This window comes from Chenopodium quinoa, unplaced genomic scaffold (genome assembly GCF_001683475.1).
Source record: "Chenopodium quinoa cultivar QQ74 unplaced genomic scaffold, ASM168347v1, whole genome shotgun sequence".
NCBI classification, from domain to species: Eukaryota; Viridiplantae; Streptophyta; class Magnoliopsida; order Caryophyllales; family Amaranthaceae; genus Chenopodium; species Chenopodium quinoa.
In genome coordinates, this window is record NW_018742205.1 from 4,517,031 (window position 1) to 4,589,119 (window position 72,089).

General features: G+C 34.5%; 4 protein-coding genes across 10 annotated transcripts; 2 read left to right on the forward strand and 2 right to left on the reverse strand.

The window, feature by feature from the left end:
* The first annotated feature begins 9,735 nt into the window (after positions 1 to 9,735).
* On the forward strand, positions 9,736 to 29,274 carry LOC110729935. 4 transcript variants are annotated; one of them, XM_021909730.1, is made up of 18 exons: positions 9,736 to 9,965; positions 14,615 to 15,098; positions 15,652 to 15,743; positions 17,842 to 18,003; positions 18,102 to 18,495; positions 20,415 to 20,533; positions 20,644 to 20,716; positions 20,796 to 21,016; positions 21,114 to 21,158; positions 21,632 to 21,728; positions 22,104 to 22,295; positions 25,163 to 25,254; positions 25,387 to 25,483; positions 26,276 to 26,437; positions 27,164 to 27,268; positions 28,165 to 28,335; positions 28,476 to 28,535; positions 28,631 to 29,274. In XM_021909730.1, exons 1-18 carry the CDS (start codon positions 9,946 to 9,948, stop codon positions 28,742 to 28,744), a joined length of 2,700 nt encoding a protein of 899 aa, XP_021765422.1. In that variant the 5' UTR covers positions 9,736 to 9,945; the 3' UTR covers positions 28,745 to 29,274. The 4 variants fall into 4 exon arrangements, with proteins under 4 accessions (XP_021765422.1, XP_021765429.1, XP_021765432.1 ...); XM_021909737.1 differs by having other exon boundaries at positions 26,285 to 26,437; XM_021909740.1 differs by having other exon boundaries at positions 25,411 to 25,483.
* On the reverse strand, positions 28,809 to 30,073 carry LOC110732305 (protein trichome birefringence-like 8). The gene is given in 4 exon segments (XM_021912227.1): positions 28,809 to 29,142; positions 29,252 to 29,410; positions 29,675 to 29,890; positions 29,892 to 30,073. Coding segments are annotated over 4 exon segments (891 nt in total).
* A 1,559-nt stretch (positions 30,074 to 31,632) lies between these two features.
* LOC110729956 lies at positions 31,633 to 36,892 on the forward strand. Of its 3 annotated transcripts, none has more exons than XM_021909758.1 (5): positions 31,633 to 32,096; positions 32,985 to 33,153; positions 34,167 to 34,320; positions 35,192 to 35,396; positions 35,593 to 35,802. In XM_021909758.1, exons 2-4 carry the CDS (start codon positions 33,016 to 33,018, stop codon positions 35,383 to 35,385), a joined length of 486 nt encoding a protein of 161 aa, XP_021765450.1. In that variant the 5' UTR covers positions 31,633 to 32,096; positions 32,985 to 33,015; the 3' UTR covers positions 35,386 to 35,396; positions 35,593 to 35,802. The 3 variants fall into 3 exon arrangements, with proteins under 3 accessions (XP_021765450.1, XP_021765443.1, XP_021765440.1); XM_021909751.1 differs by lacking the exon at positions 35,593 to 35,802 and adding an exon at positions 36,603 to 36,892 and having other exon boundaries at positions 31,634 to 32,096; XM_021909748.1 differs by lacking the exon at positions 35,593 to 35,802 and adding an exon at positions 36,621 to 36,892 and having other exon boundaries at positions 31,644 to 32,096.
* A 25,740-nt stretch (positions 36,893 to 62,632) lies between these two features.
* Positions 62,633 to 68,606, reverse strand: LOC110729974 (B3 domain-containing protein At2g36080-like). Of its 2 annotated transcripts, none has more exons than XM_021909771.1 (3): positions 67,486 to 68,606; positions 66,134 to 66,402; positions 62,633 to 62,997 (listed from the first exon to the last, which is right to left on the reverse strand). In XM_021909771.1, exons 1-3 carry the CDS (start codon positions 68,261 to 68,263, stop codon positions 62,944 to 62,946), a joined length of 1,101 nt encoding a protein of 366 aa, XP_021765463.1. In that variant the 5' UTR covers positions 68,264 to 68,606; the 3' UTR covers positions 62,633 to 62,943. The 2 variants fall into 2 exon arrangements, with proteins under 2 accessions (XP_021765463.1, XP_021765456.1); XM_021909764.1 differs by having other exon boundaries at positions 66,134 to 66,408; positions 67,486 to 68,602.
* Positions 68,607 to 72,089: the final 3,483 nt, after the last annotated feature.

Sequence of the window (72,089 nt, forward strand, 5' to 3'; positions counted from 1 at the left end):
TAATAATGCAAAATATTCTTATTAAAATCTAATATAACATAATTAATGATGAAAATTAGTATTAAATAAGAAATTTCATCCAAATTACCTTCTTCTTCTTTTTTTTTTTTGAAGGAACAATTTACCTTCTTCTTTGTTTAACATATCCTCAAATTCACCTTCATTTTCAATCACACAATTCGTACAACCATTTTTCTATTTCTCTCGCAAAATTCTATTTCTCTCTCTTAAAAAAATCAAAATACTGAAATATGGCAAAGACCAACAAACTCCGTACATTAAGGAGCGTATATTTCACATAACTAATTTTTTGCTGCTTTTTTTCATCCTCCTTAATTTAATGAGCATATATTTCACATAACTAATTTTGTGCTGCTACTTTCATCCGAGTGTACCATGAGCATGGTACACCCTGATGTACCATGTAATTTTCATTAAAACTATGCATTATTTGATTATACAGAGTAATATAATACAAAGTAGTAATCCACACACTTTGTGTATAAAAAACCTTTAAAAACATCTAGCGAGCTTTGATCTCACAACCTTGTGGATTTGATCTCACAACCTCCACCATACCAAGACTTTTTGCAATCTTGCTTGGTGTATCACAATTATATATTGACCATGCATACTACCAAAAAAAAAAAAATGTGTGTATTTTTCCAATTAGAAGTAAACGCCCTAAATAAATTATAACTAATTTTGGGGAAAAACACTCAAAAAAAAATTTCGAAAAAAAATACACCATTTTGGTCTTTTATGTTATTTATTGTGCATTAGTGCGTGGAGGCAATTTTTAACGTTTGATGAATATGAGATTATCATTCCCCTTAAAACGAAAATGAAAGTTTTAATATAACCGACCTGTCTAATGAATGTGTTAAAACAATTAAAGTATGAAAATACTTAAAATATTTAGTTATTTATCATATTTTTCTTACGTATAAAATATGATTTAGCACAACTAATGTGTCGTAACGCAAAATTATGCTGTATCACCAAGAATCTCTTTCAAAATCTTTAATTGTTTACAAAACTCAGCCAAGAAACATGATTGGAAGAGCTATAAACATTAAAATAACAAATAGGAGCATTGAATGTGATTTTTTCTTTAGATTCTTTAGACCTTTCTCTGAATCTTCCACAGTTTCACATGTTGTCTCATAATCATATTTTTATATTTGTATAACGTAATTATGATATGCCATTATGCCAAAGATATTTTGTTTTAATCTTAATAATATACTTCCTATAATGTTGTCGTATAAAGAAAATGGACAGAACGATAGATATGTAACCTCGTGGCGCACGAGCTCCATTAGCGCATATGTTACTCGAGTAAGGCCTGGAGTATTAAATCCAAACCATGAATAATCCTATCATTTGGCAAAATCAACCACATGGTCACTTACAGTATATGTTTACAATAGTATTCTCTCGGTTTCACAAGGATTGTTCCGTTTGAAAGTTAGCATTATTTACAGACTTTACTTTGACCGATACTGCTTATATATAGGGGTATTTGCGGTGCGGTTTGGATCTTAAACCGCACCAAACCGTAAAATTGCGGTTTGTATTTTTTTCAAACTGCACCAGACTGCACTTCTAATCAAACCGCACTGCAAAATGCGGTATGGTGCGGTGCGATTTGCGGTTTAACCGTATTTTTTAAAAATTATAATTATTTTTTGTAAAACAAAACTTTTATTTTATTTTGAGATTATTAATTTATAATTCAAATATTAAACTCTTATATTAACCTTTAATTAGCTAATGGTCAAAGATTAGCTCATATAATACTTCTTTTATATATTTTTTTTTTAGTATATTATAGTATAAAAACCGCAATATACATTAAAGTGTGGTTTGCGGTGCGGTTTGGTCTAAATTTTTTTGGAAACCGCAAATCGCAGTTTGGTCATATTCAAAAACCGCACCGCAATTTCAAACCACACCAAACCAAAAAAATGCGGTTTAATACGGTCTAAACCGTACTCTATACAACCCTACTAGTTATACGAGTTTTATGGCATTTTGTGGGTCTAGTCTCATGTTTGATTTTTTTCCAATATGAGTATATATTTGTGAAACAATATTTAATTTGCAGCTTTAACAAAATACTTCGTACCATGTAATGTACAGAGTAAATATTTATAGATATAGAGTATCGAGTATGTTAACGTTCAAAGTTTTACGTTGGTCCTTTAAAAAAAATTTTACATTGACAAGTGTTTTAAAAGGGTAAATTAAAGAGAGTAAAGTAGTGTATCAATAATTGAGTGAAATGTTAATTTTAAATTGCAATAATATACGAAGTAAATAATGCTGGATATATCTATTAACTATTACTAAAACAAAATATGCTGACATTATTAAGGGACATATGTCAACTTCTCATGAAAAAATTCTTTCAAAATTAATTAATGAGATTATGATTACACTTTTTTCAAATAAAAAATATTGACAATCATTTTAAACAAATAATAGCTATTTAATCCGTACAACACACGAGACTAAACTAGGATTTCATTATTAGAGGGTGTATTTTTTAGTTGCAAGTGATTATTCTATTGGACTCATTAATCATGGATGTCTATTTCATCTTAGATTTTTTTTTTTTTTATTGTTAATAAGAATAACTCATTAATTATGGGGATTCAAGAAAAAATCCACCTTCGATTGTTGTAGCATACATCTTTAAGATACACTGTGTTCTACGGATTACTTTTACGTTTATATTTGGTTACATCATTGGTTCTAAATTCTAATAACATTATCCATAATATTGGGTGAGTCCTTTTTCACCCATCCAATACATATAATTCAAAATTTTGATATGTTTAATAGGATAGTTTTCAAATGGTTACAATACATATACTAGATTAAATCTTAACCATTCATTAAATTTTGACTAATCCAAACCGTTTATGGGTAGGGCTGACAAAAACTGACCCGACCCGAAAACACGACCCTAACCCGACTTGAAAATAATGGGTTAGGGTTGAGATTTCGACACGAAAACTTAAATAGGTTGACACAAACCCGACCCGAAATTAAATGGGTTAGGTTAAGGTTGAAAATTCCAACCCGAAAATAACCCACTAAACCCGAATTTTCGAATATAAAAAAAAAAAAAAAGTCAAAACCCTAACTATAAAAGTACCAACAGCCGCACAAATGCACAACCCATATAAAATCCCCTCTCCTCATTTCTCCTTCCTTCCTTCCTCCTTTCTTCTTCCTCCTCCTTCCTGAGTTCCTTCTCTTTTCTGTATTAACTCTGAAATTATGTATTGTCAACAACAATTGAGATGGTTTTTTTACTCTTAACCTCTCTGTGAAACTCGTGTGAAGAAGAATAAATATGGTTTCGTCTAGAAATCATACCTTCCCAAGAAAATGCCCTATGCAAAGGACATAATTAATGGGTTTATCCATGACTTTACTGTAGGCTATTTCCGTTAGTATACAATCAATTGCTGCACCCTGTATCCCATAATAGTTTTATGCACTACACCTCCCTTTTTCCTATGAACTACTCCGAGATACCACACGAAATTCGACCATGTCTTGATGAATTTAAAGGTTTTATGCTCAAATTCGACCATGAAAACTCTAGGTCTAGAGTTTTTATGGTCGAACTTGACCTTATAAACCAAATTCAAGGCTTAATTAAGGTATATTCTTGAATTTCTTGTTATTATTTCGATTTTTTGGGGTTTTTTGTTCGATTATTCTGGGTTTTATGCTCATTTTTTTGTTCGAATTTTTTCTGGGTTTTATGCTCGTTACAACTTCATACCCATGCTATCCTTAATGTTTGTTATTTTGTTATTGCTTATGTAAGTTTTGCTCGTGCTAGATTGGTCTCAAGAGGAAACTAAAGCTTTATTTTTATTTTTTTTTAACAATCAAAGAGAACCGATATTTGATGCAAGTTAGATTTGTAATTATTAATTTAAATACAGACGATGAATATCATCAAACTGGATTTTATGTAAAAACACCGTATAAATTTTGCATTTGGAGGGATATATGAATGAAGTTGCAAGAATTTTTTATTATTTTGGGGTGTGCGTATTCTGTGTATAAACACAATTGAACACTTGGTCACTGAGAGCTCTTGGGATTGATTTACATTTGGTTGTGGACTCAAAATCAGGTTAAAAAAATAAAAAATAAAAAAAGTCAAATCGGGTCATTTTCGGGTTGACCCGAACCCGAAAATATCAGGTTTGGGTTGGGATTTTCAACCCGGAAACTTAAATGGATTAGGTTCGGGTTAGGGTTCACCTGACCCGAAACTAGGTGAGCTGAACACGAACTCGATCCGACCTGATCCGTTTGACACCCCTATTTATGGGATGACTTTGTGGTTTTAAAAAAAATATTTTGATAAAATAAATAAAGAAAAAAAAAACCTACACGTTTTTTTTTAATCTTACTGTATACTTTGCTTTCCTCCCTTCTCCTTATTGTTCAAGATTTTCCCAAAAACAAAAATTACTGCTAAGATCCGGTTACGGTAGACATTGTTTGCTATTACTTTTTTTAATAAAATAGATTACAATTCCTCACACGTCGTCCTACATGGGGAGTTGGGTGATTTTTTTAAGGCATGATGATGACGAATGTTTCATTTGGGTTGGGAAAAAAATCCAATTGCATATTTGATGGAGATGTCCTTTGTTTCGAGGTAGAGAAACAACCATTAATGGTGATTTTTTTTTTTTTTTTTTTTTTTTGAGTAAAAACCATTTTTATTTTAGTAAGAAATACAATAACAATTTTTTTTTTTCCAACTATATTTTTTTATATCAAATAACTACATAAACGGACTAGATTGATCCCTAACATTTGAACGGTTAAGATTAAAACTAGTGACAATGGCTACATTTTGATTTTTAAAATTTAAATATAATACTGTATAAATTTTTGGACATTGCATGTAAGTTTTTAAATTTATATTTCGTATAAGTTATTATTGAACATGGAAGACTAAAAAAACTAAAAAAAACGTGTGTACGAATGATGTATTACAGTGCAAGATTTTTTCAACGATCGTAACTTTGATGAAAGAAATCTTTATTTGATTCTATTTTATGTATTTGTTAATTTAGATTTTATGTGTAGATACCGGTTGACTTTTTATTAATGAATTGATTTTGTTAAAAAAAAAATTGATATGATAAGTTTGTGGGAAAAACTTTGAAATTATTAGGAGTGATTTATTTCCTCAATTTCCACAGATTTTCCATTTGAAGGGAAAACTATGAAAAGACTAAATGACAAAACTGCAACTATATACATACTATGGAGTACAAGGATTTCCTAGAAATTGGGGGAAGTGGAAGTTCCTAGAAATTTTGAGTTCCCACAAAATGTTGAAATTTACTTACCTAACCCATCCTAAGGGTGAGCAAACCAGGTACCCGGTCAAAATTTTAGGATCCGAACCCGAAATTGGTTGAGATCGGGTCCTAAAATTTGGAACCAGAATTGGAACCGGTACAACCGGGTCCTAAAATTTAGGAATTGGAATTGGTTTCACCGGGTAACGGTTCCGATTCCGGGTACCCACTTATATATATAAGTGTTGAAATATAATACAAAACATAATATTTTTTTTGGTTTATTACTTTTAGCGTTTAATACTTATATTTTTATATACATTAAGCTATTTTAATTATATTAAATATTAATATTATATTTTTTTATTTTATTAATTAGTTACATTCAACATATTTTTGTTTTTTTAAATATATTTTGTACAATATATGTTGGGTAACCGGTACAGTAGAGCGAGAGAAAAATCTAGAAGTTTTAGGATTTTGTTTGATAGTGGGTTGAGAGTTTTATAAGCAATTGGGCTTATAAATTAAAATGGGTTGTACATAACTCTTTAGTTTCTTAAAAACACAAACAATCCACATATTATATCATATACAACTGGGTACCCAATGGGTACCGGGTCCAAAATTTTAGGATTTGGAACCGGAACCGGTTACAATTGGGTTCGAAATTTTGGACCCGGTCCCAGAACCGGTGAGACCAGTTCTGGGTCCGGACCCGGCGGGTCCTAACCGTTTCGGGTCCGGTACCGGATACCCTGGATCTTTGCTCACCCCTAACCCCTCCTAGGTATTTAGAAATTCCCATGAAAAGTTACTTCCCTCATTTTAACCAAATAATTTTATGAAATTCCCATGAATTTGACTATAGGAATTTAATTCCCATAAATTTGCAATTCATGGGAAGTTCTAATTTCCAAGTGAACCAAACAACACCTAAGTTACTAAAGACGATCAATATTTGCTATCAGGGAGTTGAGGAAGGAGCCTACATAAATACATAGACAAAAACATATAATACATTAATATTTAACCTAATCAAAATTACAATGATAATTTAATTAGAATTTCAAGCTCAATAACTCCGTTGTTTTTTATTTTTATTTTTTAATTTTTTTTAATTCGCTTACATTTAATGATTTAAATTAAGAGATCGAGTACGAGATAACATAAAATAATTAATCCCAAGTATATAATGAACAACCCTCAATAGCCGCAAGTCTTGCCTTGGACCAATTACATTCGACAATAATATTTGTTTATGTACACTTTTTCCAAGCCATTTGCTATTGTTTGTTTGTAAAAAGCTTGATTAAGCTTAAAAATAAAAAATAAAAAATAAAAATAAAAAAATAAATTAAAGATGGGCATAAATGGTAACTGCCTTAGCCGACCCTTAGCTTTGCATTAACTTAATTAAACCTAATTTATGGCAATTAGCCAATTGTATAGTGTTATATTATAACTATATTCTAAGTTTTAGGTAAACAATTAAGTCATATATGTTGAAAAAGGGCGTTAACCAGTGGATCATACACTAGCTAGCTAGTAGCTAGAAACAACTTGGTTCTAAATTACGCTCTAATTAAACAATTAGTTACATAATTTTCAACATAGATAAGATATATTATAAATATGTTAGTCAATAGTTAGTATATTGTATTGTGCATGATTATAATAATACCAAACAGTGTGACGTGATTTTTAATATGCTTGAAAAGGACTTGGTATGGTGATGATCACGGTGTTTAGATGTGATGTTTCATGTTTGTTGTTACTTGTTGATGTTAATTAGGATCTAGCTTGTTATTCTTCTAGAGTGCTTAGCTATTTTGAGTATGTAAGAAAATTTAATCAGATTATGGCGTGGGGTGTTGTCTCACGTTGATAAAAAAAAAAAAAAAAAAGAAAAAAAAAGGGGGAAAATCGGAAAATGGTTTTTAAACTTATTATTTGTAAAATGGTTTTTAAACTTATTATTGGACTTATATGTAATTAGACTATTTTTGAATGTTGGCTAATGCTCAACCCTGTGAAAAACTTAACGTGAACTCATTAGAGCTCATGTTGATTAAAACTGACAAGAATTATGTACAGATTAAAAAAATAATAATAAAAAATAAAAAGGAAGTAGGATTAAAATTTCATAAACAACCAATGAGAGGATTAAACTGCACTAAAATGAATTCATATAAACCAACTTTATATGTAATAATTAGAAATATTACTGAAACAAAAGTTGTTGACATTATAATTATCCAGATAACAACTTCACTATAATTCTTATTTAAAGGAGTTAAATCTCTTAAAATACACCCATGATTATTCTACACTTTTTATGCACGTTTATTGTAACAATTTCCCAACACTTTCATTTGAATTTTTTAATAAATACTTCGTATATAATTGGTCTTCTCACTTGAAATATTTTTGTGAGACAAAAATGGTCAACGTGAGAACATCAATATAAAGTATAATTTTTTTTTAGAAAATTTGCATATAACCACCTTTTAAATCTTTTTTTTTTCTTTTTTTTTTTTTTGCATATAGCCACCTTTTAAAAAAAATGTTGCAAAAGGCCATCAATTTTAAAAATTTTGTTGCAACTTACCACCAGTTCAATGGAGAACAACTGGTGGGTTTGGCTAAAAAAGGTGGTAACAAAATGTGAGCATATAGGGATTACAACCTTAGCTGATTACATTCAAACAAAATGTGATACTCCCTTATGTTCTTTTATTAACCTCCTATTTACTATTCATGTGTTCAAATTTATAAATTTTCATAAGTCGAGAGGGAAACAACCCAGATTGTATGCTAAGGTCCCTAGGTTGTTAGGCTTGAAGAAAAGACTTGTAGCATTGTTGCCTAAATTTTACTAATACGAAACTAGAGATATAGAGAAGGTATTGGGTGCGGACTGCCGCACGTAAATTATGCGTGCGGTAGGCTTGGCTGATATGTTTCACTTGTTGGCTGATATGTTTCATTTGTTGGTTGATATGTTTTTTTTTATTTTTTTTATTTTGGCTGATATATTCCTTTTGTTGGCTGATACGTTTTTATTATTGTTTGATATGTTCTTAATGTTGACTAATATCAGACATTAATTAACTGATATGTTCCTTTTATTGGTTGATATTTGTATTATGTTGGCTGATCCACATAATTAAACATTTAAAGTTTAACTCATCAAAAAAAAAAAAGCTTATACGAATTGCATTGCATTTTGTATTATCGGAGGAGATGGAAACAAATAGAGACTAGGAGGAAAAGGAAGCAAAGAGAGGAGAGATAAAGAGTGTCGCCCAACAAACCACCATGAAAACTCCACCACCAGCAAATCTCCACCACCAATCGAACCTCCAAATCGCCACCTCCACCGCATCTGCCACGTGGACGGGAGGAGAAGAGGAGAAGTTCGCAAAAGCGAATGAACACAACGAAGGAGATTGCAACAACAATTGTGCATCTTTACAGTCAACGCAAGCGAAAGCGACGACAAAAATTGCTGAAATCAACCAAAATTTTTGAAGATTCATCAGAAAATCGATTGCAATTCTTTCCTCCGCCGTCGCCGTTGCTGCCACCTCCTCATCCACCATTATTTCCGCATCCGTCATTTGCTTTCAAACAGAGCAAATCATCAATTTCGATTCAATAGCAAATTTCCAAACAATACCCCCCTTTGGATTAATTATGATTGTTTTATGCAATTGATGTGAATTTCTGATTTTGATATTGATCTGGAAAAAGGAGGAGCAGAGGAGAGAGAATGAGAAAGGAAGAGAAGAAGGAGAGAGAAAGAGAGGGGAAGAGAAAAAGGAGTGCCGCACAAATAATTGGGTGCGGCTTTGCCGCACCCAATAGTTTGGGTAATTATTGATGCTTAAAGTTGTACATGGTAAACCGCACAAAATCCAAATGATAAGATAAAAAAGAACGAAGAGAGTACAAACGAGGGAGCCTAGGTTAATCTCAGAGATTAACATTCCAGTTTATCTCCTCTCACAATTTTATGCATTTATTTTTGTGCCACTTTAATATTTTACTTTTATCATTTAGAAAATAAAAGAAAAAAATTAGATTGTGAGAGGCGATATATCTACAGATTTATCTCCCAGAATAACTTGGATTTTCTTGGCACAAACTGTTCTGAAGTAAAAAAAAAAATAAATCTATATCATTAGATTCATCATTACCCTTTATAGCTTGATCCACAATTCCATACACATACAAAAAAAAAAGGGCACAAATGGGGACATCCACATATCCGAGGCCAATCTATGGGCTTAACACACAATATTCCAAGGGGCATAAAGCATAAAAAAGAAGTATAGATAAGAAAAGATTTTCCTTATTCTAAGAGCCCAAATCAAGCAAACTACATCTACCCAAAAAAAAAAAAACAAAAGGCTTAAACTTGACAAAACTCATCAAATTTGCTGCTTTTGAAGAATGAAGACATGTCAATTGCCTCGCCACTCAGCCAAAATTCCTGATTTTTAGGCTTCATCTTCATCTTCTCGAACACGCCATCTGTTGTATTGCAACCTCATCTTCTTCTTCACTTCGCGCGCTTACTCACTCCATGTCTCTACTTCTCCCAAGGTTAGTTTCTTTGTTAGTTACTTGATTAATCTTTTGTTTTATCAGCTTTTCCTTTGATTATTGATAATTACATTATTTTTGGTTCATTTTTGCGGATGAATGATGTTAAATTTCGGGTTAGTTTGGTATACTTTTTTGTGAATTTTGGTAAAAATGGTGTTGATTTTGGAATAATTCGATCTTTCTATATTGTGGTTGTGTTTCGCAATTTGTTATGTAGAATTGTGGGGTTAATAATTTTGAATTCAGTGCTGTATATAATTTTGTCTGAATTTTGGAGAGATTTTGAAAATTTGTCTTTCATTTTAATTGTTATGTTCGTTTTTAGCTGGTTAAAATAGCTGTCGGATTTCTGAGATTATAAGATAATCAATGGAGGGTAGCCTAATCCATCGCCCGTGCATTTGAGATAAACCCGAGCTTTTCCTTTTGGGTTCGGGCCTTAAAACTACGCAGTTCAGTGAGTTTGAGTACTAACGTGCAGTGAGAGGAGGTGAATAGGTGATTGAGGGATCATAGAATGTTAAAGCATTTCTGGATCATTGATTAGTTTACTATGTTATCATTTATTCTTTTTGATCGTTATTTGGTGATATGAATGAGGATGCGTTGATTGTACTAGTTAGTCTTATAGTTAGTTGCTTTACTGGATAGTAAAAGGTACGTTGTGCTTGTTATGGCTTTGGTCAGAATCAAGACTTTGAGGCTTGATTGGGATAGACGTAGACAAATGAATTAGGGGTTGTATTTTCCTAGTTGTTTGTTTATAATTGGCAGTTGAGAGGACATCGTTTTCTTTTTTTCTTTCTACGTAATCCTTTCCACTTGGCAATTATAATTGCGATCACTTACTTAGAGTCAGACTACCGGGGAAGATACTGATATAACATGTTTATAAAATATTGTTAGCTATTTACTTGAATTAAGTTTCATACTTGTACACTTGAGAGAGATGGCAATACTTATATGGTGCACTTACATAGTCACGTGTGCAAAGATGTGTACAGTCCATGCGATGGTGGGTGTACTTAGTGGTGGGTACATAATATAATTTTCCAAAAGATAAGGTAACATTTGATTTTGCAAGTAGTGCCATGCACAGGCTGGTAGGCAAACACACTTTTGCGCTCTTTGGAGTATGGTAAACACATTTCATGCTTCTGACAATATAATTTGCTGACTGGCTAAGTTTTTGAAATTATTTCTCAACTTTGAGAATCAGAAATTAGGCCTAGTGGGGGGTAAAATGAAAGTTTATTCTTCCAAAATAGCCCTACATAGCTTTTAGAGGGAGGAGGGGGGAGGGGATAGAAGCTGAGAAATCATATCAACTTTTCGATAAGTTGTTTTTCCATTTAATGACTTTTGGCTGTAGAACATAGACTCCATTTTTTTTTCATTAGAGAAAGAGGAGTAAAGAAACAAACAATATTTACAAAACTAGCAAAAGGAGAACTAATATTCACAAGATAAGAGATTTGGATTAAGGGCATGACTCCCCTTAAGCTATCATTTACATTGTCTCCGGTGTTAAAATAGTGAAAGCACATAAGAGGGGGAGAAAGAAAACAAACTCAAGGGTTAGGGCCGCCTTGGGAGCTTGAACCTCATTTCGGAAGTCGCCTAACTCTGTACGAAGACTCTTGAAATTAGCCCTCATTGTGGTGAAGGCCTCCATTATGTCTCATTGGACTTTTGGACGATGTTGAAGTCACATCAGAGTTGACCAAAGCCGATTTGCGTATTTGTTACTCAAAGGTGATGTATCTTTGACCTTGGCCCATTTGGTACTCTTGTTGTTGTGGAGGTTGAGGTCGAGGGTGAAGGTGTTTTTCTCTCCTTACCAACCATAAGTACGGGAGAGTAAAGAAACAAACAACATTCACAAATCTTGCATAAGGTGAACTAATAAACACAAGATAAGAGATTTGGATTAAGGGCTTGGATTTCAAAAGGAGCAGATTTGGATTCAAGGGTTTTGGATATTAGGGAAGCATAAACAAACAATGGCACATAGCATGTGAAATGACTCCCTTATGTCTCACTCAAATGTACAATTTCAGATTTGATGTTCCATGTAATGGTGGTGGTTCTCTCGGTGCTTCTTGAGGATAGTAATAGGAATTGTGCGGGGCTAGAGGATTTTGGCTATGTTGCAGGATGATGACTTTGGGAAGAGAGAATGAGTTATTAATATATTGGGTTGAGTTTATTTGTCGACGCAGTTATGTAAAAACTTCTTACAATAGGGGTTGGACTAGAGAGGAAAAGGGATTAACACCGAGAGTAGGGATGACAATGGTTCGGAATTGGATCAGACTATGCAAAATCCGACTCTGACCCTATAAGATGTCGGATTTTTAATCCGCCTCCGCCTCCGACTCCGACATTCGACTTCGAGAATCCGACTCCGGTCCGACTTAAATTTCCAACCTCCGACTCCGACTTTAAATCTTTATTTTGACCCAATTATCAATAGCAACCCATATATAATCAACTTCAAAGATCTATGAATACATGAATTGAATAATAAAATATATATAAGTACATAGAAAAGTCGGAGTTGGATCGGATAAGTCGGATTAAGTAGACTCCAACTCCGACCCTCTTCCGACTCGAAGTCGGATTTTTTAAACGAAGTCGAATTCGGATTATTATTTCTTGGATTCGGTTCAGATTTTTTTTCTTCGGATCGGTTCGGACCAGGGGCTGATTCGGACTAGATTGCCATCCCTAACTGAGAGTTGTTGGGTTTCCTTACGTTTGCTTTTGTTCGATTTACATTAATTCATATAATAAGTTGAAGAGAGAGGGAGAGAAAGGATGGTGGGGAGGTTAGGGTTAGCACCTTAGCGGTATGATAGATTGGAGCAAAGATTTTTAGGAGAGATGATGAGAAAGAGGGCTTTAAGGTAAAACAATTATAGCTCAATTTCACAAGGTTACAATGAGAGCCAAAGTAATAAACAATTTCTAATAAGAAAGACAAGGGGCTAAAACTCTAGAAAATATAATTTGTCCAATCTTGAAACAGTATAGTACTATTTTTGTTTCTCAAAACTTCAAAAGTACATCTAAACCTATAGGCCAAAGACATTCCTAATTTCTCATAAAATGATATATGGAAAAGTACTTCTAGGAAGCAAAAATCGATTTTCATCAATGCCTAACTATATAACATTCTTTTGGATTTTGCAAGCAGTGTCGTTTTGATTTCCTTTGTTTTCTAGTGCTTGTTAGTATTGTATAGGCAGGTCACTTTACGTGGGAGCTTTATTATATACTATTTGAAATGATGATGAATATTAATTAGTATATCATTCCATATACATTCGTTGTGATTTAAGTATGGCCCTTATAACTGTTTCTCATTATTGAAAACCTACCAAATTTCTACTGTCAATGATCATTTACATTTGGTAGCAACTTTAGTTGTTCCATGAGTAAGAGCATCTCTTTTCTCCAAATATTTATTTAGAATATTGGTCCACTTGGACTGAGAGTAATCTGTCGTGTCACCCTTGAAATAAATAGAGCCTAACTTTGCATGTGTTCTTCATGAATTTATTGAATTTTGCCAATGGAAAAACAAAAAGAAGAGAAGGGGGGGGGGGTGTCTATACTAGTTATATTCAAGTACATGACGAAAAAAGTATCATGTCATGACCTCATGAGTCATAAACAAGTCTTTTGTGTAAGAGTGAACTAATGGAAATATAAAGGAAATTTTACTCATTGTAGGAATAATGGGATACATATATCTACCTGATAATATAAGTGCCACTCATTAACAAATTATTGGTGATTGTAGATGATGTAATCAGAGCTCTAAAGGATTGTTGGCTGTGGAGGAGTTTTTTCCTTAATATTTTTCTCATTTATATCCATTTTATTTCAATCAAGAAAGGGTACTGTTCTTTCTTGGAAATTTCCCTGCACATGACTCCCTTAAGAGTGAGAGTTAGGTGAGGTGACTAATTGGTTATGATTATTAGAGAGGTTTGTTTTTTTGAATTTTGTTGATAGGTTGGTGTGAGTGACATGATTTTCACTGTAACTTCTTTGTAAAGGGTTTTGAGCTTATTGTGACTGAGATATTAGGCCAGAATAACTGCAACCCATCAGTGTTTGTTGTGAATGCGGTTTTGCATTGTTACTGTATCCTGGATGTAAAACCATGGGGAGTGGAGGATACATGTCTATCTCCGCTTCTGCATTTCCTCTCTTTTTCTTTAGTTTGATAGCCAAGGCCCCGTAGATGATGAACCCTATTTCCTTGATAGCATGTTTGTGTACAGTAAATACTAATGATAGTTTGCAATCTTTGACGACCAGTTTAGTGTATTGCCCTTGATAATTGTTATTATACTATTGGATGGAGTTGAACCTTTCTCATTTTCTTTCAGGGTTATTCTATGTTCTGTTAATTGAAATCACATGCCCAGATGTGGAACTGGTTATGAGCGATAATTTATATTAGTGAGGTGTTAATCTCCTATATAAACTTGTTGGACCTGTTGGCTAACTGTTGCCTTTTTCAAGTTGTTATTCAATTTGAAGATCAACTTTCAAAAAAAAAAGATAATGCTTTGTTTCTTTTCAAATTTAGGTTGGATACTCATGCTTTTTTGTTCCTCTTACACTTGCAGCACTTCAGCTCAATGGGCTGCAAACAAATCAAGTAAAGTTCAATGTTTGTACAGAGTGGTAGACACAGATCACACAATATCTGAATGGGCTGGTTTTAGGAAGACTTTTTTGCAATGTACAGAGTTTGAAAATAGAAATAGTAATAGTTATAGGTATTTAAAGGTTCGAAAGCATAGTTTATTTTCTCATAAACCAAAAAAGGCTCGGAACATCTTTCTATTCGCATCTGCTGATGATGGTGTGACAGTCAATGGGAGCCCTGAAGCTAGCACAAGTAAAGATGTCGAGGCAATGAGAATTAGTCTAGATCAAGCCCTAAAGAACGAGGACTACAAAAATGGGCTTGTCCAATCTTTATATGATGCAGCAAGATTTTTTGAGCTATCAATCAAGGAGCAAAGCTCACTGTCAAAAATGTCCTGGTTTTCAGCAGCCTGGCTTGGTGTTGACAAAAATGCATGGGCGAAGACACTATCATATCAGGTTTTAATGAAATCTTCTTTAGATGCTGATTTCTTTTGCATTTTGAACATCTTTTAAGGTGATAGATGAGAACACATTACACACATTGGTTTTGAGGCTTATATCATGTTTGATTGACATTGCACTTGCTATGATCATTGTTGTTGCGGTTGAACTTATGTTTTTTTTTTTTTTTTTTTTTTTTTTGGCTATAGCTTGCCAAATCAATTACTTTTTTCCGATCCAATGTTGTCCTAAGTCCATTTCATGCTTCTCTGCTCCCTCTTATGCGCCGGCTTTCTCCACCAACAAAGTAAATAAATAAAAAAAAAATGTTGCTGAATCTGTATATCTATTGCTGCTTAATTATGTAACTTTTGCTAGAATGCCTAGTAATAAAGATTTCTGAAGTACATGTGAACTTTAAGCAATATAGTTTAGAATTAACTACTACGTATGTTTAGTCTTATTATTTTTATTATTTACACATTTTTTAATTAAGTGTTCTTTCCCAAATCTGTCAATGTCGCGTAGAATGTAATCAGTCATTTAATTTTCTCCGTAATTTCCCCAGGCTTCTGTATATGCTTTGCTGCAAGCCGCTAATGAGATCTCATCGCGCAGGGATGGGAGGGACAGGGAAATAAATGCTGCTGTTCAGAGAAGGTAGATGTCTTTTTGGCTTATAATGTTTGATGGTCGAAGTTGTATGTTCCCATTTGTTTTCAGCAAATCCTTTAATAAGTAACTATGCAATTATTGCAACAATAGTCTTTCCTGCCCTATTTGAGCTCTATGTGGTTTAACTTTTCTGAGTATCACCAATGTGCATGAGAAAAACTTGTTATTGACTTTTATTTTATTCTCTTATCAGAGAACGGTTAGCTATTTTAGTTTTGCATTTTTCCCCATCTTCACTTCCTCTAGTTGTTATTGCTGTCCTGTATTATGTTTAGTCCTGGTACATTATGCAAAAAGGGTAAAATTCGAATTTGTAAATTGTCAAAGATTGATTTACTCCTGCGTGATATTATTGTATCTCAACTTGATATTTTATCAATGAAGAGGAGAAAATACTTGTCAGATGAATATCCAAGGGCTTGCATTAGTAGCACCATTCTAATTAGACTCTTTCATAAGTTATCACTTTCATCTAACTAAGACCTTGTTCTCTTCACCATTTTTTTGCTAAACTGAAATTATTTTTGCCAAATTTAAATTATTTTCTCCGTTTAATAATTACTTTTATTGAACTTGTCTTATCTTAACTGAACTTAACTTATTTTTACTGAATTGATATTATTTTGATTGATTATTATTTGTATAAGGTGAAGAGAACTAGGCCTTAGTTGTATTTAGTTTTGGGTACCACTGCAATACTCAATATGATATGGCATTGACATTTGTTATAGACTTATATGTCATGTGTCACGTGTCTGAAACGCCATCCTGCCTTGAACCTTCTTAATGTGTGGTAATTTTCAAGGACTCCATTTGTAGCAACATCCTTTCTGGGATATCTTGTTCATTTTATTGATTTTTTTGTCTTTTCCTTTTTTTATATATACTTTGAAGTTTGGATACTTGTGTCAGCTGATGAAAGTTGCCTTAACCTTTTTGTGGAGTATAAAAGGTACTTTGTACAATGTACACTCGATGATCAAAATGACAATCTTGCTTGGCACTTGCAATATGTGCTTGCTCCTAGCTAATTGAAGGCCCAGCATATTTCTAATTGAAAAATCATATTTGATAAAAAAGGAATAGAAATCTGTTCAATATGATCTCACCTAGGGAGAACTTAGCCCCTCCTCTCTTCTAGGAGAAAAATTAAGATAGCTCTGTGGTCAATGTGACTACAGTAGTGAATCTAAGGTCAAAGTGACTACTGTAGTGAAACTGTGGGTCAAAGACAGGTAGAATTTAAATAGGTGATCTAGGTCACCAGGATCAGAGGGGCAAAAAGAGAGAAAGGCTGAAGAAGATGAGGTCAGCCTCAATTCATTTTTTTTTCTGATCAGACTTCCATTGCAACAGATCTGGATCTGTTACAATCATGTAAAACTGAATGATCTTATTTGAGCATCAATATTACCAAAAGGATCAATAGTCACCATACTCATCACTCACCTGGTGACCTGGGGGATTGACTTTCACCACTAATTTCTTGGTTATATATCTTTGAATGTTTAACTTAATTATAATTGGGTGAATCGGTGAACCCTCAAAGATTTCTGATTTTGTGACTGGCCAACATCCATTTTGAAAGTGGAGCTATACCACAGAGCCAAATAAAATTAAGCCTGAAGAGCTACTGCCTTAGTTTGTTGGAGAAATCTTTCTTGAAAATCTCCATTATTGAATTTGCTATTCACTCTCCTAGTTTCCTTGTCAAACGTTCAATAAACCATTGATTTGAAACAGGTCTCTTGTAAAGCTGGTTTCATTACCCCGTGAGGTACTAAACAGCCACCAATTTCTAATTGTTTCTAGTTGGATTTACTTTGATGTTCTGGTCACTGACATCTATAACAGAAAATGTCTAAACTCCTGTACAAGCTTTAATAGCTGTTTGCGGTAATAATTGCATCTTTCATACGGAGTAACTTCATATTTTAAGAATCCTACTATTTTTTTTGTTGGGAGAAGGGGGGGGGGGGGTGGTTCCCACCCCTATACCAGTGTTCAAGTAAAACATTTTCTTCTTATTTTATTGCTGCTCTGATTCTGGTGAATGTTAACTGTTTGCTTTCTGGTGATGCAGTTTGTTACGGCTTTCAGCTCCTTTGGAGAGTGTAATCAGGGAGAAGTTATCTGGCAAGCAGTCTGTACTTTTTGAATGGTTTTGGTCTCAAAAAATTCCAGTTGTGGTAGCAACTTTTGTCGATCATTTTGAGAGGGACCCACGCTTTAGGGCTGTTACCTTGTATGTATTTGTAATATCTTGGATGCTGATGGATTTGTCTATACCACTTGTGTTTTCTAATCAAAACTCTAAATAAAATAAGTTCTCTTTTATTTCAGGTCTGGCAATAGAACGACACCAGGATCAGGTACTGCCAGTGATATATCACTCCTTGTGCTGGCTTTGGTATGTACTGCTGCAATATTAAAGCTTGGACCAGCCAAGATTTCTTGCTCACAGTTCTACTCCATGATCCCTGATATAACTGGTAGTTTGATGGATGTGCTAGTTGGTACTATTTCTATACATGAAGCTTACCATGCAGTAAAGGAAATTGGTTTACCCAGAGAATTCTTGGTGCATTTTGGACCTCGAGCCGCATTCTGTGGAGTAACAGATGATTGCGAAACAGATGAAATGGTGTTTTGGGTGGATCTTGTGCAGAAGAAGTTACAAAGAGCTATAAGTAGAGAAAAACTGTGGTCAAGACTCACCACATCTGAAAGCATTGAGGTGAGAACTAATCAGACTCGTCATTATCTTAGAGTTTTGACCTCACTTAACTTAAAATATATTTAATTGCTGCACCATCTGGTCGAACGGTGGATATCTTCCTTTCAATCCTGTGGATGAATAGTTACATATTTTCCTTTCCTATATTTCCTTATGGGATGGAGAAAAAAGGGCATGGGGTGTGGGAAAGAAGTAAACACAGAGTGCAGAAATAGGAGTAGAGAATGTTGAATTCTCTGTTTACTTGGTTTTTGCAGTTTGCAATTACTGTAGCCACACTGAAGGCCATCAAAGATAACAGGAAAGCTATTTGTTTGTGTTCATTTTATATGTTTATCATTTTACTCTCAAAAACACTTGCAACAAAGACCTAGTTAAGATGGGATTTGTGAGGGTAAATGTTTTGCTGCTTGCTACTTTCCCTTCTTCATTTTGCTTCTGAAGACCCTTTACAGATTTTTTTTTTTTTTTTTTTTTGGTAAGAAGCAAAAAGTATGTGTGAAGGGAGTAGTTTGCACACAGTATATAGCAATAATATGTCGTGTTCGAAGCAATTTTATAAATTAATAGAATATGAGCATTGCATCTGCACCCTATTTGTTTGGTCTTTGATTGATAAATAACGTGATTGGCACAAGTTTTTTGATTAATTATTGTCTTAAACAAATTAATGATTAGTTCTGTATCCAACAGCTAATAGAAAAGTTTTGATAAATACACAAATCACAAATGTAATAAGTGAGGTAAATTTACACAATGGGCTCTTAATGACTAAAATAAATAGAAATCTTGGGTATAGTTTGCTGCAATATTCATTGAGAAAATGGTTGGCCAGGGTTGCTGACAATGGCTCATGAGCAAGCGATTTAGTACAGGGATCCATGAATCTAATTGAAGCACAATTGATCCAGCTATTTTAGCAAATTTAATAGTTTGTTTTACTAGGTTCAAGCAAAATTAAATTTTTATAAAAATAATTCACAGTTGTAGCTGCAATTATGATCAACGATCACGTTGTCATGGAAGCAGCATCAGATGGGTGTTACATTTCACTTAATGTCATGTTACATCACATGCTTGTATCTGCAAAATGACTTAACTTAAGCTTGACTCAAAATGCTGGCGAGTCAAATCGAGCTATCCCAAATGCATACTCGACTCGTATCAATGTCCGTGGTTACATTCATATATCATGGGGCATGGAACATAAGGATTGAGACATGAGTTTGTGTAAGGGTATTGCATGGCTGCCAGAGGCAGATGATATGTAAAGCTCTCTGTTATAGGGGGACTAGGCAGCATTAGTTGAGGGATTGTGATTGGCATTGTCAATTGTACATGCATGGTTGAATGCTTACGTAAGTGCAGAGAACTTAGGCTGGTAATTGAGGAGGAAACATTCACTTGTGGAAAATTAAGTTAGCAACCTGGAGATGTAGTGAAAAATGAAATTCAACATAGGAATCTTGTTTCTCTAAACAGAAATGAAAACCATATAGCTTTATGTTAGATTTAAGCGAGACTTGTCTGCTTTAATTTTAAGTACTCTTGACTTCTTGAGTAGGTAGGTTTGTTAATTATTTTGAGATTCCAGTGCACTCAAGTGTAACACGGCTCAATTCTTTGGCATAAATAAAGCATCTTTTGCAATTCTCATATTTGATGGAGAAAAACTAAGAATATAAAAAAAGGAAAGAGTCATGTGTGACCAAGTTGGAGGAAATGTTTTTTATTGGGAAAGATGGTGCAAAGGTTTCTATATGATATTTAAGATTATAAATGAAAAGAAGTGGATTCATAAGCAATTTTAACTAATTTATAGAGGACTTGATAGATATTGAGATTTTATCAAATATTTATACTGAAGTAGTTTATATTTGTTGATTGGTTTACTTATTTTCATTGTTGCAACATTGCAGGTATTGGAGAAGGACCTAGCAATATTTGGATTTTTTGTTGCCCTGGGTAGAAGTACAAAATCTTTCCTGGCCGCAAATGGTTTTGATAAAATTGCTGTACCAATTGAGGGTTTCATCAGGTAGTTCTTTTAAAATATGTAGTGTGTTGCATGAATCTCTACCAGTTTCTGCTTGTGGTTAACTTTTCCTTTGTACTTAGTATCTACTAATTTCTTGCTCACATGTGTAGATACCTTGTTGGGGGATGTGTGTTGTATTATCCACAGTTCTCTTCAATAAGCTCTTATGAACTTTATGTTGAGGTAAGAACGTTACTTGTGATCTTATAAAATATATATCTAGTGAGTGAAAGTAGTATTTATGTAGGTAATGATTTGACAGGTAGTCTGTGAAGAGTTGGATTGGTTTCCTTTCTATCCTGGTTACAGTAACGCCATCAAAGGCTCACCTGGGCATAATAACAAATCTAAATCGCCTCCAAATCCAGAAGCTGTACCACAAGCGCTAGATGTTTGCTCACGTTGGATCCGAGTGTTTATTAAACACAGTAAGTGGGTTGAGAACCCTTCCAATGTGAAAGCAGCATGGTTTCTTTCAAAAGGGTAAGCATTGTTTGGCCTTTTTTTGGGGGCCTTCCTGCTGTATTGCTATACTTCTACATTTCTGCTCGCTAGTGTTGACATGTCAGTTTTCTAACAGACTTCACAAGCTTGGAAGTTCCATGGAGGAACTGGGGCTGCTAAAGTAAGTTCTCTCTTTTTTCTTGAATATACAAAAGGTTGCAAGGGTTCATGTGAAGTGAAAATGAACTGATATAAATCTAGAGTACCTTTGCATGGCCTGGAATTTTCTAATTCCATGGTGGACTTCCTATGCTGAAACATCTATTAGGTCTTACTGTTTCTATGGAGTAACAAAAATAAGCATGCTAGAGTTGTCCCTGAATTTATTTCTTTCTACTGGTTTGATATGACATGTGCAACTAGTATGTCCATATCAGAGATACCAATCAAGATTTAAAGAGCTTGCGCTTTTGTCAAGCCAAAACTGGTCTAAAATTCACCAAAATTAGAAAGCGCAGACTTGTATCTACTAGGGTGATTTTGTTGATGTGTGGTCAATGTGTTGATGTGACTTGAATGGTTCAAATTTCCAGTATGATCCCCCCAGCCCCTCAAATTTCTTACTAAACTAATCTGTTTCACACTTTGACTCAGGGATGAATTATCCAGGAGTAAGATTAAGAGATCTGTTGAGAGAGTTGAAGCTAATACTAGCTTTAGTTCTAGGGAGGACCCTTATTCTTTTGACAAGGTATTCATTTTTTTTTTTGTATATATTTTGCATAAAGGAACCATGTTTGCAAAGGCCACTGGAAATTTCTGAGTCTCTTCATGGAAAGGTTGTCTTTTCAATTACATCCTCAGCTCCATAATAATGGCAACACTTCCCTTTTATAAAAGTTTGAACTAAATCACATCAGTACTTTGTTTGGTAATTGACTCTCTCTTTCTTTCTCTATCCTCATCACATGGGTCCTATTTAAATTCTCCTCTCATCATGTGAGTTCCTGAAGTTTTGGCCTCCCTTTATCTTGCAATCATTATGGGATGAAGTATTATTCCTTCATTTTCGTCGATAAGGAATTTAGTTGCTTTCTTCAGATGGCTGATATTGGGTTTGTGTCAGGCACTGGAAAATGTTGAAGAGGCTTTGGTCAGGTTGGAAACATTGATCCAAGAGATGCATGTATCCAGCTCTGGTTCTGGAAAAGATCACCTAAAAGCCGCTTGCTCTGATCTTGAAAAAATAAGGAAACTTAAGAAAGAAGCGGAATTTCTTGAGGCATCTTTTAGAGCTAAGGCGGCTTCTCTCCAGGAGGTATCTTTTATTATCTTTCCTATATTCTTATATCCTTCCTTTCAATTTGTCTTGAAATGATCTACGTAACAATGGACCACAATCTAGGATTCCTTTAATGGGTGACAGAATTTTTCTGCCATATTCATACTGAATAGTATAACTGTCCTTTCATGTGATTAAGTGGAAATTATACTGTAACTAACCCCTACATCTAGACCACTGTACTTGGTATAGAAGTATATAAGGGTCACCTACTCAAGGAATGGGATAAATCAGTAAAATCAAGAACTGAAGTTTCACAAGCTCAAAAATAGTTAGTACTAAGAGAATGATTGGTGATTAGCTATTAGATCACTAAATTTACCAAAATAACAATTAAAACAAGTTTCTTGATTAAGATCTCAGCGATAAGAAGGCACTAGGGAGCTAGAAATTCGAGTTAAAAGCACGCAAATGAGCAACAACAGAGATTCGGGAAATTAAGGGGAAGAAATTAAATTGGGGACTTAGGTTTTTACCTCTATCAAGCATGCACAACTAAAGTAATCTAACTAAACATCCAAATTCAAGCAATAACATATTATGCAAAGCGAGAAGGATTTTAATCTTGATTTTGTATCCTAACTACTCTCAAGATCAATAAGCACCTACTAACGGGATCTCTCTCCTATTCATGATTCAGATAGTCTCACTTGAAATAGGCTCAAGCGATCATAGCTAGAGAGGCAACAAAGCAGCCATTCATGTGGCCACAATATATGCAAACAGTTTTCCAACCTGCAATGAATCAATCATTAATCCTATTCTACCTTAAACCTTCAAAATTAGCTCAAATTGAGCATTGATCTAGTTTTTAACCAAGCCCCCTAGCTAACAAGACTACTCATGGTGCATGCTATCAATTTCTGCTAATAATTGAATAAAATCAAGCTTGTTGGCCTTAAACATACTAATCATGGAAGGTTTAACACATTTCCTTTTACCAAAAATATGAAGTTTTAAGTTCAAAATATGAAAATCTACAAACCTGAACTAAGTAAGAAATGGAAAGATGAAAATGATAAATTTACAAACCCAATTCAAACTCTTACAACTAATACGAACATAATTAAGCTAAAAATAAGATCTAGAAAGCACTTACCACTTACCAAGTAAGATTAAAGATAATAAGCAAATCAAAAGAGCATGTTTTTATATTTTCATTAATGAAAGAAAAACATGATAAATAAATAAGAGTAAAGTAAAGAAATTTTACTACTCCGTAATAAGCTTCGTTATGATTTAAAATCTTCACAAAGTGTTGAAGTTCTTCTTATCTCTCCATCGATGCACAACCTACTTTCTCTAAATTATGCTAAGAAAAAATAACTGAGGCGGCATGCCTTCTAATAAGCCCAGTGGGCCTTTTTATAGGCTTACAAAAGTGCTCCCCCAGATGACTTAAAAGCTGGCTAATAAAGTATAACAATGACTTCTTAAACACTGAAGCTGAAATAAGAAAACTCAGAGTAAAACAACACTGTCAGGAAAAAAACCAGGTTGCAGGACCATGCAAGGTTTACACGACCGGTCGTGCAACATATAATAGCTTGCTGATCTGTATAGTCTAGAGGGCCAGAACAACCTTGCACATTTTGCACGACAGTATTGCTTGCTGGGGAAGGGCTCTGGAATTACTGCATGACTGTGCTAAAAGCTGCACAGTTGGACATGCAATAGTTGTTCTGAACAACCCTTGGGTATATATGGTCCAAAAACTTGAGAAAAGTATATGGGAGTACCATGCAGAATGTTGCACTGCCAGTCGTGCCTAGTACAGACCTTTTGTTGATTTTAAGCTCCAATGTTTTTTTGAGGTGCTGCCACCTTTGCCCAGGTTTTTCAAATCTTTCTTGGGCAACTCCATTTCTGTAAGCTTTTGCACCTTGTCTTCATTTCGCTCAATATTGGAGCCATTCCACATGACTCTAAGGCCTTGGTACCTGAAATTAAAAGACAAACCCCCACCCCCCCCCCCCCCCCCCAAACACACACACACACAAAAGTGCAAAACAAAGCTAAAAAACACCAAGTTTTGAGGTGATTTTGAATAATCTTATTATGAGAAGTCAAATCGAAAAGGAAAGTGTTGAGCTTATAAATGATAAATATAGGGTGGATTGTGGAAGGACCCTACTTATATATATACCTGAGTTAAGACTTTGATGGACATAAATGTTACTCATTATTATGCAGGTTGGTTCCTTGTATTTGACTTCTAAGATAGGGTAGATATGCATGCTTATTGCTCGATCTCCACTCTTTAGAGTCTTTGCCCCTAGTCTCATGAGTTCATCTCTTATTTTATTTTTATACAATTAATTTGACTCCATTGAAGCAGACGACTACTTTAAGTTAAATGGATATGACTACAAAGTCAAATGAGCAATATTGTATCCTTTGGTGTTTTGATTGCCTCAAGTAACTTATATACTCTTTGTTTGTGTAGTCCCTCCGCTCCATTTTGATGTTTCCAATTTTTTCCACAATTTCCAATGCACATCTTTAACTATCAATATCTTTAGTTACATATGAGTAATGATTATGAAAGTTGATTATTTGAAATTACACACTAGGGTGAATCTAACAAGATCCCACATGATTATATTTTTTTCTTGTATATTGATGAGAATGCTTGGTCTATGTTTTGTCTCTGTGACCAAGACATTCCAAATGGAAACATTAAAAGGTGACAGAGGGAGTATCCTACCAAAGGGAGGGTGTATTGAATCAGCAACACAATAGCAACCCAGTATTGAACTCCACAGGCATTGGGGACATTTTGAGCCTTTTTGACTAATTCAGTATTTCTCTTTCTTTACACTAATGCCATGTTCATCAATCAGGAAAATGATGATGTTAAATCAATTTCCACTGGCGATGGAAGCAGATCTATGAAAGGCAAAGATGGTGCTCTTGTGCAGGAGAAGAACAACAGGTATGCATATAAACAGTTAGGAAAGCTTCCTGTTGCCAAATGTTTCATTATGATACTTATTGCTGTCATCAAATTTCTCCAACATATATGATGTGAGACTAATCTGCAAAACTACATTTTTGGAGCTTTCAGTAATCCTCTTGGTTTATGGAACAGTTTATGGAACTTCCTGTTCCCACCTTTGGTGAAGAAGCCTGGCCTTGAATCTTCCAAGACTGCTGATACTACTGTATGCATCATCTTTACATAATTTCTCATCTGGAATTTCTTATGCTATCCCTTCATTCTTCTGTGTACCAACTACCTAGCCATATCTCTTTGTGAAGTATTTAAATGCTGAGAGATAATTTGTTTATCTGTACAATTATGTTGTACTAATTTTTAATATGTCCCAATATTGTATCTCTATTAATTTAAGTCAATATCTACATGAACATTTCAAAACATCAGAAACAAGTCATGATCTGGGCTGTTGAATTATTTTTATCAAAAAGACTGAAATTGTAGGTTGTGGCCATATCTTCTAGATTTGGGCTCTATCTTTCTTTTTTTTTTTTTTTTTTTTTGTAAGGAAATTGGGCTCTGTCTATCTAGCTCATGATCAGATGTAAAAATTGAGTAAAGTGCTAAACTAGGGTCCATCATTACATTCTCTATTTTGGTTATCAATCATAATTAGGGAGACAGGGAAAACTCTGTTGCTATTGAGCAGAGCACATAGTGTGCCTCAAGCCTTCAAGGCGTTTTCATTTTAGCACCTCGGTAAGGTGGCTCGTGACTTGAGTTATGAAGGAGTGGGTCTTAAGAAGGGTTTTCTCAATAGGATTTGATTTATTGGTTTGTCATTAATTGTCAATCGTGTGGACATGTCTGCTGATTGTACTCTTCTTTTATCTTTTATGAATTTTTTTTTATCTAAAAAAACCCAAAATGTCCATGAAATAATTTGCATCTTTCTGTATTCTTCTTTATCTGAGCCTCAGGATGTTATCTTGGTTGTCTCGATTCTTATTTACCTTAGAAAATGCAGGGTAACAGATCCTTGGGTTTATCCAGCCTGTCAAATGCAGACACTGGAAAGTCAGATTCTAATGAAATTTATCGTTTTGAAATCTTGAGGAGTGAACTCATGGAGCTAGAAAAACGAGTTCAAAGCAGCACTACAGACTCTGAAAGTGAAGAGGTACTATATTTTTTTCCTTATTTTTGTGTGGGGTTGGGGGGAGGGGGGTGGGGGGTTACAAAATAGTTGTACTTGACATGATATCTCAGATCCATATCTCTTGTGATTGGTGTTTAAAGCTTTAAACAGACTTCAGATCTTTTTCCAGTAATACTGATGCTTCAATGTCCTATGATATGTCAGATCCATAATTTTTAAGAATGCGTCTTTTTAAGTTTACTATTTGTGGTCTTTGGAGTGGCTTCTAGTATGCTTTCTCAGGAATATACTGAGGAGTTCATTCTTTGGCAAACGAGAGAAGAAAAAGGCAAAAATTCACAAACCCATTCTATCTATCAGTCCACCCAAATACCCAATGGCCTTCCCTTGTCACAAAACCTTTTATAATAGAGAGGATAAATCTAGCTATTGTTACCTTTCCAAACTCTAGCATATTCAGCATAGATATAATTTTCCATTATATAGATTTCAGGGGGTTGTTATTACGTGCTAAATAATCTTGGCTGTAACATAATTTCTAGTTTTTGGGGTAGGTGTAGAAATATAAAGCCAGAGGGAAGAAGGAATAGCACCTTGAAGTTTAAATGTGCTACGGCATTTACATTTGTCTTTGTAAAAAAAATTTACTTGCTAAAGCAGTTATTTTATGAACTTCTTAGTGCTTTTCAATAAGTAAGAATTACATTAAAACAATAATGAAGCTTTGTTTCAATTATCTCTATTCAGGAAACTGAGTATCCCATTGCAGTTAGAGGTACTGAACTAATTCAAGTGCAGAAGGATGAGAGCTTAATTGGAAAGTCATTTGAAAAGCTGAAAGAGACGAGCACGGTATGCACACTTACCATATTAATGTATGTTTTGTCACTGTGATTAGAACAGCGATCCTGCATTAAAGTTGATGGTCTTAAGAGAAATGAAGACGAAGTGATTAATATTTCACTGACTTGTTATATTCCATTATTCATTTTTTTTTTTTTTTTTTTTGGAATTTATATTTATAGATCTGTTTATGCCCATAGAAATTGCATTAGGTGGTAAGATGTAATTGAAACTTTTACTTTCTCTGACTTGAGTTGATGCAAACTACTTTCACGATATGGTTTAATACATGGTTGGACACTTTAAGTTCTGAGTTTGAACTGAGAATGATAGCTGGTAATACTGATAATTGAGCTTTCTTTTAAATCAGCAAGACTACTGTTCTTTTTCTGTAGTTGGGGCAAAATTTTCACTTTCCATTATTCCCTCTGCTAAGAAAAAAAAAAAAATTGCACTTAATATTGTGTGACTACAGCCTTTTCCAAAAAGGGGAAGCATATTTAATTAGTTATATGTCTGTCTTTGATTGGCTTCCATATTGGTCTGCAATAAAATAGTATTCCATCCACAAATTATAGCCATATTAAACTTTTTAAAGTCTTCAATTTTTTTTTTTAACCTTATCTAGGTCTCATTGTACGCCTTTTCAATTTACAGACTTTAAGTACTTTCTGAAATATACGTAATAATTTCTTTTTTGAGTTGTATACCAATATATATTACGGAGTTATTCCAAGTGATGGCTGATTTTACAAAGCTTAATTCCATAAGTCAAACGTGAACTATATGAGTACATGTGGACAACATATTGTCCAATTGTTTTTGTTCCAATTAATGTGCTGAATTCTAACTGTTTGGTACTTTAAAAAAGCATTATGTTAATTATAATTATTACTGTTTGGTAGGATGTTTGGCAAGGCACTCAACTTCTAGCTATTGATGTTGCTGCTGCTGCGGGGCTCCTTAGAAGAGCAATAATAGGCGATGAACTAACTGAAAAGGAGAAGAAGTATCTTCGTAGAACCTGTACAGACATGGCGTCAGTGGTTCCAATTGGAGTTCTCATGCTTCTTCCTGTGAGTATCTTAGCCCAATGTTATGCATGTTTCTCATGCTTCGTTTGACAGATTACAATGACTACTTGGGATCAAATATTTGGCCCATATAGTATAAAAGACGAATAGTAATCATGTCTTTTACTTCCCATAATTGACAGGTCACTGCAGTCGGACATGCAGCAATGTTGGCAGCCATCCAAAGATATGTACCAGCCTTGGTGTGTTTTCTGGATCTGTGCTCCCAAATTAGAATTTTCTGTGTTGCAAAAAAACCTTTATTATCTGTGTCCACTAAACTACATATATCTTGCAGATACCATCACCATATGGGTCAGAAAGGCTGGATCTACTGAGGCAGCTTGAGAAAGTAAAGCAGACCAGTGTTGAGGATTCAAAGCTTGAGGAGAATGTTGAGGATTCAACCTGAAGCTGAATTATATCAATTAATCCTTCTGACTGTTGATACAAAAGGCAAATACATGTGATTAACCTTAGTTTCTCTTGGTTCTAAAATCTTTTGCCAGCAGCTGCGAGTATAGAAGTTCATTCCATATGTCTGGAACCCCAGGTAGACACCAATGGCTACAGTCTTCTATGAAGTGCTGTTCAGAAAGTGGCTCGCGATGGATCGATGGGTGGCCATCCATTCTAAACTCAGACAGATATGTAATATTCAGAAAATTGACCTTCATCTCATTGCCTTCCATTTCTTTGACCACATCTAGAACGTATTGGTTGAATGGCGGATCTGCCTGCAGCTTCTTTTTGCTCGTCTCAGGGGCCAGGCTATCTTTACAAGTACCTCCTGCATCCCATGTTCCATTCCTGAGACACACATTCTTGTAAATTCAGAAACATAGCTTCATTATTTTTATTCATGATAATGTTGTCGAAAGTATTAAAGTAACAATGTAAAAAGAATCAAGTGCAGTGCCTGTAATGAACTGGAGCATAGCTTCGAAAAAAAATGTGGCTTCTTTGTGAATTTAACTTCTCTTCTGCCCATGACTTCAGTGTCCTCATCGACCTTCGAAAAGCTTCAGTGTAATCCATTGTCATATTTACAACCCCTCCTTCCTGAAAGTAGATGCCCCTGAAAACCAAGAATGGGTAACATGATCTTGGAAGGCGTAAGATAAGCCAAATTTTGGATAAAGTCTTAATTGCCTTCTTTTCCATGATTACATCTAGGCTGTTTTATTTTGTTATTTGTTTAATTAAAATTTCTCTGTGACTAATTGATCATAACTGAACGACTTGTTTAGTTAATTTTTAGTTTTTTTTAAAATTTATTAAAACATGAAAAAGAATTTTAGTGACAGCAATTATAGTGAAAAACAAATATATCAGTACATACGATGCGATAGTTTTCGCCTCATGCCACCAGTGACCATTATTGAAGACGAAAACATCTGCTCCCAGCCATTTCTCCGACCACCAGTGGAGCTTGTCAACCTTAATAGCTCCATGTACTTGTCCCGGCGAATTAGGTGGTGGACGGCTTAGTCGTACAAGGAAGGGGACACGGTAATACTCAACACTCAAGTTGAAGTCCTGAAATATCATTGAGATTGCCTTTGTGCTTGGTTATAGGAACTCCATTTGCTTCATATATTAATGATTTGTTTGAAACTCCGGTTGATAGCATGCACAATAGTGACTCCCATTGGTTTCTTCCTATCGAATCTCCGGCGAATATTATCCTTCCATTTCTGCTTCTCTCTAGAAAATCACTTGCATTGAATCTGAGACACATAAATTTTAAGCACCTTAGCTTACATATGCTTCATAAATTGAATAACATAGCATGTTTTTTGTCAAAAAAATACATCATTTATTAGTGGATTAGAGGTAACTTGACATTGTAAAGATATTCTAATTAACCTTTACAAGAATAATGTGATATTCATAAACGTAATAGAGCATATAAAGGATTGGATAATCTTCCGCCGTGAAAGATTTTTTATTTGTTCGTCTGAATGAGCCACAAGGACAATCCCGGTACATATCAAATTAGAACTAGTAACAAAATAGGAGAAAAAATAATTGATAATAAAAATAAAGAGTACGTACCTAGGAAGATCACACCCATGAGGTTGCCATCGCCAACGACGGAAGCTTGTATTAGCACGTCCATTCTGATGGCACCGGAACCTGGGATCGAGAAACCGGCAACTCTCGTCGTAGCCATGAAAAGGGTAGTTCTCATCCCACACCCATTCTCCATTGAAATAGTCACAAGTTTGCAGTTTTTGTTGAAAAAGAGAATAGTAACGAAGGTATTGGAGATCAAAAGGGTTTATGATATTTGATATTGCAACAATTATTATGGCAATTAAAAGGAAAAAAGACAAAATACAGGCATGTTTTTTTATGGTGATAGAATTAGTAGGTGTATATAGGCTTATGATTCTTTGTGTTTTAGTTTGGAGATCCATATCAAAAGGAGGAAATTATTCTAACTGTTTTTATGAAGAGCTCACGTCGGTTAGGTTATTAACAAAAAAAAATTAATTTATTTTGGGAGAAAGATGAATTGTTTAATATTTAGCTGATTAAATTCATATTCATCTGTATAAAAAATTAATAAATATTAAAAAAAAAAAAAACCAGCTGATTAATTTCATTAAAGCTAGTGATTTTTGATAAGTAATGCGTGGATTATCGGGTAGAAATTAAACCATGAATTGTTTAATGTTTTATGTATTTAATAATAGTTTGATCCAATGCATTTTATCTTTATATGCACTCAATAATAAAGATGAACCAATATCTAATTTTTATAAAATGCATGTTGGTTGTGCCCGCACTATTTCTATCATTGGTTGATTAATTCTTAAGTTAGAAAATAAAGAATGGGTTAATTGAATTGAAATGGTCTTGCATAGTTGCATGCACGCGTTTCGAGATTAAGCAAAATATACATTGAAAATTTGGATCTAATTAACAAGATAGATTATCAAAGGGTATTACTTTAAAAAAAAAAAAAAAATTAAAGGGTATTATTATTTTTAATTTGTACTCCATAACTACTCCGTAATATAAGAATTTGTGATACACAATACTCCGTAAGGTTTTTTTTTTTTTATTTTTTTTATTTTTATTTTACCAAATAATAAATACTACTTTCGTCCCTTTATTAAATGTCTATTTCTAACATTTATTACTCACATAATATAGAGAAGTAGACATCTCATTAAGGAACGGAGGAATTACATAATACTCCCTAGGGGGCAAAAGATGCATTATTTTCTTCAATTTTTTGTGTTGTAATTATCTTTTAAAATTTTCAGTTAATATGATACAATTTTGATTTTTCCAATACCCAAAATAATTGAGTTATCAACCGGTTTAACCCAAAATCATCCAGGCTCCAAAACACTTAAACGCACAACTGCACAGGAGTCAAGGACAAGAACCTATTGTAGCAACTAACAACTTAATAACGAATCAACGACAGTATACAATTAGCTTTCGCAAGTGTTCTTACTTCTTGGCAAAAATCCTTCCTTGTGCTTCAGTTAAATTGCAACTCCCAAAATCTAAAACCCACCACTATGCAAAATTATTAAGTAATTCCCTCTTTGTTTATCCTTCTATTCCATTTTTTCTGAAGATTGCCAATTACTAATTCTTTCGACAAGAGTAGCAATCATATCAGGTTATTGGGTCGTTCTTAATTACCATAATTATGGTTGAGCGTGAGTGATGAACAGCATTTCTCCCAGAAATCGTCCTTTTGCGCCTCAAATTGATAACTCAAAGAGGAATTTTTCAAGGTTAAACCCTTTTTATTTTATCTTGGCGATTTCTTACTTTCCAGTACTTATTTCAGTGATTAATCTGTTAGCAATCTAAATGGGGCTTCAATTATTTGATCCCACTTAGTTAGAGTAAAACCCAGTAATCATATTTTTATATTTTTTGTGAATGGTTGCATGCTAATTGTTGGTTTGTTGTTTTCAAGATTATGGGATGCCCACTACCTGTTTGTTGAAATGCTTGTGAGAGTGTATCTATATTTTTGTACTGTTTTCATTTTGTGGCCTTGTTGGTTTGATTGTAGTTGGGTAGATAATTTTCAAATGTATAAATTGACTATATCTGATAATTTACTGATGTATTGTTAACTGCAATGCATTGGAAAAACAAACAAACAAGCAAAAAAATTATAGTTATTGAAATTGGTCAATAGCTAATACTCATTATCATGATTGGTCAAGATCGAATATATCAAGAATAAACAGTATTAGCGATAGTTACCATGGCTACAAGTTTCACTAGCTATTTAAAATCATCCAACTACATGGAGTAATTTTCATATTTTTGAACACATGTTAATCGACATATCGAGTTGAGATGGAATGAAGTTAATTCTATGTGTTGGTTAATGAATCGTGATTGATGTAAGAAAGTGCTTGAATATCTTGGGAAGCTTTTTAATACTCAAGTTACAGTACTATTTTCATTAGCATTACTGTACATTGTAATTACATATTGACATATTGTGCTCTACTTCAGCTTAACAAAAAGCTTGCAATTTCATGAGAACTGTAGCTTATGGTACGGTAGTCAGTAGATGTAAAGTTGAATGTTAAGTATTTGAAGAAATTCTGTGTCTTTTTGTTTTTTGAAGAACTCATATGGTAATTTTCTATTCTTTTCAGGTCAATGTGTTAATTTTTTTCAAATTTGAATATGAAGTTCAAGGTCGTGTGCAGGAAAATTAAAGATTATGTTCGTTATGATTTGAAAGAAATAGCATTTCCTTCCTCATTACCTGATCCGCCTCACATAAAAAAGCGGCGTAAATTGACTTGGAAGGAATCGTATTATGTAAGATTTCTGTTGCTTCTGTTCCATCTAGATCCTACTTTCATTATGGTATCACTTATCTAATTGTTTCTTTAGCCACTGCTTAATCCACACTGAATGTGATTATTCTCAGACACAATCTGAGTTTCAACTTCCACTTTTTTTTTCTGAAAATCATAATTCAACTCTGTTTTAGCTTGCCTTTTTATTTCTCTGAACTGTTAAATATTGACATACTGTCACCATGTGTAGTTCAACTTTAAACCCTCTCTCTCCTAAATATGTCTCCGCTCTCTGTTGTAGATAAACACTTTTAATTAGTCTGACTGCCAGAGAGTGTTGAGCTATTCAATATTATACTGATTTGTACAATAAAATTTTGCTAGAAATTGTCACCATAATTTAGCGTTAGATGTCTGAACATCTTAAGTTTGACACTATATCATATGGACATCTGCAAGATCTAAGACTAAAAATTACAAATTACTAGTACTTTAGATTATTCTCTCAATCAAGTGCTATATATTATTATGCAACTCACTAGGTGGTTCAAAATTCTGAGCTGGCAACTTTTAGCTGCTTCATAGCTTTTCATGAAATGTTTTGCAAATAGTATTATAGAAGTACTCGAACTGTCACCATTTTCACTTTCCTCCATCCCAAATCAGAATTCTTAAATCTATTAACTTCTGAATTTCCGATGCAGTTGTAATTAATATCAAATCATATGCTGGATAGACATGTACAGTGTATATATTTTATCTCCCACTTTCATTTTTTCGTATGGTTGGGAAGGTGGGGTTGGGGGTTTGAGTTCCTAATTGTTGGAACTTGGAACTAGCCCATTCCAGAAATTGAAAATACACCTGTGTAATCCTGTGTCCTCTCTCTCATTAGTAGCTAATTAGCTTCCTCTATATCTGTCAATTTTTATGAATCTTTTAATAGCTCCTGAGAAATGGTAGAGTAACTCTGTCTTAATCACAAGTTTCTCCTATTCATCCTACCCTTGATCTTTCTTGTAAATTCTCCAGGTCCTGAAGGAGGCCTCCCGTCTTTATGCAGCAAGCTGGGTACGAGACATTGGTCCTGAACTCCGCCCAAATGATTACAAGAAGGAAGAAAGTACAGATAAGAATGGATCAAATGAAAATAAGGAGAAAGAACCAACAACACTAGAGGATCTTGGTATGTCTAAAAATAGATCATTTGGATATAATAGTAGTAATGATTCTAGATCTGCCATTACATGTTACTTCACCGTGCATATCACTTTATGATTTAAAAATGATTGATGATTAGTTTCTATTTGGTATGGTCTTTATCTAAGCACAACTTTTCCATGATAGGAGAATTACTGCAGTACAATGAATATATATTATGGGCTTTATGGCTGTCATTCATATAGTTTAGCACTTAGTAAGTACTAAATTCATCACTTTGTAGATTGTCAACTGTCTTTGACTGGAAATATATACGTAATACTTGAGCAAGTAACATCTATCTTTATAAAACTGCCTTGGAACTTTGGAAGTGCTTTGGTAACTAATTACAGAAGCTGGCAAATGTTTTGTTTATTCATATCCATTTGTAAAGTGTCACTCTAGTTTAGAGTACTACCTTATTGTTGCATTCTCTTTATTGCAAAGTGTTATAATTGAAGCAAACCATTTATCAACACAATATTACATATTGTTTGCTAGATTTGAAGTACTTGATAATGTTTGGAATAATGTCACTTTTATTTAAAATTGTTGGCAAATGCAAAGTTTAATCTTATCCATTTGTACTAATTTCTAAAGAAAATATGGTAAGATTCTAACTGACTTTTCATCTGAAGGAAGAATATAGAATCCAAATGATAGGAAGCATGATACGTTAGTAATAAATTGGAAGCAATATTAGTCTTTTTTGTGTTTGCTATATACTTGCATGAGAGCTAATTATATAGTATACTAGTTTTTCAAATAAACCAGTATATACCCTATCTTTTAGTTCTGTTCTGATGTGCTTTGCTTCTGGATTGCATTGTATTGATCTTGGAATTTGGTGGAAATAGCGGTTGCAGCTAGAGGAGGGATGGAGACTTTAAGACCTGCTCTGCAACGGTTGTACATGACCAGAGCTTCTGCCTACAAGGATGCTATGAAGAGTTTCATCGCTGGGTACCAGGAGGGTATCCAACAAGTTGTGGACAAGAAAGAAAAGTACGAATCTCAAAATCCCGAAGATAATTCAAAAAAGCCATTCTAACCGCTATGAATGTGAGTTTTGGTGCCGTTCTCCAATTTTGATGTTTTCTTGTACAGCATTTTTTTAGTTTAGACTCTTATCACTTATACAAAGTACACATATCTCAAGCATTAGTACTGCTAGTTGTTAATTTGACCTTCTTGAAAAGAAATACTTGTTAAAAATCTTCGTGTTTCTTTACTGAAGTTGCATTTTTCGAATTGCCAGGGCTGAATGGAGGCTCACACCCCCCAACTCAACTTCACAGCCTTATCATTTTCTGATTTGAACCCTTTAAAAATAAAACTATGAGGCTTAATACTTGTAGCAAATATTTACCCATTATACAAATTGTTCAGTGTCCTCGTTAGTTAAAAAGACTACATAAAACTTTGCTGTGATTTCCAACGAAAGCTCAATATATACTAATTTCTTTTTGTCTTAGCTGTTAATTCTTATATGAATAAAAAAGAGTTCATTTTTTATTCTTGTTCATTTTAATTACAGTAACTATCACTTCTCTCTTCAAATTAGTAACGAAACATACATATTTGATTTTAGTAACTTCCACCAATTAAAATTCTCAGCTCTCCCTACAAAGTTTTCCTAATAGAAGCTCCATTTCTAATTTAGAAGGGATCATTTGGAAACTTCTTTCACATTTGATGAACATGTTCCTTGAATCCATTGGTATTTGTTATGTAGGCTATGGTATTCTGTTTGGGACTAATTTTCAGCTTATTTTGTTTCAGTTTCCTCGGTGCTATATAAACACCCTATGTTTTATAATAACCATTCCGCCATTATTTTGTAATCTGTAATATCCCCGAGATCAATAAAACTCTCATCTCAACTCATCATTGGCTAACCATGTAAAATATAGGTTTTTTTTTTGGTTGATTTCACTTATTTATCTTGCGTCTGTCATGACTTAACAAACCCTTTTTAAGCCCATTATTTTATCTTAGTTTCCCTATTAACAATAAACTATTGCCATTGCTTCTTTTTTGTTTTTTTTTTGTTTTTTTTTCTAATTAAATCAACACTACACTACTACAAAACCTCTCAAAAAACTGTGTGCATACGAGAAGTAGAGCTTGTTTTTATTTAGGGACTGAAGAAGTTTTAAAAAAATCTAAACTCTACAGTTAGCTAGTTTAATGGTTGTCTTGTGTAGATAACATGCCTGTTGTGATAAGTGACTTACTGCTTCGCATCAAATACTAACTGATCGATAGATCTGGGTTATTGTGCAGAAATAGTGAGTGAGAACAGCGACTACTGATGTTATGGAACTGCTCTATTAATGAAGACTGGACACGACTTGAGTTATTGTGTTTACAATTTTGTATTGCCAGAATCAGTTGTCGGAGCATAGTTCTAGTGATTATATTAAGTTTTCAGGGCAGAAAAGAGTAGGCATGTAGATTTTAGAACCTGAGGTAGCATGCTTTGATGATTTTACTTCTTGGATATAGATACTAAAATGACACTTGAGGAAGGAAATGATATTTGAAGTTATTTTTGAGGCTGGGCTATATTAGTTATTGGGCCTTCAATCACTTGAGCTATATGAGTATTGGGCTTTTAGTCATCAGGTACATTAAATTTTGATAGTATTGGGCTTTGCATTTGCAAAAAAAAAAAAAAGCAAAAAATGGGGGCCGTACTAGATGACATAGACATTGATGGGTTTCAAAAAGACTTGCGGGATATTATTGTGGACCTGAGATCTATACACATGCAACTGACATTATATTGAACAAAGTGACCATTATTTTTAACATAGTAACCTTATTTTTAACCTAGTAACCTTTATTAAAACTACTACAACGTTTAATAATATTGTGAATTTGAAATATGACGCTATTACCCTAATTTTTACATAGTGGCCTTTATTATTCATATTGATCAGTATATAAAATATTTCTTTACAAAAATAACCACTTAGGCATATATATTACCAAAATGATTTTTTTTTGTTTCAATATAGTGACCTTTTTTTTAATTATAGTGACCCTTTTTTTTATTAATAAAACAACCATACTTTCTCTAATGTTAGTGGTCCACAATAAATTAGTGTGAACCAGGTCCATTTAAGAATTTGTAGATGGGTTTACCATATAAATATCTATATAGATTATAAAGGCATTGCTTTGAGTAGCTTATTTTTTCCGGAAAAAAACAACATGAAGTAATAATGATAAAAATAAAATAAAAAAAATAAATAAAGGTAATAATGATAATTAAAAGTCTTTACAATTTTTATTTGATAAAATATATGATATTTCTGTTACTTAGGGATATTTGTGATATATTTTGTATAATTATCTTTTGAGGGTTCTAACACTATTAGGATTTATGTTGTAACCCTATATACATTAATCAATGGAAATCACAGCTTTAGGTTTTGATCTAGGTTTTGCAATTTATTTTTATTTTTTCTTTATTCTAGCCGATCCCAATTTGCATTCAAAATCTACCAATTCTCTTTTCCACAGCAAAAATTAATTTGGTGCGCCTAAATTCTGTCCCTGTTCCCCATTATTGCTTTTATTTTTACTTTAGTGCACCTAGCTTCTAGCTGCCACCATGGGTAAAGATGGCGACAATGTCAATGATGGTGATGCATCTTCTTCAGAGTTTCACCCAGCTTTCGGTGTTAACAATATCAAGAATGCTATTCCCCTTATCCTTGATCGGGAGAAGGTACAATATTTGAATTGGGCAGAATATTTGAATGTCATGCTCATGCATTCAATGTTCTTGACCACGTTAACCCCAAAACACCTAAGCCGTCGGGATTATCAGAGTCTTTGTGGAAAAGACTCGATTAGTCGTCAAGAACTGGATTTATGGTAATATTTCGACTGATTTATTACAAACAATCATGTCTAGAGGGGATACGGCTCAACAAATAAAGGCCCTATTTCAAGATAACAAGACTACCCGTGCTGTATATCTTGAAAATCAATTCAATACTTTGCATCTGTCAAAGTTTTCAGACATCTCCTCCTACTGTCGTGAGTTGAAAAATTTAAAAGATCAACTAGCCAATGTTAATCAACCCGGAGCAAACATAGGTAATTCGCTTAGTCTAGGGTATTGTGAATACCGATTTTAATACAGTTGCAGCCATGATTCAACAAACGGAGCCATTGCCCTCGTTTGAAACTGCAATATAACGCCTCCTGCTTGAAGAAATAAGACGCTCCAATGATAACACCGACTCTCCGGCTCTTTTGTGGCTCAAACCGGCACATCTTCTTCTCAAACCAACACCGCACCACCCCAGCAAACACAACAGAATCAGCCGGCTGGACGGTGGCTCTCCTGGTGGTGGTGGTGGTCGTGGCCGAGGCAGGGGTCAGGGCCGTGGTCGAGACCGAGGTCGTGGCCCACCACAACAGCAGTCACAGCAACAACAAAATCAAGCACCTCAATGGGGGCAACCTCAGTGGGCCGGCCCAACTGGGTACTCACAACAGTAGGCCCCAAATTGGGCTCAAGCACCCTGTCCAGTGCCTCAGCAGCATGGTCCATTCCCTCAACAAAGCCCAATGCAGCAGGCTTATTATTTTGGACCGGGCCCATTGGCACCTTCGTACCAGCAGCCACAACAAGCGTATAGCCGGGGTACGGCTCTGCTTTCACTCCAACCGAGCCACAACAAGCTTTCTTGACCTCCGGTTTTCAAAGCTACGACATCTCTTGGTACATGGACTCCGGAGCTATATCCCACATGACAAATAATGCTGGTAATCTTTTGCCCCTTTTTAATTTAAGCACCAACAATTATATTCAAGTGGGTAATGGTAATCGCATTCCAATAACGGGTTATGGTCATTCTAGCATTACTAACTAATCCCTTGCCCTTCGTGATGTTTATTTAGCTCCCCAAATCATCAAAAATTTAATTTCTGTTAGAAAATTCACTATTGATAATTCCGTGTCTATAGAATTTGATCCTAGTGGTTTTTCTGTGATGGATCTTCGAATGGGGAAAATTCTAACCAGATGCAATAGTGCGGGGGATCTCTATCCAGTCACAAACACTCCATCAACATGTCTAGCCACTTCTCTCACAGCCTTATCCCTGTCTACATGGCACAACCACTTAGGACATCATGGAGCACCTACTTTTAGCTTTCTTAGGAGTAATAATTTTATTGATTGTAATAAGGAGCAAGACTCCAACTTTTGTGTTGGTTGTCAATTAGGGAAACATGTTCGCTTGCCTTTTCAAAATTCTAAAAGTGGTACTTTTTTTTGCTTTTGACATTATTCATGCTGATTTGTGGACTTCTCCCATTGGAAGTAATAAAGGTCACAAATACTATTTAGTTTTATTGGATGATTATACTCATTATGTGTGGACTATACCTTTGACTTATAAATCTCAAGCTTTTCAAATCTTTCATAATTTTCGACAATATGAGCTCACTCAATTTGAACGTCCTATTAAGTCCTTTCAAAGTGACCATGGACGTGAGTTTGATAACGATCCGTTCAAATTATTTTGTGTCAAAAATGGATTGGTTTTTCGCTTCTCTTGTCCACACACTTCATCTCAAAATGGCAAAGCCGAACGCATGATTCGTACGATTAACAATGTTAAACGTACTCTTCTTTTTCATGCTTCCCTACCACCTTCCTTTTGGCATCATGCCCTTGAAACGGCCACTTATTTATTAAACATATTACCCACTAAAACTCTCAATAAAATTACTCCAACTCAAGCCCTTTTTGGTGTAGTACCGTCTTACAATCATCTTCGAGTGTTTGGGTGTCTTTGCTTTTCAAATCTTTCCACAACCGCTAAGCATAAACTAGCTCCTCGCTCCACTCCTTGTATTTTTTTGGGTTATCCTCATGAGCATAGGGGGTATAGGTGTATGGATCTCTCCACTCATGATATTATTATTTCTCATCATGTTACTTTGAATGAAAATATTTTTCCATATCGAAACATATTTGAGTTTAAAGCAACTGATTATTCTTTTTTGGACTCTAATGATCCGTCACCCTATTTCCAACACTATAATATGTTGCAGTCAACCCCTAAAAACCCAACTACTTACAATTCTCACAATGGCCAGCATAGCCCACATGCAAGTTGCGGCCCACAACTCTCACCCACACCTCACATGCGGATCACGCTGCTGCCTGCTAGGCCAGCAACCGCTGCCAACTCAGCGCCCCAAGCAGACCCAACCCAGCCCACCCCGCAACCAGACCCAACTTCCGATGATAGCCCGCTAGGCCAATCAGAGGCCCAATCGCTGCCCTCTTCTCCTTTTGCCCAGCAGAATCCTCATAGCCCACCTCTATATACTCCACCCCCTCTTCGTGGACACACTCCAATTTCTCTAACTAGACCACCTCCTTCACCTATGCAAACTCGAGCTAAACATGGCATATTTAAACCCAATCCAAAGTATGGTATGATTGTGTTCGCCCCTACCCAAGCCATATTCCGTTCCCCACTTCCAAAAAATCACAAACAAGCCTTATCCGACTCTAATTGCAATGTGGCCATGCATGATGAATATAATGCTTTAATTGAAACGGGAACTTGGGAATTGGTTCCTAAGCCTACGGGGGTGAACATTGTCAATTGTATGTGGTTGTTTCGTCATAAATTGAATGCTAATGGTAATCTTGAAAGACACAAGGCTCGCTTAGTTTGCAATGGCAGGTCACAGGTTGAAAGAGTTGATTGTAAAGAAACATTTAGTCCGGTTGTCAAACCGACTACTATTCGTACTGTGTTGAGTCTGGCTATGGCTAGAAAGTGCTCTATTTACCAACTTGATGTGAAAAATGTCTTTTTGCATGGTGATTTGAATGAGTGTGTGTATATGCATCAACCCCCCGGGTTTGTTGACAAGAGATATCCAGGCTATGTTTGCAGACTGTGCAAGACTCTCTATGGCCTCAAACAAGCCCCAAGGGATTAGTATCAGTGATTTGCTAACTTTATTGTGCAGATGGGGTTTGTCATTGCTAAGAGTGACAATTCTTTATTCATTTTCAGGCATAGAAATGATATGTCATACTTACTATTATATGTTGATGATATTGTTTTGGTTACATCTTCAGATCAGCTACGTGAGCGCATCATATCTAACTTACGTACAGGTTTTTCAATGACTGATTTAGGTCCTCGGAAATTTTTCCTAGGCATTGCTGTTACTCGTACTCCATCATATCTATTTTTATCTCAGCAGAAATATGCACAGGAAATTTTAGAGCACGCAGGTATGACCAGTTGTAAATCTGCAGTGACTCCGGTGAATACTCAATCCAAACTTAGTGCAGAGTCTGGACCTAAATTTCATGATCCAACACTTTATCGCAGTCTTGCAGGTGTATTACAGTACCTCACTTTTACTCGTCCTGATATAGCTTATGCAGTTCAGCAGGTTAGTTTATTCATGCATGACCCTAGAGAGGCTCATTATGATGCATTAAAACGCATCATGCGATACATTTAGGGTTCCATTGATCACGGGTTACACTTATATCCTTTAGCTCCGACAAACTTTATCACTTATACTGATGCAAATTGGGGCGGTTGTCCTGATACTCGTCGCTCCACTTTCGGATATTGTTGCTTCTTAGGTGACAATCTTATTTCTTGGTCTTCTAAGAGTCAGGCTACTCTCTCAAAATCAAGTGCAGAGGCAGAGTATCGAGGCGTCGCGAATGTTGTTGTCGAGGCATGTTGGCTTCGTAATCTTTTACTCAAGTTACATTGCCCTCTTCGACAGGCTACAGTTGTTTATTGTGATAATGTCAATGCAATTTATCTTTCTCATAATCCCGTACAACACCAACGCACCAAGCATGTTAAAATGGATATCCATTTTGTTCGAGAGAAGGTGGTGTTGGGTCAGGTACGAGTCTTACATGTTCCTTCACGGTATTAGTTTGCAGACATATTCACAAAAGGTCTACCTCGACAACTATTTTTGAACTTCAGATCTAGTCTCAGCGTTCGTCCTCCTCCCGCTATGACTGTGGGGGTGTGATAGAATATATGATAAGATACTCTGTTACTTAAGGATATTTGTGATATATTTTGTATAATTATCTTTTGAGGGATCCTAACACTGTTAGGACTCATATTGTAACTCTTTATCTATTGATCAATGGAAATCACTTCAGTTTGAGGAGTTTTCACAAAATCTAACATTATTACAGTACATGAAATAAAATGGTTTTTTTTTTTTAATATGTAAAGACAATTGGATTTACTCAAAAATTGTAGTTCTATGTTTGTAATAATTGATGATTTAAGACTTGACAACTTTTTACTATTCTCTAATCCTCACTATCACTAAGTATATTCGGGTCCTTAATCTTCCTCCTACAGTCCTATGCTTACAAAATTTTACCAAGCGATGGAAAGGTTTATATCTAACAAGAGTCACAATCATAAAATTGTGGGATCTTGAGACCAAAACCTATTAGGGGAGTATGACTGTATGAGGTACTTTGGGGTGAGGACTCCCTTCCCCTTCTTGTTTTCCTTCACTCCAAAGTGTCAAGGGATTTTGTCCGCTAACCCAAATTAGGTTGATCTTACCTATCAAAAAAAAAAAATCTGAAACCCTCACTATGAATTAAGGCAAAAATAATTGTTTCTTCTTTAATTTCCTTGAATTTTTCCCCCCTAAATAAACGATATTGGTGTTAATTCATTAATGTAGAAGTCCATTCCATCCAAAACAATTCTAACAAATTGTTAATGTAGATGACTCTCCATATGACAACATTCATGTCTAAAAAAAAAATTCTTTTCTACCACAAAAGTAATTATTAAATGGACTAAGTTTTCACTAATTCTCTTATTTCTTGGTTTATGTTAGACATACTCTATAATAAATAGTGTGATAATTAAATAATGGAGGTACTTTTCAACTTATCATCTGGATGGTTTGAAATTAGTTGACTTGACAAGTCCTTTATTTGTCATAAATATTGATCTTCCTCACATTCCAAAATTAAACAAAATAATTCCTCATCTTCCCATTTGTCTTGTCATGCTAACTAGTCAAGTCAGCTAAATTTAAACATCAAATTGATGGTTTAAAATTCATTGAGTTCTAAAAAAGAGAACGCTACATATTAGACGTATTATTCCCTTATAAAATCAATCAAATTATTGGAAAAACATTGTTCAATGAGTTGACCCTTGACCCCATCATCTTAGTTAATGGTCTACTTGAGTAGTAACACTACTGTGAGGATTGAGAGGATCCTCCTAGTTGTGATTGTGGCCTTGTGGGGAGGATATCTTGCTCAAATTGCTGATAAAAACAGTGTTTTAAATCGATTAAGCGGAACATGACTACTCATAACTTTTTAAGTAAACATGATTTAAAACTTGGAATGAAATGCCGTGTAGGGTGAACATTAATGTCTTTTGTGACTCTCTACTTCTCCAAATTGAAAAAAAGGAAGCTTTTCTAATACAATAATGGTCCAGAATCTTGTACTTTTATGTACTCTATCCAATGAATTTAATGGAGAACAGGGTAAAGTGAACTTACTTTATCCTATTGCTCTCTAGGCCCCTTATTTATTCTTCCAACCCATTGAACTTTAGCTTCCCTAAATAGACAATCACCCAGCTTTTTTCAACCTTATTCAACTTCACCCGTTTTCACCCTTTCGAGAAAAATCAGATCAGCTCAATATGAAGGAGTATATTATATACTCAGGCATACCTAACTTTCAATAATCCTTAAAATGATTTTCTGCTCCATTGTGCATCTAGAGCTCTTCATATAAGCAAATGAGCCAAATTTAATTTCAGGCGTACTTAAAACTTATTTAAACGGTGAATGGTATGCTTACATCTGAATTTCATAGTCACATTATTAGTTCAATTACACTATTATTAAACTACTATAACGATTACATTCGAACGGAAGTACAAAACTATTACTCCATATAATAATCAAAGATAAAAGTACTCTCAGGAGAAGGGTGAAAAAAAAGGACTGAGAGTGGGAGTGTGTTCATAAGTCAGTGTAAAACTAAATCAGGAGAATGCTAGTATACCCCTAGAAGAAGTACTGCACATAATTTACTTACCTAATTACTAGATCAGATGATCAACATTGTACTGCTAAAGTATCCTAGTAACTGCACAAAATTGATGGCATAACTTTGTATTTTACCTCAAAACTCTCAGTCTAACTCACAGTAAAATACAGAGTACTTTCCTCTTTTTACCCCACTTTTTTTACTTTGTTTGTGGAAGGGGGCAAAACAGGTGTCCTATGATAACAAATGATACACTTCCTTAAAGATACTGAGAGTTTTTCATGTATTTCAGCTAACTGCACATTTTTACTTTTCTGACTGTCAATCTTTGTTTGGTCATCATAGTATAAAAATAACTGTTCATTTTTGTCTAAACTTGTACAAAAAATTCCTGCACATTTCTAAGTTACTCAAACAAACAGTTTACTGTACCAGAATTCAGGTAAAATAGAGTTTTTTTTTTTCTTCTTTTTGGTAATATTTTGAGGAGATTTTGTAGTAGTACAGTAGTGGCAGTTTAAGTGGGTGTTTTAGAAGTGCTAGTGCAGAACCGCAGCTGCTTTACTTGTGATTAGAATTTCTCCAAAGTCTTTTCAAAATCACAAGAAATTTAGTCTTTTCTTTTTTAAATAAAAGTATATTATCCTCAGATTCCCCTTCAACAGTGACTCAGATCCTGCTTGTTACAAGTACTACCCATCCCATGTTGGTTTCTCCATTTCGTTTACCCTGATTGTTACTCCATCCGCTCATATTAAGTCTTATACGGCATTGGTTTTTATTTACGCCTTTAACACATTAGATCATTAGTTCGAATAATGGTATATTTAACAAAAGAATCATTTGATGATCAAAGTATAGTGTGGACTGTGGCGTATATTTAGGATTTTGGTCATAGTTTGCAATTTTTATTTTTTTTTAGAGAGCCACAAGAATAGGGGTTAGAATTGATCGCAGGATCTCCTGAAACCGGAAGAAGCTCTAAATACTTGAGTTATCGCTAACTCGCAGTTTGCAAGTTAAGTTTGACACCTAAAAGTCAAATTAGACAAACTTCTTTTGACTGAGGAGTATATAATATGGAGTCAACAAATATAAAAAGTGAAATTTGACTTTCTTGATGATGCATTGTGAATGGTAAGGCAGATGTCTAAAACAAGGACAAACAAAAATTAATTTTTGATTCATTCAAAAGTCCAAGTAGCACTTTATAAACAAAGATTCATTTTTGATTGCTTTGTCAAAACATTTATTTCATGATAGTACTAATGTGATCAGCTGTCTCACTTTAGATACTATAAATTTTTTAATAGTAAATATAGGTTATTTTGAATAAGCTTTGAATACCAAGTTATAGCAATAGATCATGATAAAAATATCCTATAACAATTTGAAGAACAATTATTTATTATGCTTTTGCACAAAACATAACATGAGAAACTAAGACCATGCTCTGGGCTTAATTAATTGTTTGTGCCCCTTTTAAAATGTCCCTTAGTATGTTACGTGTTTAGAGGTTTTTTTTTTTTTTTTTTTTTACGAATTTAAAAATGAACTTATTTAACATACGTAGTATATCAAACATTAATAACCATGACTAATGTACATTTTTTTCATGCAATCGTACTAATATAGGAAATATATTCAATCCTTGTTGACGGAATTTTTAAGCAATAGACATGTTGCATTATCCAATCCATACACATTTAAGTCTAAACTTTTTTTTTTTCCTATCTTATCCATTACAGTACCTTATTAATTATATCCAATCAAATTATAAAGAGTACAAGTAATCAAGACATTAGGATAAAATGTACTGAATTAGGCAAGATACACGTTTGTGAAGTGTAGACAAAATTAAAGGACAGAAAAGTCCATGTTGTTTGCGTCTAGGTTGAAATTGAGTAATGTGAAAGGACACCAGAAAACTAATTAAGCAATAAGAAGAAATCTATATATCTGAAACTATATAAAGAACTTAGAAATGGTGAAGACAATCATCAGTGAGTCATATTGTAAATTACCCTATTTATGCATTAGTGCTTGGGACACTGCACATAATTTGTGAGGCCTTTAGCTTAGGTAGAAGAAAGCAATATTAAAGGGCATCAATTTTATTTTAAGGACCCCTCCAACGGCTCCAACTTGTATGAACGGCATTTTTAGTTTCATGTAAATATGTAATTACACTCCGTTTCAAGTTCAATGCAACAGTATCTTCTAGGTTGTTGTTGCTATTTGGAAAAAATTTGTCACATTTAATTTGTAACAGATTCTGAGTATGGAGTATAATTCAAAATATGAAGTATATGATTAATGAGTATGTATTTCAAAATTATATTGTTATTTTTAATTATTTTTATATAAATTAATGATCAAAGTTTGTAAATTGAACAATTTCTTCCACATGAAAGTATTAATCCACGATGAATTAGAAGATTAATTAAAAAGTTATGTCAAGAAACAAAATTGTGAGCAGTACTACAAAATACTTCTTCAGGGCTCAATAATTAAAATAATGTGACTTTAATTATCAATAAACTAAATTATACATTGATAATTTGAAAATATACACTGTGACGCTTTAAACTGTATTCCAATTGATTATATTTTGCCTTATAATTTGAAAAAATAAATGAAAAATAGTCAAACGAAAGGTTATACTCCCTCCATATTTTATTACTTGCTTTATTTCTCTTAGGCACGTATGCCAATACAAATCTTTAATTAGTAGTATCTTTAATAAGAATAAATTATAACAATTAAAAATTAATAATCTATTCATTGAGACTATTCCAACAAGTACACACAAGACTATATTTTTTTTCTTATGTATAAATCACAAATATTAGTCAAATTAGGTCAAATAAATAGTATAAAAGGTGTAATTGGAGCAAGTAATAAACACGCAGGAATTACGCACTATAACATAATTATATAAATGTTAAATTGTTATTCCGTACAACTAAACAAGTAACAAATAAATCAAATTATTTTGAAGGTAAACTTAGTTGGCATCATAATATTTATACCATGTACTTTGTATTAATTTTTGCCAACTCAAGGTCAAAATAATGTTTTTAATTCACCACTGTAATTGGCATCCTTAATCAAAATGGGCCCTCGTAATCACATGGCACTTTGGTTGTTGAACATTACCAACCAAGACACTAACTCAACACAGCTCAGGTTGTATGTGATTTAATGATTTTACAAGGAATTGACGTCTCTTTTTTTGACAAGATTATATATTACATGAAAATGACAATACTTGTGGTTTTTCAAGTTTAACTTTGTTATTCATAGGACCAGAATGATTATCTTAAACTACTAGAACTACCATTTTTGTTATGACTACCAACTTGGTTTTTGTTTCCTCTTACTCTATTCACATCATTGCATGTACGTTTTTAGCCATCGACAAAAAGAAGGGAGGTGGAGGTTTTTGAAGGGGATACTACGTATCAATTATTAGTTGGTTCTAGTACGACATTTACGGTCTATGACACGTAAATAAACATGATTGATATTTTGGGATCTCGGTAATGGCAATTGTCACCTGACAAATTCAAGTAAATTATAATGTACGATACGGAGTAATAATTTTATTAATGGTCAAGGTCATTAATCACTACACGAAACCAGCAAATTGGCAACGGTTCAAACCCCCCAAAGGCAACGGTTTTGAACCGTTGAGTATTTGAGGGTTGCCAAATCCCAAAAAAATTGGCAACGGTTCAAAACCGTTGCCAACTCAAGCAATTGGCAACGGTTAACCGTTGCCATTGACCATGGCGCCTTTTTTTTTTAAAAAAAAAAAAGTAATTGGCAACGGTTAACCGTTGCCAATTGCTTGAGTTGGCAACGGTTAACCGTTGCCAAAGGCAATGGCGCGCCTTTTTTTTTTTTTTTTTTAAACATTGGCAACGGTTAACCGTTGCCAATGACCTGTATTGTTTTTTTGGCTGCACTAATATTCACCTGTTTTTTGTTTTTTTTTTGGCTGCACTAATATTGACCTGTTTTTTTTTTTTTTTTTTGGCTGCAATATTATTAATAATAATAATTATTATTATTATTATATTAATAATAATAATAATTATTAATATTATAATAGTAATAATAATAATAATTATTAATATTATAATAGTAATAATAATAATAATAATAATAATTATTATTATTATTATTATATATGATAATAGTAACAATAATTAGTAACATTAATAACAAAACATAAATAATTAATAATAACAATCGCAAGAGATAATATAAATTAGAAAAATGTTTCATGTATAGTACATAATTAATAAGCTAAGCCTAGGATTGATGAAGAGATGATATACTACAAAAATGTATGACAATATTTACAAATTAAATGTGATGTAGGTCGCCAACATCTCCCGAATTACATGGAGTTCCTCGCTCGTGTATGGAAGTCCCGTTTGCCCCTTGCAAAACTTAGAATACACAAAACGTGAGTTAGTAGAAGTGAAATAATAATAATTGGGGTTAGTTATAGGTGACTAATGCTTGAGATTACAAGAAAAGAGCAAGTAAGAGGTTTTGGGACGCAATTTCAACCAAAATGGCTCAAGTAAGGCCATTTTTGCTATTAGGATGCCTATTTTCTATATTTCTTGTCTATTGAACTCATAACTAGTTAAAACATGTCATTATCACTTAGTTATAGGTGACTAATGCTTGAGATTACAAGAAAAGAGCAAGTAAGTGGTTTTGGGACGCAATTTCAACCAAAATGGCTCAAGTAAGGCCATTTTGGCTACTATGATGCCTATTTTCTACAATTCTTGTCTATTGAACTCATAACTAATTAAAAAATGTCATTATAACTTAGTTATAGGTGACTAATGCTTGAGATTACAAGAAAAGAGCAAGTAAGAGGTTTTGGAACGCAATTTCAACCAAAATGGCTCAAGTAAGGCCATTTTGGCTACTAGGATGCCTATTTTCTACAATTCATGTCTATTGAACTCATAACTAGTTAAAACATGTCATTATCACTTAGTTATAGGTGACTAATGCTTGAGATTACAAGAAAAGAGCAAGTAAGAGGTTTTGGGACGCAATTTCAACCAAAATGGCTCAAGTAAGGCCATTTTGGCTACTATGATGCCTATTTTCTACAATTCTTGTCTATTGAACTCATAACTAATTAAAACATGTCATTATCATAGGTGACTAATGCTTGAGATTACAAGAAAAGAGCAAGTAAGAGGTTTTGGGACGCAATTTCAACCAAAATGGCTCAAGTAAGGCCATTTTGGCTACTAGGATGCCTATTTTCTACAATTCATGTCTATTGAACTCATAACTAGTTAAAACATGTCATTATCACTTATTTATAGGTGACTAATGATTGAGATTACAAGAAAAGAGCAAATAAGAGGTTTTGGGACGCAATTTCAACCAAAATGGCTCAAGTAAGGCCATTTTGGCTACTACGATGCCTATTTTCTACAATTCTTGTCTATTAAACTCATAACTAGTTAAAATATGTCATTATCACTTAGTTATAGGTGACTAATTCTTGAGATTACAAGAAAAGAGCAAGTAAGAGGTTTTGGGATGCAATTTCAACCAAAATGGCTCAAGTAAGGCCATTTTGGCTACTATGATGCCTATTTTCTACAATTCTTGTCTATTGAACTCATAACTAATTAAAATATGTCATTATCACTTATTTATAGGTGACTAATGCTTGAGATTACAAGAAAAGAGCAAGTAAGAGGTTTTGGGACGCAATTTCAACCAAAATGGCTCAAGTAAGGCCATTTTGGCTACTAGGATGCCTATTTTCTACAATTCATGTCTATTGAACTCATAACTAGTTAAAAAATGTCATTATCACTTAGTTATAGGTGACTAATGCTTGAGATTACAAGAAAAGAGCAAGTAAGAGGTTTTGGGACGCAATTTCAACCAAAATGGCTCAAGTAAGGCCATTTTTGCTATTAGGATGCCTATTTTCTATATTTCTTGTCTATTGAACTCATAACTAGTTAAAACATGTCATTATCACTTAGTTATAGGTGACTAATGCTTGAGATTACAAGAAAAGAGCAAGTAAGTGGTTTTGGGACGCAATTTCAACCAAAATGGCTCAAGTAAGGCCATTTTGGCTACTATGATGCCTATTTTCTACAATTCTTGTCTATTGAACTCATAACTAATTAAAACATGTCATTATCACTTAGTTATAGGTGACTAATTCTTGAGATTACAAGAAAAGAGCAAGTAAGAGGTTTTGGGACGCAATTTCAACCAAAATGGCTCAAGTAAGGCCATTTTGGCTACTATGATGCCTTTTTTCTACAATTCTTGTCTATTGAACTCATAACTAGTTAAAACATGTCATTATCACTTAGTTATAGGTGACTAATGCTTGAGATTACAAGAAAAGAGCAAGTAAGAGGTTTTGGGACGCAATTTCAACCAAAATGGCTCAAGTAAGGCCATTTTGGCTACTAGGATGCCTATTTTCTACAATTCATGTCTATTGAACTCATAACTAGTTAAAAAATGTCATTATCACTTAGTTATAGGTGACTAATGATTGAGATTACAAGAAAAGAGCAAATAAGAGGTTTTGGGACGCAATTTCAACCAAAATGGCTCAAGTAAGGCCATTTTGGCTACTATGATGCCTATTTTCTACAATTCATGTCTATTGAACTCATAACTAGTTAAAACATGTCATTATCACTTAGTTAAATGTGACTAATGCTTGAGATTACAAGAAAAAAGCAAGTAAGAGGTTTTGGGACGCAATTTCAACCAAAATGGCATACCTCTTCAAGCTGACGTGTGTCTGTACAATGACTCATCACTATGTCATACATGAATCTCATCACGTATAGGCCACAGTCAACTCCGTTTTCCTGTTGTGCGCACTAGCATGAGGAACAAAGCACATGAATCAAAATGCATAGCAAATAAGCATCATCTTAAGCATTGTAAAGTAAGAAAATCACAACATCATGGGTGAATTACCTTGGGTGCTTTCCATGTAGGACCTCGAGGAGATCGAGGATTTATCTTCTTCATGGTACTACAAAAAATCAAAGTAATAAGTTCAAATTTGACGTTTATAATCAATACATATGAGTTCAGATATGAAAATGAATAACAAGAAGTGAAACAAACTAGATTCTTACTTTTGCAGTATGGACCTCACGAGGCGCTTTCTTACTTGAGGTAATCGAGCAGAATCAAAGTAGAAGATTGTGTTACTGGAAACACAAATCATAAGTAGGGTCCAATGATAACTACACACGAGACAAACAAATCAATAGTTAGCCTGTTACAACAAATAAACTGGGAAAACAAATGAACTTGAATAGCATAATCAGACGTACTCCTCATAGTATGGGACGAATATAAACTTGTCTCCTGCACTCACTGATTGCCTGATACCCCGTTCAGCATAGTACAACACGTCAGCTGAGTTGCCTAAGATTCTAGCAGTGGACATCTGCTCAGGGCACAACCACCCAACTTGACAAGGAGATTCAAGCTCCCATATTTGCTCCTGGAGTGCTCTGCATGCATGATAACACAATGTTAATCGAAAACCAAACGACAAACACCACTGAACTGAATAACATAAATTGAGTACCAGTTGAATTACCTCATGGATATTTGAATGAGGGAAATGTTAAGAATTGCACCACTTAGAAATTCCTTCACATCTTCTTTGAATAGCCATGTCGTTGCATCATCATTGTAGTGGAACATTTCCTTAGGAAGTTGAATTTGGATGGGGCTGTCATTAGGCAACACGCAAACACGGTTGTGCAAATAAGCTAACTCCTGAGATAGCGATTGAAGCACCGTGTCTTCAACTAATGGAGTAGCTTGCGTAGCTGAGCCTCGTGAAGGGCTCTTCAACGACGCCTTTCCACTCACCGAGCCATGTTCACTTCTGTTCTTTGGCCCCTCCACCCTCTTCTTTGGCGTTTGGCTTTTCCTCGATGGCTAATAAGTATGATCACACAAATGGTTAGAAAAGATTTCCATCCAGCTCTTGGGAAGAAAGGATTAAAGCGTGAAATCTAAATCTTAATTACCTGGTTCATCAACCGTATCCAAGCAAATGGCCATTGCACAAAACTACCTTTTGCTGCCCAGAGTGTAGTGAACTCATCCTCCTCCACGGGCACAGGTATTAAGAGGTCCTCGGACCCGGGAACCACAGAATGGATCCCAACAGAATAATTCTCAGGCAGAAGAGGTCGAAGATGGACCGTACCTTGTTCGGCCGGTTGTGCACTACCATAGGCAACAACATGCAAAGGTCCATCATATGATTCGCCCGGGTGAAGAAGTTCACAACGGGTCTCTTCCTGCACCAATTACGAAGATACTTCATTTACATATTCATAACTAAGTATCTTAGGTGTAATATAGGAGTTAAATCAAGCATTGAGCTAAAATCACGGAAAATGGGCAAGTTAGAACTCATTTAGGCCATTTCGAGCCGTAAATACTGTAAATGAACCTCAAACTTGTGAAATTGCTTTTTTTAGGTCGTTTCAAGCCATAAATATTCATAAATAAGTATATTAGGTGTAATATAGGAGTTAAATCAAGCATTGAGCTAAAATCACGGAAAATGGGCAAGTTAGAACTCATTTAGGCCATTTCGAGCCGTAAATACTGTAATTGAACCTCAAACTTGTGAAATTGCTTTTTTTAGGTCGTTTCAAGGCATAAATATTCATAACTAAGTATCTTAGGTGTAATATATGAGTTAAATCAAGCATTGAGCTAAAATCACGGAAAATGGGCAAGTTAGAACTCATTTAGGCCATTTCGAGCCGTAAATACTGTAAATGAACCTCAAACTTGTGAAATTGCTTTTTTTAGGTCGTTTCAAGCCATAAATATTCATAAATAAGTATCTTAGGTGTAATATAGGAGTTAAATCAAGCATTGAGCTAAAATCACGGAAAATGGGCAAGTTAGAACTCATTTAGACCATTTCGAGCCGTAAATACTGTAAATGAACCTCAAACTTGTGAAATTTCTTTTTTAGGTCGTTTCAAGCCATAAATATTCATAACTAAGTATATTAGGTGTAATATAGGAGTTAAATAAAGCATTGAGCTAAAATCACGGAAAATGGGCAAGTTAGAACTCATTTAGGCCATTTCGAGCCGTAAATACTGTAAATGAACCTCAAACTTGTGAAATTGCTTTTTTAGGTCGTTTCAAGCCATAAATATTCATAACTAAGTATCTTAGGTGTAATATAGGAGTTAAATCAAGCATTGAGCTAAAATCACGGAAAATGGGCAAGTTAGAACTCATTTAGGCCATTTCGAGCCGTAAATACTGTAAATGAACCTCAAACTTGTGAAATTGCTTTTTTTAGGTCGTTTCAAGCCATAAATATTCATAAATAAGTATCTTAGGTGTAATATATGAGTTAAATCAAGCATTGAGCTAAAATCACGGAAAATGGGCAAGTTAGAACTCATTTAGGCCATTTCGAGCCGTAAATACTGTAAATGAACCTCAAACTTGTGAAATTGCTTTTTTTAGGTCGTTTCAAGCCATAAATATTCATAAATAAGTATCTTAGGTTTAATATAGGAGTTAAATAAAGCATTGAGCTAAAATCACGGAAAATGGGCAAGTTAGAACTCATTTAGACCATTTCGAGCCGTAAATACTGTAAATGAACCTCAAACTTGTGAAATTTCTTTTTTAGGTCGTTTCAAGCCATAAATATTCATAACTAAGTATCTTAGGTGTAATATAGGAGTTAAATCAAGCATTGAGCTAAAATCACGGAAAATGGGCAAGTTAGAACTCATTTAGGCCATTTCGAGCCGTAAATACTGTAAATGAACCTCAAACTTGTGAAATTGCTTTTTTAGGTCGTTTCAAGCCATAAATATTCATAACTAAGTACCTTAGGTGTAATATAGGAGTTAAATCAAGCATTGAGCTAAAATCACGGAAAATGGGCAAGTTAGAACTCATTTAGGCCATTTCGAGCCGTAAATACTGTAAATGAACCTCACACTTGCAAAATTTCTTTTTTAAGGTTTTTTCAAGCATTACATATTCATCACTAAGTATATTAGGTGCTAGTTAATAAAAAAGAAAAAAAAAACCAAAACGAGTGCAAAAAAAAAAAACCCGAGCGCGAAGGGCAGCAGCTGCAGGCTGCACAGCTGCTGGCAGGCTGCACAGCTGCTGGCAGGCTCCCCAGCACGACTCACCAAAGTACTGGTCGTGGAGTCAGACGGTGCTGTGGAGGACCCTAGAAGCGCAGTGGGGTATACTCCTTCACTCACCCATGTATCCCTCCATTCATCATACGTCATTGCTCCCATATGATGGTGGTATTGCTTTTGCAATGCATTCCTGGAATTCTGCTCCCTCATTTACTACATAAAAAGATATATATGTTAGTTTCATTACAAATAAAAAAGACGATAAATTACAAAACAATTTTCATCAGAGTTCTTTAAACTTACAATTTCTTCTTTTTTACATTTTTGATGAACGAAAGCCTCCCAATCATCCTTCGATATGCTAGGCCATATTTGCCAAGGGAGTTTCTCTTCATCGATGACATCATCATCACTGCCACCTCCTTTCTTGTTCTTTGGTTTCCTCACAAGTTTCTTTGTGATAAACCGACGAACTAAGTTACACTTGAAGCTTCTGAATCTTGTCGCAAGTAAGGATTCAAACACACTTCGCTTGGCGTACTCATTTGGAATGTTAAATAGACTCTGCAAGCACAAATAACAAACATTATTGGTTTGCCCATAACATAACAATAAATTGAAATTGTTTATAAATAATCACATCAAATCAAACTTACCCTGGTATCATTCCAAAACGTGTCAATCAAGCCTGTAGGTACGTCGCTCATACGAAGCGTAATGGGGATTTTGCGCGCACAAATCCCAACTTGACCAGCATACTGACGACGCCATTTACCTGAGGGTTGCCCTACCCTGTCATACTCCAAGACTATAGGACCGACAGGTTTCTTGAAAGCTGTCGTCGGACCCCTCTGCTTTTTCTTCGCTGGTGCCTGCACCCCCGCTCCACTTTGATCCTCACGAAATGGCTCCACAATGGCATTATCGATTGGAGGCGCTTGCTCAGCTGCAATTTCAAAGTCATCTATCATTCTCTCCAATACATCTTGCGCCTGATCTTCTGGCTCACCCAAATCAGTTTCCTTATTCACATCATACGGCTGGTCCCCATCATTAGATGAATCATCTAAGTTAGATTCAACATCCTCAACTCGAACACGGAATCGATCGTCCGCCATTAGATGTTAAAACCTGTCATTACAAACATAACACGTTATTAGCTGCTGAATTGTAAGGTAAACTTATAATCATATATAAATTGCTGAATTATAATACAAATAAACTCTGAAAATGGTGATGCAAGTTACTTTATTCATTTAAAAGAATATAAGAAAAATGGGCAAGTAATTCAACAATTTCATTCATTTTCACCTAAAATGTGATTTTTTTTATTCTTTCTACGCCTGCAATTCAAACTAACAGAAAATATACAGTACCTCAATCTAATATTCCTTCATCGTGGTCGGATCTCATGTAATTGGCTTGGTCGTCTATCTCATTTGGCACAGCAGGTCTAAGAACGGTGAAAGGTGCCGAGTCATCAAAGGCATCATATTCTTCCTCATCCTCGACATCTCCAACGCCAAGGATTCTTCTTTTGCCGGCTAGCACAATAGACCATTTTGAGTCGGCAGGGTCAGATACGTAAAACACCTGCTTTGCTTGAGATGCAAGGATGAATGGTTCCGCACTATCATTCAGGTTGCCAAAATCTACAAGAGTAAAGTCATCAAATTTGACGTTACGCCTGATATTATCAACCCACTTACACCGGAAAAGAGCAATCGTGAAGTCACAATAATCAAGCTCCCATATTTCTTGAATTCGACCGTAGTATGACAACTCTGCATCAACGGGTGATTTATGCTTAGCACTTGCAAACTCCCTTGACGATGCCACAACCGTTACACCACTGTTTTGGGTCGAGGACAATTTCAAATCTTGACGCTCAGTCCAAAATGTGTACCCATTTATGTCATATCCCTCAAATGAGCGAACATCATCCCTAGGACCATAAGCAAGCCACCATACTGTAGCTGTGACACTCTCATCCATTCCACCCATCACTCGATCACGAAACCAACTCACAAACTTCTTATTGTGCAACTGCATCAGTGCCCTTTCACCTTTCGACGGAAACTCATCACGCAAACTAGCCATGTGCTCGTCTAATTATGGGTGAACATCTGCAACATGGTGCAACACATATAGGTGTGCTTGTAAGAACTTCTCTCGATCAGGTGACATTCGTTTCGACCCGATTGTGCCATGACCATCAAGTCTACCTTCATTTCGAGAAGTAGGAATACCAATAGGTTCAGCAACGGCTACGTAGTCGGCCACAAAATTACCAATCTCCTCGACCACGGTCCCTTGAATCATATTCCTTCCGGGTGAGCCCGATTCCTAACTTTATCTTGCAATGTACCCATGTGTCTTTCAAAAGGATAGCACCACCTCAAGAACACTGGACCGCACAACTTAATCTCACGCACCAAATGAAGAATCAAATGCACCATTATGTCGAAAAACGAGGGCGGGAAGTACATCTCAAATTTGCACAAAGTCACAACCACATCCGCCTGTAAAGCATCAAGGGTACAAGGATCAAGCACTTTGCTACATATTGTATTGAAAAACGAACAGAGGCTTGTAATAGCTTCCCTCACGTGCTTTGGCAAAATACCACGTATTGCAATTGGTAGAAAAACTTGCATCAGAACATGACAATCATGGGATTTCATACTTGTCAGCTTCAATTCTCCATTTAAGGATACAAATCTTTTCATGTTAGATGCGTACCCTGATGGAACCTTAATGCCATACAGGCATTCACAAAACCTCCGTTTTTCTACCCTTGACAATGTGTAGCAAGCCGGAGGTAAATAGGCCTTCCCCTCTTTGGCTTTTCCCTCATTTTTCTTCTTCGACGCATCCGCAGCCTTTCCCTTTCCCTTGCTCTTCCCCTTTCCCTTTTTCGAACCCATTTCTTTTTCCTTTTCCTGTTCCTTTCCCTTACTAACCCTTTACTGAACCCACAATTTTGGACGCACCCCCATCTTTTCCAAATCTAAACGTGCACCCTTTCCGTCCTTTGTCTTGTTTTGAATATTCATCAGCGTTCCCACAAGAGCGTCACACACATTCTTCTCTATATGCATTACATCAAGACAGTGCCTAACGTCATGTTCTTTCCAGTACGGGAGCAACCAAAAGATTGATTCTTTTTTAAAGAGAGCAACTGATTCCGCCGCCTTTTCAGATTTCCCAAATACTGTTCGTACACCCTTGACCCGAGCGTAAACCTCCTCACCAGTCAGTGGCCTAGGAGCAGTCCCCTCCTCCACCGTCCCATCGAAAGCCTTTTTCTGCCGACGGTACGGGTGATCGCGCCTGAGCAACCTTCTTGTCCTCAAATACACCTGTTTGAAAGAATGATCAAGGCGTCTGCTTGGCGTATCATCAATACAAATGGGACATGCCTTTTTCCCTTTATTCTTATACCCAGACAAGTTGCCATATGCAGGAAAATCATTAACGGTCCACATAAGAGCTGCACGCAATGTGAACATCTCATTCTTATGAGCATCAAACACGGAATCCCCTTCGTCCCACATCTTTCTCAAATCATCAACCAATGGCGCAAGATACACATCAATGTCGTTTCCAGGTTGCCTTGGCTCCGATATCAAGAGTGAAAGCATTACATATTTCCGTTTCATGCACAACCAAGGAGGCAAATTGTAGATCACTAAAAGTACCGGCCATGTGCTGTGCTGGGTACTAAGAGTGCCAAATGGATTCATCCCGTCCGTGCACAAACCAAGCCTTAAATTTCTGACTTCATCACCAAATTCCCCAAACTTCATATCAAGGTTCTTCCATTGCGGGGAGTCGGCTGGGTGCTTCAGCATTCTGTTTTTCTTTCTTCCCTCTGCATGCCACCTCAAGTTTTTAGCGTCTTTTGGTAAAGAGAACAGACGCTTAAACCTAGGAATTATGGGAAGATACCACAACACCTTAGCAGGAGGTCCCTTCGTACCAGCATTGCAACTCTTGCGCTTGTAGCGCGACTTCTTGCATCTTGGACATTCCTCCAATTTTTCATATTCATTTCGGTAAAGAATACAATCATTAGGACATGCATGTATCTTCTTATACTCCAAACCAAATGGACACATGAGCTTCTTAGCGTAATAGTAAGACTTAGGAATTTCATTCCCATCTGGCAACATCTCACTTAACACGCTCAACAAGGAAGTAAAACTACTGTCCGTCCACCCATGCTTCGACTTAATGTTAAAAAGAGTTAGCACGGCTGATAGTTTGGAGTATTTTTTACACCCAGGATACAAAGGCTTTTTAGAAGCCTCCGATAATGACTCAAACACGTCACCTTCAAAACCACGCATCATCTCATCCACACCTTCATCCTCAACCTCATCCACATGATCATCCTCAAATCCCTCCTCAGCACCATCATCATCAATATGTTCATCATTCTTGTATTCCTCGTCCACACGGATATCATTGCTTCTATCATCATGCACATCATACCCAATAACATCCCCACTGTACTCTCCTTCTTCACCATGCCAAATCCACACATGATATTTAACCCTAAACCCACGACAAACTACATGATCTCTAATGATATCAACACTATTGACCACCTTCACATTATTACAATCAACACAAGGACAATAGAGGCACTCGAAACCCATTCTGCGCTGATAAGATGAAGCCGTCTCGCAGAACTCTTGAACCCCATTAAAGAATTCCAATGTATCACGTCTACCATACATCCATCCACGATCCCTCTCCATTAAGTAAATTGTCTCTAAACATGGCAACATATTACAAATAATGTATAATTGCTACATCTATTATATATACAAATCAAATTCAAACACACAACATGCATATAACATTCATATACATACACAAATGAATATATGCTTCCAAAGGGTCCTTATCACTCCAACCTAACCCATCCTTGAACGTTTACTCTCACTAGTGAATGTATGTCAACTTTCCAATTTTAAGGAAAATTCGGCAGCATTTCCCCCCAATTCTCCAAGTACACGACGTAGGTAATTACTTACCCACATATGTACCAAGAGAACATGGTGATCGAGGAAATGGTAAGCCAAGATGTTCCTTAAAATCGAAAAAAAGGACATACATTCACCACCTAAGTGAGAGTAAACGTTCAAGAACAGTCCCAACCGGGGACTATTCAAGACTTTCTCCTAATGAGAAAGCCTTGAACGGATATCTAGGCACATGATGATGCAAACATTTTATATATTTATTGTTGTATTTAGTTAGTCATTATATAATACACAAATCTAATAGCTAGCATGAAAAAACGTTTATTAAAACAATAATAGAGAGAAAGAAATATTTATAGCTTAGAGAAGTTTATAATTCATACCAACACAATGGATGTATTCTTTCTAACTTCCCACTTGAGCTAAATTAATGTGTAGTCTTCAAACTTAACTAGCTTCAACTTCAATTCACATATGAACCTATAAAAACGCAAAAAGAAAAAACAAAACAAAAAACAAATTAAAAGTTAGTAAGTACGTATGAGATATGGATAATAAATACAAATAGGGACATTAGTACATACTTGCATCACTAAAGCATCCATGGAGTGTCAAGTTGCCACAAACGACAAAAACTATTAAATAATGACCCGATACATTACAATTAGACAAACTATTAAAAGCAACAATATTACTCGTATTAACACAAGTCTCACATTTACCACTGAACTAACCACTTGCAAGAACACACTACACCACAACCATACACCAGTCCATCTCATCCCCAGCCTGCCCTGGCCCCCTTGGCCCCTCCCTGCTCTCCTACAATGAACTAGACCCAGCTTGCCCATCGATCCCATGATATTGATGGCAATGCCATTATCTACCAGCTTTATAAAACAATCAAAGGGGCACTCAAGATTTACCGATAGCCACATCTCCCTACTGAATTAGACTCTACCACTCTTCCATATTTTATCACCCAAAGTTTAAAACAACAATGAGGAACCGATTTTGCTTATCTTAATCATCACAAAAGCCTAGGCAAGAGACAAGTTCACCCCAATCACCAATATTACTAGCACTAAACAAATCTGTACACAAGCCTATGTATAAACTATCACCAATACAAAACAATTAAATTGTATGTCATGAATAATGGGTTTCGAACAACTACTTGAAAGGGCGCCATACACCTAATTGCTACATTGTAAAACCTAATTACTACATTGTAAAGCAAATCCACCAAAAAGTCGAAGGAATTCATCAATGGAGGGATATAAGTTAAACCTAATTGCTACTTACCTTAGGTTGAAGACAATGGAGGGAGTTATTGACGGAGTACGACGCGAATACGGTCTTCAATGGAGGTGAGAAAGCTCGCAACACTTAGCTTCAATGGAGGAACGACGAAGAGGGGAGCTGAGTTGAATGAAGCAGCGTGCTAAGGAGAAGAGAGGAGGGGAAATTGTCTCCAATGGAGGCCACTTCAATGGAGGAACAAAGAGGGGACAGAGTTGAATGAAGAAGGAAGAGGGAAAACGCAGTACAATTGAATGAATGAATGAATGAAGACGTTGATGAACAGTGAGAGTAGGGAACAAAACCCGCAATTTTTTTTTAAAATTTGGCAACGGTTAACCGTTGCCAAACCTTTACCTTTTTTTTTTTTTTAAAAAAAAAAAAACGCAATTGGCAACGGTTAACCATTGCTAATGTTAATCAATTTTTTTTTAAAAAAAAAAAAATTGGCAACGGTTAACCGTTGCCAACTCTGATATTTAAATTGGCGCTCAATTAACTTGGCAACGGTTTTCATGAACCGTTGCCATAGGGGGGTTGCCTATTTCTTTTTTTCTACTAGTGAATGATACAATGAATTAATTTCTTTTTTATCATAGTCTATTTCAAAAATATATTGATAATCATAAGTCAATTCACAAGAGTTCAAAGGAAGGAAAAAAAAAAAAGGCAATACACAATAATTTAGTACTTTTTGGGTGGTTAAAATGACATGCATAAGAATTGAATCAGAGTTTAAGATAAGTTTCTAAGTGATAGAATGGCTTTTAAGGTAAGTTTCTAACTTTTCTTGTTTACGCAACATAGCCAAATGATTGATAGAACTCGCCAATTATCTGTAAAAGATAGCTTTTGGATTTAGAAGTATTTGGTTGAAAAGTACAATGCCCCACAGATTAAGAAATTGAGAAGTTTATAATATCATTAATCATGTTTTAGTTTTACCTTTGAAAATTTATGAATTATTAAAAATTATTTAAAACATAAAAATAAGATCGGACAATCAAACTCAAATTAAAAGGTTTTATCATGATAATTCAAGTTTAGATATATCTCAATACATATCCCATTAAAGTCCGATTAATTGAAGATAGTAACAATTTAAATAAGCTAAATAATCCCGATCTGATCACAAATTACCCAAACATCAACATAAATATATACAAAAGTTACTTCTCCTGCAAAAGTCATTTGTTAAGGATTCTCAAATCTTACAAATTACAAATAACTTCCAAAAATATCAATAAATCAACAAAAATTAATAAAAACATTGGAATTATAAAAACAAGAACAAAGTTAATCTACAAGATTACATCTCTTCTTAGTTCTCACTAACTAGATAAGGTTAGAAACTAAATAAAGTGGGCCTTGTAACAATTTTTTTTTTTGGGCCTAAAATATACTTTGTTTTTTCATCTCCTAAAAAAAAAAAAAAAAAAAAATTGGAAAGCATGGAATATGTAAATATCTGACGTTCTCTCTCATCAGCCATATAGATTCTTTGGAAGGTATTGACCCAAAATGCCACGTGTTGGAAATGGGCAAATCGTACTTAAAAAAGCCCAAATACCCAAAAACACAAAAGTAGGGCCCACATTGGGTTGCCATACCTCATAACCTGTGCTGTCTATTTCTCCTCCATTCCTTTGCCTTTGGGACTCTCTTTTTCGGACTTAAATCATGAGCACTACTACCAGTTGTACATGATTTATTTTTTTTTTGGCAAATATAAAAAAATTATACTGTATGAGAGAATAATGCCTGAAATTATGGGATTTTCTATCCCCTCATTTAGTTTCATCATACAGTATTTAAACATGTCATCACCCTTTCTCAGTTTTGGGGTGCTAATCAAAATTTCGGGATTAAATTTTGTTTACATCAGTGCTGTAAGGCTCTCTTTACACCAAAAAAAATTATCATCCTGATTTTTTTGGGTTTAATATAATGTTGGTGTAGTAAGTTTGACCTCTAGCAAGTTGGGGGGTTGGATAGAGGGCACGTCACATCTTGTGATCTTATCTTAGCCGATTATTACTCATTTGGTTGACATCTTGAGGGAAATTCATGTCCTGTTACAGCCCACATGGTGCAATAATTATTAGTGCCAAAAAATAGTAAAAAATAAATACATATAGCAATTAAAAAATTTCACATCATATAGTATATTTGTAGAAATTTTAATAAAGTACAAACAGGGAAAAACAGAGTGAAGCATAACATTTTGTCTATTCCAAAAGTTATGGCAAATCCAATCAAATATCATTTCAAAGTGTTAAAATATATACTCCCACTTGTATGCATGTATGAATATTCACCACTCCTAATTTTCAACCCTATATATATTTAAACAAGTCATGCATGTGCCAAACATTTCTCATAGGTCCACAAAGAAATTATAGGTACCTCATCTTGGTGCAATTCGAAATTTCAACTATCATTTAGGTCGTCCATTCTAAATATTAGGCCACTTTCTATTAATAAGCCGAATGGCCCAAATCGATTTTGATCATATCATTTCGTTAGACTAGTACACCGGGGTACGATGAAGTTAAACCTTCAAAACTAAGATCCATGGTGGAGTACTATATTCCGAAAAGGACTAGGTTTTATCATGACCAACAACAAGGTTTTCACAAAGGTTAACAAAGTTTCGAAGTTCAAGCAAGAAATTTATTTGGCAAAGGAGTGGAAAATTCAAAGAATAAGCTAGAGAGAAAGATGTTGGGGCAATTTGGTGTTATATTAAGGTGTTAAAGTGACGTATCAACGAAAACAATCCCATAGATAATTACAGATGAGGTATGGAACATGCATAACCTACACAAATGTAGTTAGTGGACCACCTAGGACCAAGATGCAATACACACTAAAGTTGAAAACAATAATAATGATAATAATTTCAAATACTTCCTCCATTTCTTAATACACGTAACAAATTGACTTTTAATGAGAGTATTAATAAAGTCAACTTGTTGCATGTAAAGTCAATTTGCTGCGTGTATCAAGAAACGGAGGCAGTATTTTACAAGTAGGAGGTCGAATTAAATGAAATAATATTATCATTAATTGTGTAATAAACCAATCCCACTACATAAACTAGGGGCCATCTATGTATAAGGTTCGTGGTCCATGGCTAAGCTGTACAAAAGAGGCACATGATTATGTAACCCCGCCATTGGTACGCGTGAATTTATAATGTCAACACTATCACACCCCCCATTTTACTTAGAAAATCACATGCTTACAAAACTAATCCCCCTCACCTCCCTTACAACAAAACAAATGTTTTTAATTTGATTTGTTTTCCCTCTACCAAGGGAAATTTGGCCCATCATCTATAACAACTAACAACTTGGATGCAAAAAAAAAAAATTATCACCTGAGATGCCATGCCAATGCAACCTTACAAGAACCCTATACAAGTCATGGTTACATGTCTTTTTACTACACCTCGTTAATCTCTCAAAATTCTAATCGTGTTCTAATACCATGAAGTATGAGTACTTGGCGAGGGTCAAGGTCAGAGAAAGATAAGAAGTTTATTATTAGATCCCTCTTTAAATACAACTCTTATGTTTACAAGGATAAAGATTGAGCGTTCAATTCACACTGATTGCCCTAAAAATCTGAAATGGATCCCGAAAGATCCAACCCACCTCTTAATGTTATAATAGTACACTCTTAGATAGCCAACAAAAAAGAGGGTAGGAAAATGCAAAAAAAAAAAAAAGCCAAGAAATGGAAAACATTAATTTCCTATCCCAAAAACTCACTACACTCACTCCCATCCAATCTTAATCCTGTAATCTGAGGATGGACCCTGTAAAATGAGAGGCAAAGCCCCACAACCCTGACCATTCCACCATCTCACCCTTTGAAAATGACACCCCTCGATTCTTCCTTCATGTAGGAAACTCATACACGGCAGATATAATTGACACTTTCAAGTCCGACCAATGACTCATTATATACCACCTTTCATACAAAAAACAAAATGTAAAATTATATTATATTTACTCCCTTGGACCACCCACACAAATCTCCTTATTCTGTCAAAAATATATAAAATGTTGATATTTTGAAAGCATACATTCAATAAGCAGTACTATTCGTGTTAATAGAATAATACAATCAAAATAAATATAGATTATACGAAAATTTAATACTATAAAGTTTTTAAGTAACGGAAGGAGTATTTAATTTCGAGCGTGTATAGTAATAGCAAGATTAGTAGTTGTATTCAAAGTTGAAAACCCTTGAAAACATTTGTGGCAAAATTCTTCTCGTTCAAAGTGATAGCTCACCGTCCTTGACCCCTCCTTCCTTTCCCTTTTTCTTTTCCTACCTCTAATATTATTCTATTTATATTTATTTTCGCTTTCTCTCTCTAGAAAATACATATATTTGGTCCGCAAAGCAAGACAGTGACAAATCCTCGTGCTAATCATACTAGTCCTAATCTTCAATCACGTATTCACGTTCTACCTTTGTTATTTGCAAAAATCTTTGCATGTAAGTCCATCCTTTTCATTTTGGGACCCCTTAAAACTCACACTACTATACTATTTTACTACTCTAATCAATTAGTATCTTAACCATTTGTTTAATCAAATCATAACCACCTCGATACGTATTAATTAGATCTCCTTAATCTTCCGTTAACACGAGGTACATACACGTATACGTATCGTAAAAGGATACTTACAAACACCCTTGCCCGCCCAGCATGTGGGATTAGATTTGGCTACGTACGTACACCTAACAGCTCATGATTAAATAACTAATAAGAGTAGTAATTCCCTTTTTCTTATTATCTGTCGACTTAAACAAGAGAATATTGTATTAGCACGGAATATTTATTCCTCAGTCCAGAAAGGATATATTATTAAAACTATACTTGACTAGAGTCTGAACATTGATTATATAATATTTAATGATTTCGCGATATTCAAGAGATTACGTAGACAGGTAGACAGATATAATGAAGACAGCAATACAACATTAGTCTACGAATAAAGTCAATAAATACATCCCCTAATGCACAGTATTAGTATTAGCAGTATTAGATTCTACATTATAGTAATACCATCTGGATTTTGTCTCATTAGTGGAAGCAAATAAATAGGGATTTGGGTGGGAAGATTCCAGGTTAATCAACATTATTTAAATTGACAGATTAATTAATTAAATTAGAAAGCAACGTACCATGTGAGAAGGATAATGTTGATTAGGTTGATAACCCATGTAGTCAAAGTAATTGTAGGTGGTAGGACCCGTCGCGTCATAACCTGAACTGAAACCGGAACCTGGGTGAAGTTGAGCTTGACCTTGGCTAGATAAAGATGAGCCATCAGAAGTTTGAGGCTCTTCATCTTCTTCTAAATCATCATTAATTTGGCATTCCAAATTAACCCCAAATAATCTCACCCTTTTTGAATTACCACCGCCTGATTTTCTTCCCTTTTGCCTAACTTCTGTCCCTACAAAATCATCATCATTATCATTATTATTTATACTATAATTATATTTAATTAATGGCTTTAACTAACTTTTTGAAACTTAAACAAAATCATATTATTATTACTCCGTATTATATTCGTGTAACTGAATTTCTTTCATTAATTAATGTTATCCCACGTGCCTGTTTAATTAGTCCTTTTTTTCCCCTGATATAAATATGTAGGTGTGTAGTACTTTAATAATTATACGTCACCATCTAACTATACAGGTCTCATAGTATCATATAATTAATCATTAAGATTAAGAGTATCATTTAGAATGATTATAATCTAGATTATTATACTTGTCAAACGAATTAGTTAGGCTGATTTCACTGATTGAGTTTAGTCAAAAACAACTTTTCAGATATTTTTAACAAATAAAAATGTATAACTAATTTATTTATCAGATCAGATTATTTTTGCCTGACTTTCAACATAACAAGTCAGAAAAATGTCAAGTATTTGTACTCTTCGACAGTACAACCACAGCAAAGTGGTTTACTCTTTCTCATTTACTCCGTATCTAGTTTTTACTCCCGATTTCGTGCCAAATGATCCAAAATGAACAAATAGTTTAAATAAAACTCGGAAATAACTCGTTAAAAAAACGTGGAATGAACCACATTCCTCCTAAGTAATTGGATGGTGTCAGTCACGCACCCCAATGAGCGTAATCATACATCTTCTTCTCATTTACCCCGTATTATTTTACTATATTTAATTAATATTCAGAAAATATTTGGATATATCGGATTTTTCGGGAAATAAACATAAAAGGGAAGAAATCATGATTTTATTTTATTTTAAAAAAATAAATGGAAACACATGAAACAAAAATAAGGGAGCAAAGAAACAAAGAAGGCGAAACATCCAACTTGATGATGAGTTGACGATTACGTGACGATATTTTTCTTTTTCAATTTTAAACCTATAAATAAAAATTGAGATTTTTTTTTTTTTTTACTCCGAACATTTTAATTTTTATTAGGGGTGAATATTTTGTTAAGAACGAAAAAGGTACACGATTCTAAAGGTCCCTTAGAGTGTATAGTTTACCTGCATGAAGAGAGTCAGGGCGGTAAGACGGAAATGAAGCAATCTGGTGTTGTTGAGTCGCACCATTATTATAACCCTGCGACGGCGCAACGCTATAGTTACTCTGATGATTGTTGTATCGGATTTGATTATTATTTGGAGCAGGAGGGTGATGATTATGATGGTGATGAGGCGACGGAGCGGAACCGCGCCGTCGCCAACCGATAAAAAAGCGGTCGGATTCAAACCGATGACGCTGAAACAAAACGACGTCGCCGGCGTCAAGTTTCTTCTCTTTAACGTAACGACTCCAACCTTTAGTCAACACATAGCTTTGACTACTATTCCAGTAAGAGTACCGAAACTTCCAGCACTTTCCAGACTCATCTTCGAACCCTAGTAAAACTCCACCACCACCTGCGACGGCGCCGGTGATTTTATCTCCGGAGGAATCTGCGACGGCTGTAGCGTTGGCGAGGGGGAAGTATTTTTCAGCGTGCTGTTTGGGGATAACGAGACGGTTTAATTTACCGACGTCGGAAGGGGTTAAGGGTTTTTCGAACATGTATTCTTGGTCGGCGGAGGAAGGGGAGGAGGAGGTTGTTTCGGATCGGTCAATGTTGGCGGTAGCGGTGGAGGTACTGTTGTTGTCGGAATCGACATCATCGAGTTTTGAGGACAGAGGAAGGGAGGAATGGTAGAAGAAGGGGAGGGGTTTTTGGTGGTGGTGGTGGTCCATTGTAGTTGGGGTGTACCAGAGTGTATCGGATGAAGGGAGGTTTAAGGAGAAATGGCTCATTTGGAATTTGAGAGAGAAAATAAATGTTTTAGGAGTTGAAAATGAATTGAGTGTTTTTTGTGGGATGAGAAGGGGAGAATATATGAAGGGGCGAGGAGAGAGAAAGTGAGAGCGATCAGATTTTCATTTTGAGAGGAAATGGGTGAGAATAAAAGTTATTTGAAGAGAGAGAGAAGGGGTAAGAAAGAGAAACAATTTAAGGTTTTGGTGTAATCATCTCAAATCTTCTCCCTTTCCTTTTTTTTTTTAAGGTGTTTTATTGGGACTTTTTACGCTATTTATTTTATCAATGTTTGTAAATTATACATGACAAAAAAAATACTCCGTATAATCTTTTTGGTACTTATTGAAAATGTTTCAATAAATAGATTATTAATATTTAATTGTTGTAATTTATTCTTATTGGTAATTAAAGATATTATAGGCCAAAGTTCTACATCGGCATGTGTGTCAAACTCCAATGGAACACTAAAAAAAAGTGGAGGGAGTATTTTTTATTAGGAAGAATTGATCGACCTGATCTGTCATGATTTTATTTACTTACTAGCCTCAGTTTTTTTAATTTGGGGGTGTTATAGGATCTTTAGTAGGTTTGTAGGAAGGTTGGAGTAATGCAAAATGATAAGGTTGGTTAGAGTCGAATATGTACATATAAGAGTTAACGTAAGATATGATTAATTTGTTATATAAGCGTACAATCAAAATCGATGGAGATGATTTGTGATTCGTGGAGAATCCTCATTGATACAAAATATTACTCTAATATGTTACATGTTTTTAAATGTATCATTTTAGATCAGATTATATTATGAATAGATAGGAGATTCGAGGTTTTGGAATAATCATCTCAAATCTCCCTTTTCTTTATTTATTTATCTTTAATTAGGATCGTGTGGATAACTTATGTAAATATGAAATGATAAAGGTAGACAGTTGAGCTTGGTACTCTAACTAACAATGTAGATGGTATGAGTTTGATTGACAGTAGTTCGTGTCGACATGTGAACATCATTACTAATACGGAGAATAAAACAATATCAAATTTACTAATATATAATCATAATTTTAAGCTAATAATTTACGAAAGATAAGTTTAATTGCATAAATTAATTGATTGATGAAAATTACATAATTGTGTTTTAATTGATCGATTTCATAGACATAAAATAAATAATGTACTACTTATTTATTTCGGACTTAATTCAAGTAGATTTTTATTTTATGTAATTCTTTGTTGATTGATTAATTTTTCCATGTTCTTCGCTGACTGATTAAATTTTTTTTTTTTTTCGTTGATTGATTGATTTTTTTTTTTTCAATTTCAAAAGAATCTGAAGAGGGGTGTTGTGGTCTTTTTTAGTGCACACCACAATCTCCCCTCTTTACTTATATAATAGAGATATAAATTACAACATAGTCATGTTGAGTATCATTTCGTCTCAATAATTATTTTATCAATTATAAACTGTTATATTTTTTAATTAATATAAAGTTAAAGATATTTGTGGTCAAAGCTATGCATCTTTTACAAATTTGCATAGTCAAAATTGGAAGAACAAATAAGATCGAGGGGGTAGTATCAATGAAAATATTCCAGCCTTAGGCTCTATATTTATTACACCTTATTTTTGCTTATTATTTTTTTTTTATCTGAGTTTATTTTTTCTTATAATTTGATTTGATCTAATTTTTTTCGTATCTAATCTAATTGACTTGACTAAACTTTGATCTTATATGTACGCTAATCTATAACAAAAATAAAATATATTATAACATATGGGGTCTTATTAGATTTATTTTAACGTATAATTTCAAATATATCATTTTTTCATTACGAAATTAAAGATATTTAACGATAAATCATTGCACATATACGATAAAGAATGATCTTAACTTTTTTATTTTTTTTCTTTCTTTCTTTCTTCTGATATGATCTGAAATAAGTAATAAGATATTTAGATAATAAGATGAACGTACTAAACATACCCTAAATAAGGGGTTCAAGAGTTGATATAATTAACAATATATTCCTTTTGAATTTTATTTGAGTGTTAGGAGTAAACATTCAAATCTTAATTTAAATTCAAGAACGAATCATGATTATAGATTGATTACTTAGATTAGGAGCTACTCTCTTTGTCCCTAATTTTGTGTCCCATTTGACTTTTCATGGTCTCTAATATGGGTGTTAAAATGTATATATCTATATTTTTCATACACGTAAAATTATAAAATTTTGATATTAATAAAATATATAGTTGGATAATTTTTTTTTTTTTTTTTTTTTTTTTTTTTTTGGTGAAGTAGAGGGGCAAGCCCCTAAAACACAAACAATAACAAGAAAATAATGAGAATTAATGGTTTGCATGTTTTTCTACCAACGTATATATATCATAGTATGTGAGTGGCCTTTGATATTGCTATCTCAGATTTAAAGCTTCAAGTCTTAAATTTTGATCGAGCTTCAATCCACTTGCTCTGATACCATGTAAAATATTTAAGAGATTAAAAAATACCTTAAATTGTATTGATGATCTTGGCTAATATTTATAGCCTGCAAAAGATAACTTACGTAATATAAAACTCTATCCTATAAACTTTCCTAATCCTCAGTAATATCAAATTACCATAAGTCTATCTTAGAGCATCACTAAGATATAATATTATCCTAAATGTATTATCATAAGATTTATATGAAAAATATATCACAATAGTATATTTTCCTATATTCCTAACGTTATCTTTAGAACATAATAGCCACAAAATTTAATCAATTTATTATTAAATATGTGAGAATGGCATTGCATTATCTTAAACAACTTATAAAATGGATTTTTCAAGATCAAGTGCACATTCCCCATAATAACATGATCTGAATATCAACTAGTTAGGTTGATTTAAAACTATACTAAATGCACATAAAAGCAATTAAATGGTTGCTATAAACGGCTAAACATGTATGCTCCTCTAGTATCACATTAAAAGAAAATAAAGAGACTGTGCATGAAATTTGCTTTATCCTATCTAGGAAGCAACCCATGTTACTTTCAAAAAGATCCTCACCTTCTTAAGCTAAGCTAAGGTCATTATTTTTAAGATCATTATTTATGTGATTGGTATTGTATTATATCAATGTATCTTGTCCATTCGTTTCGCATTGTTACATTAACTTATATTTTAACTTGATGTCATCCAACCGTTTGATATTTCCATGTAGTAATTGTAGTTAGATAAACCTATTATTAAATCCTAAAGTTTTTTATTTTATTTTATTTTTATTTTTATTTTTTATTTTTTTATGCTAATAGCTTTTTTGGAAAGGCAAAAGCTAACGAACGCTCTGGGGTCGTTGGATAAGATCATCAAAAGTAGAAATATTAACTTAACATAAACATTAATTACATCGATTGACGCGTGATTTTGACGTGCATTCCCAAATTTATACCATTTTAGGAAATATTTTAAAGGGTTATCAAAAACTCCGAAGACGTTCGTGAGCAAGATCCTTTTGGAAAATATAACCCATGTTGCATGTAATAATTAAGGTGAAGGAGAATTCACACATGCCAAAAATAATTGCATTTTGTTTGTTCAACATTATTTGATTATTCTTGTGATGTTTCAGGTTAGTTTTCCCTAATAGAAATTTCCTACCAAACAATAAGCTAAATTAAGATAAAGGGACCATTTCATTATTCCATAATAGTTAGTAATCCTTGCAAAATAAGAAAAATTGTAGAGAATTCATTACATTCATAATCCAAATGGTAGGTAGTAATAAATGTAATGAAATTCTATATATATGTTTCTATGTAGGTTCCATGTG

Bases quoted from the DNA above. Each gene is read 5' to 3' on its own strand.
- LOC110729974 (XM_021909764.1), bottom strand. From the start codon at position 68,263: ATGAGCCATTTCTCCTTAAACCTCCCTTCATCCGATACACTCTGGTAC. The intron at 66,409-67,485 runs GTAAACTATACA...ATGATTTTGTAG, and splicing joins CCCTGACTCTCTTCATGCAG to GGACAGAAGTTAGGCAAAAG. The intron at 62,998-66,133 runs GTACGTTGCTTT...GGGCTGTAACAG, and splicing joins AACATTATCCTTCTCACATG to GACATGAATTTCCCTCAAGA.
- LOC110729935 (XM_021909730.1), top strand. From the start codon at position 9,946: ATGTCTCTACTTCTCCCAAG. The intron at 20,717-20,795 runs GTAAGAACGTTA...ATGATTTGACAG, and splicing joins CTTATGAACTTTATGTTGAG to GTAGTCTGTGAAGAGTTGGA. The intron at 26,438-27,163 runs GTACTATATTTT...ATCTCTATTCAG, and splicing joins CAGACTCTGAAAGTGAAGAG to GAAACTGAGTATCCCATTGC.
- LOC110729956 (XM_021909758.1), top strand. From the start codon at position 33,016: ATGAAGTTCAAGGTCGTGTGCAGGAAAATTAAAGATTATGTTCGTTAT. The intron at 33,154-34,166 runs GTAAGATTTCTG...TAAATTCTCCAG, and splicing joins CTTGGAAGGAATCGTATTAT to GTCCTGAAGGAGGCCTCCCG. The intron at 34,321-35,191 runs GTATGTCTAAAA...TGGTGGAAATAG, and splicing joins AACAACACTAGAGGATCTTG to CGGTTGCAGCTAGAGGAGGG.